Consider the following 72,089-nt stretch of genomic DNA (forward strand, 5'->3'; position numbering starts at 1 on the left):
GGCAAATTCAGGGCAGCTAAAACAACTCAAGCCAAGGACAAATTGACTTAAATCTACAGTTTTATATAGAGCCATAGCTGAATGGAACTTTTTACCAATCCGTATTTCTCAGGCAAAAAGTAAATCCACCTTCAAGAAAAAAGAAAAAAAAACATCTAATGTGATAGACCATATGACTGGACAGGAAATAGAAAGCATCAACTGCATGTTAAATGTGTTTCCTGTCAGGTATTGTAATTATCTGTATTGTCTACTTGTTGAATGTTTGTGAAGTCTTGATTGTGGTTGTTTGTAATGTCTTGTTAATTGGTGTTGGTCCCCAGGAAGATTAGCTAGCATTATGGCGTTAGTTAATGGGGATCCTAATAAAAATTTCTAAATAAAATTACAACATTTAACTTCTGGTTGAAAGTTAGTCTTAAAAAGGGTGATGCTAACAAATTAGCCACTACATCCTCCTTGATAATTCCTGCTGCAGCCTCTGCCATTGTCACACACAACTACAAAAGCATTGGAAAACTAGGCTATTGCTCACTATTGGCTCTCAGTCAGTAGTGACTTGTCTAGACCTTCCAGAAGAGATGCGTGCAATTGCGGCCTGCAATTCAGGGCTTCAGGGCTGCATGTGGGCTCTTTATACACTATATATACAAATGTATGTGGATACCCCTTCAAATTAATGGACACTACCAAAGTGCCTCTGTAAGCAACGTCAGCACAAGAACCGTTCGTCAGGAGCTTAATGAAATGGGTTTCCATTGCCGAGCAGCCGCACACAAGCCTAAGATCACCAAGTGCAATGCCAAATGTTGGCTGGAGTGGTGTAAAGCTCGCCGCAATTGGACTCTGGAGCAGTGGAAATGCATTCTCTGGAGTGATGAATCGCGCTTCACCATCTGGCAGTCCAACAGATGAATCTGGGTTTGGCGGATGCCAAGAGAACGTTACCTGTCTGAATGCATAGTGCCAACTGTAAAGTTTGGTGGATGCGGAATAATGGTCTGGGGCTGTTTTTCCTGGTTCGGGCTAGGCCCCTTAGTTCCAGTGAAGGGAAACCTTAACGCTACAGCATACAATGACATTCTAGACGATTCTGTGATTCCAATTTTGTGGCAAAAGTTTGGAGAAGGCCCTTTCCTGTTTCAGCATGACAATGCCCCCTGCACAATGCGAGATGCATACAGAAATGGTTTGTTGACGTCAGTGTGGAAGAACTTAACTGGCCTGCACAGAGCCCTGACCTCAAACCCATCGAACACCTTTGGGATGAATTGGAACGCCGACTGCAAGCCAGGCCTAATCATCCAACATCAGAGCCCAATCTCACTAATGCTCTTGTGGCTGAATGGAAGCAAGTCCCCGCAGCAATGTTCCAACATCTAGTGGAAAGCCTTCCCATAAAGCCTTCCCATTCGTACATTTTTAAGCTAGGACAGGTGGAAGACGGGGGTGCTCCAGTACAGTAGGTGGTGTTAATGCACGAAACCGTTGGATGCCAGCTGCCAATAAACTCCACAAAAGAAGGAGCTGGTAGCTAGCTAGCTGTACACTGGTAGACAGTGTCCTTTGCCCCCGCCTGTCGGGTATTGTTTTCCTGACGGTGAGAGCAGGTGTTTGTTCGGTTAGGCGTAGGTGGTGTGTTAGAGATATAGTGCTATGCTAACAACCACTTTAATTAGCTCCTATTATTTGAGACTTGGATTGGTTTTAAAACACAATAAGTAATGAATTGTTCTCATGAAACACACTAGCAGTCAACGTTTTAAGCATATTATGACTGAAATAGTAATACATGCCGAAGTAGACTCGTATTTAATCTGCGCTCTGTAGCAAGGTGGAACCCCTGTTTTAAAATGTTTTGGTAGAGAATCATTTGCTTGTGTTCCCTAGGGTTTCTAAATGCAGTATTGCATGACTTGCTCTATTGCAAGGGGGAAATGGTGTACTTTTCCCATGGCTTTTTCAAATCCAATGCTTTTTGTATGCATATATGTATGACTCAAAGGGTTTGTTCTGACAGTTGTATCAATCTACACAGCTACTGTCTCACTGCTTTTTGTTGTCTTTCATTTCCCTGTCTCATTTCCTCAATATTTCAAACAGAATAAATGCCATTATATTGTGAATAGCTCAGGATTTAAAAAATATTTTTCAAACACTTAAAAATCTAATAAAGAAAAAAAAAACTTCCAAAAAGTTGTTACATGAGGCTTTATTGCCTGATGCCTGCCTGCCTCTTATGACTCAAACATAACATTATAATATATTTTTTAACACAATGTTAACCATTACACATTCCTCATTACATTGATCTTCATGTTGAAAAACCAGACTACTGAACTAGAAAAAAAAACGTAGCAATTACAATGTTAGACAAATGCGTCAAACTAAACCTTCATATTACATTGTGTATAACATATTGTGAATGTATCATTAATCATCATAGCAGGTTACTGAATGGTCCAACAACTGAGGAAGTTTGAAAGAGTTGAACTACACAATGTCACCTATCAGATCCTCTGTCATTCCATGGTCTGGATGCTGGTCTATGATAGGGAGTCCAAAAGCTACTATCTCTTTCATGATATGAACTGAAGAAGAAGAAGAAGAAAAAAAAGTTTTAGCTATTATCTATGCAGTTTTATAAATCAATCACCAGAGTTTGTAGTATTGAGCGTTTGTAGTATTGATTACAGTTAGCCTACTTTAAAGGGGCAATCATTAGTTGAAACAATAACAAAACGTTCTCGCCGGCACTGTTTAGGTAAAAAGCTGAGGGATGGGGCTGGAGAAATGTAACCACTAAATTCCTAGACAGAGCTATGGATGCACAAGCATTTCGCTACACCCGCAATAACATCGGCTAAATATGTGTATGTGACCAATACAATTTGATTTGATTTGCAAGGACTGACATTCCATGATATAGCAACTGCAGATTGCCCCTTTAACTGTGTATTTTCTTTGACTAAAAGTTTTTGCCAAATGTGTATGTCTCTTGCTGAATTGCAAGGCTAACACATCAGAATAATTTAAAGACTCAACGTCTGAGAATATTTTGGATAAAACTGTGAACCACACAATGTAATGTTCTGGTTTATTTACACTCAGACCAAGTTGGTGTGATACCGTTGAGCCCTGGCAACAACATCATTGGAATAGTCCTTTCCAGTGGTGTTCTTATTCACTTCCTATAGCGAACTGATCGCTCCATCCCCCTTGTTGTAGGCAGCTATTCCCCCTGAAAAGTAACAATCATGGCCAGATAAACAACCAGTCATGCAGTGCAGATGATTTCGTTAGAATTCTTTGCCTTGTATTCCCCCCACCCCCATATCCCCCACTCACAGCAAGTATCTATCAACTATCAAACTTCGTACCTTTAAGCTGCTGCTCCTTGGTACATTCAGGAAACTTGTTTTTGATTCTTTTGATGAAACGAATTAGAATCCCAGTGGCTTGTTCAAGATGTTCCTTACTGTCCCATTCACCCCTTCTCTTGTGGTTGTCGCCATTTGGGTTAACATCAACCTAGGAAATATATTATGGAAATCAATGGACAGTACTTCACTTATGTTGTAATGCCATTCAAACATGTCATTCAGCATCAAACCGTAAAGGTAATGGAAACACAAATGGATTCAATGTCTTTATGAATCTGTATAAACTCCATGAACATCCCCCTTCACAAATCCAGATACCAAATCAGTGGCCTTGTGGTTAGAGTTTCTGCCCTGAGATTAGAAGGTTGCAAGTTTGATCCCCGGTTGAGTCATAATAAAAATTGTAAGAATTCCTCTCTGATTGGCATTAAGGAGATAGATTGGGGGTAAGACCATGTGATAAACTAGCATCCTGTTCAGGGGGTGTACTTTTACATCAGCCTACCTCATACTACAGACACAGGATATATGCTGTTCTGGCTTACTCGTGCTAGGCTACTAAAGCGTACCATATGTGTGTGTCACAGTCAAAACAGTTTACGCATATATTGTGATGTTTTTTCGGCTGTTCGAGAGCACCATTTTTTTTCTTGAGGCTTGTCCAAGTTCGGAAGCCGAAGTCCACGTCCCAACGTCAGTGATTGGTCAACAGTAGGGATCCTTTAATGTAGTGTTTGTTGTCATTCAACGACAGACGACTAGTTTTATAGCAACATTTTTCACTTGAGAAATACTGCACCAAATATCTTAGTTAGATGTAAAATTGCGCGACTAAGACCTCTGCAAAAACGTAAACTCAAGAAATCTGTAATTCATTTTATCTTAGACTCATTCAGACTTTTGAGGAAGTGTACTGGTTACGGCGTCTCAAGAGGGGCAAACAGTAATATTGTTGAATTATTTATTTGTATTTTTTAATTTCCCTCATTTTTCAAGCGAAGGTATTTTAAGGGAATATGCGAGCATATATGTTCACTTCGCCTAGCCGACTTCTGCTAGGGGCAAACCGAACCCATTCACGGCAAACACTGCATATGACGGCTAATCTGAAATTGCCTTTAAAAGCCGCAGTGCCTATAACATGGGATCAGATTGAATCCTGGCCTTACTCTCAAATCCAGGTCTAAGGGTCTACCACCTTGCTGGTTTTCATTCTTCCCACCTGCGAACCAGGGGCCTCATTTATAAAACAGGCTTTTAAATGTCTATACACACTAAGTTGTGTACATAATATGCACAGTTTTTGTAAATTGCATATTATCATGTCAAGTTCTGTCACGTTCCTGACCTGTTTTCTGTTGTTTTGTATGTGTTTAGTTGGTCAGGGCGTGAGTTGGGGTGGGTAGTCTATGTTATGTGTTTTCTATGTTGGGTTAATGTGTTGCCTGGTATGGTTCTCAATTAGAGGCAGGTGTTTGACGTTTCCTCTGATTGAGAACCATATTAAGGTAGGTTGTTCTCACTGTTTGTTTGTGGGTGATTGTTCCTGTGTCTGTGTATACCACATGGGACTGTTTCGTTTGTTCGTTCGTTTTAGGTAGTCTGTTCCTGTTCGTGCGTTCTTCGTCTATATGTAAGTTCGTTTGTTTCAGGTCTGTTGCCTTCGTTTATTGTTTTGTAGTTTGTTCTAGTGTTCATTTAGTGTTTCGTCTTTCATTTAATAAATTCAGTATGTATTCATCACCCGCTGCGCCTTGGTCCGTTCATTCACCACAAGACGAACGTTACAGAATCACCCACCAAACCCGGATCAAGCAGCGGGTTAACGGGCAGCAGCGACAGCAGCAGTGGTTTAAGGAGGAATGGACATGGGAGGAGATTCTGGACGGAGAAGGACCCTGGGCAGAGCCAAAGGAGTGTCGCCGCCCCAAAGCGGAGCTGGAGGCAGCGAAAGCGGAGAGGCGGCATTATGAGGCGCTAGCAAGGCAGAGCGGCTGGAAGCCCGAGAGGCTCACCCAAAAATTTCTTGGGGGGGGGGGGGGGGGGCTAAAAGGGAGTGTAGCTGGGTCAAGTTGTAGACTTGAGCCAACTCCCCCTGCTTACCGTAAGGAGCCGGTGAGGGCGGTATTGGAGGTGAGTGACACAGAGACAGTGAAGGAGTTAATGGGGAAATTGGAGGAGAGAGTTATGAGGGATGTACTGGTTTGGTGCATGAGGCACGGCATCCGTCCGACTGAACGTGTCGGTGAGTTGATGTCACCGGGAACAGCTCTCCATACTCGTACTGAGGTGCATGCTAGCCGTCTGGTTAAGACAGTGCCTACATCACGCACCAAGCCTCCTGTGGTTCTCCAGAGTCCTGTGCGTCCTGTTACTGCTCCACGCACTAGCCCTATGGTGCGTGTCTCCTGTCCATTACCACCAGAGCCTACACCACGCACCAGGCTTCCAGTGCGTCTCCAGAGCCCTGTTCCTCCTCCACGCACTCTCCCTGTGGTGCGTGTCTTCAGCCCAGTGCCTCCAGTTCCGGCACCACGCATCAAGCCTCCTGTGCGTCTCCAGAGCCCTGTACGCACTGTTCCTTCTCCCCGCACTCGCCCTGAGGTGCGTGCCCTCAGTCCGGTACCACCAGTTCCGGCACCACGCACCAAGCCTCCTGTGCTTCTCCAGAGCCCTGTACGCACTGTTCCTTCTCCCCGCACTCGCCCTGAGGTGCGTGCCCTCAGCCCGGTACCTCCAGTTCCGGTACCACGCACCAGGCCTATAGTGCGCATCGAGAGTCCAGTGTGCCCTGTTCCTGCTCCACGCACTAGCCTTGAGGTGCGTGTCTCCAGTCCGGTACCACCAGTTCCGGCACCACGCACCAGGCCTACTGTGCGCCTCAGCAGGTCAGAGTCGGCCGTCTGCCCAACGCCGTCTGCACTGCTCGTCTGCCCAGCGCCGTCTGAGCCATCTGTCTGCCCAGCGCCGTCTGAGCCATCCGTCTGCCCAGCGCCGTCTGAGCCATCCGTCTGCCCAGCGCCGTCTGAGCCATCCGTCTGCCCAGCGCCGTCTGAGCCATCCGTCTGCCCAGCGCCGTCTGAGCCATCCGTCTGCCCAGCGCCTTCTGAGCCATCCGTCTGCCACGAGCCATTAGAGCCGCCCGTCTGTCCCGAGCCATTAGAGCCGTCCGTCAGTCAGGAGCCGCTAGAGCCGTCCGTCAGTCAGGAGCTGCCAGAGCCGCCAGCCAGTCAGGAGCTGCCAGAGCCGCCAGCCAGTCAGGAGCTGCCAGAGCCGCCAGCCAGTCAGGAGCTGCCAGAGCCGCCAGCCAGTCAGGAGCTGCCAGAGCCGCCAGCCAGTCAGGAGCTGCGAGAGCCGCCAGCCAGTCAGGAGCTGCCAGAGCCGCCAGCCAGTCAGGAGCTGCCAGAGCCGCCAGCCAGTCATGAGCTGCCCTCCAGTCATGAGCTGCCCTCCAGTCATGAGCTGCCCTCCAGTCATGAGCTGCCCTCCAGTCATGAGCTGCCCTACAGTCATGAGCTGCCCTACAGTCCGGAGCTGCCCTACAGTCCGGAGCTGCCCTACAGTCCGGAGCTGCCCTACAGTCCGGAGCTGCCACTCAGTCCGGAGCTGCCACTCAGTCCGGAGCTGCCAGTAGTCCAGAGTTGTCCCTCTGTCCTAAGCTACCTCTCTGTCCGGAGCGATCTCTCTGTCCTGAGCTACCCCTCTGTCCTGAGCTACCCCTCTGTCCTGAGCTACCCCTCTGTCCTGAGCTACCTCTCTGTCCTGAGCTACCTCTCTGTCCTGAGCTACCTCTTTGTCCTGAGCTACCTCTCTGTCCTGAGTTGTCTCCTCTATTTAGGAGGGGCCTTGGTGAAGGTTCCTGGACCATGGTCGGGGGCGAGGGTCGCCACTCAAGGGACGCTAAGGAGGGGGACAAAGACAGTGGTGGAGTGGTGTCCTCGTCCACCGCCGGAGCCGCCACCGCGGACAGATGCCCACCCAGACCCTCCCCTTAAGTTTTAGGGGTGCGCCCGGAGTTCGCACCTTGAGGGGGGGGTTCTGTCACGTTCCTGACCTGTTTTCTGTTGTTTTGTATGTGTTTAGTTGGTCAGGGCGTGAGTTGGGGTGGGTAGTCTATGTTATGTGTTTTCTATGTTGGGTTAATGTGTTGCCTGGTATGGTTCTCAATTAGAGGCAGGTGTTTGACGTTTCCTCTGATTGAGAACCATATTAAGGTAGGTTGTTCTCACTGTTTGTTTGTGGGTGATTGTTCCTGTGTCTGTGTATACCACATGGGACTGTTTCGTTTGTTCGTTCGTTTTAGGTAGTCTGTTCCTGTTCGTGCGTTCTTCGTCTATATGTAAGTTCGTTTGTTTCAGGTCTGTTGCCTTCGTTTATTGTTTTGTAGTTTGTTCTAGTGTTCATTTAGTGTTTCGTCTTTCATTTAATAAATTCAGTATGTATTCATCACCCGCTGCGCCTTGGTCCGTTCATTCACCACAAGACGAACGTTACAGAATCACCCACCAAACCCGGAACAAGCAGCGGGTTAACGGGCAGCAGCGACAGCAGCAGTGGTTCAAGGAGGAATGGACATGGGAGGAGATTCTGGACGGAGAAGGACCCTGGGCAGAGCCAGAGGAGTGTCGCCGCCCCAAAGCGGAGCTGGAGGCAGCGAAAGCGGAGAGGCGGCATTATGAGGCGCTAGCAAGGCAGAGCGGCTGGAAGCCCGAGAGGCTCACCCAAAAATTTCTTGGGGGGGGGCTAAAAGGGAGTGTAGCTGGGTCAAGTTGTAGACTTGAGCCAACTCCCCCTGCTTACCGTAAGGAGCCGGTGAGGGCGGTATTGGAGGTGAGTGACACAGAGACAGTGAAGGAGTTAATGGGGAAATTGGAGGAGAGAGTTATGAGGGATGTACTGGTTTGGTGCATGAGGCACGGCATCCGTCCGACTGAACGTGTCGGTGAGTTGATGTCACCGGGAACAGCTCTCCATACTCGTACTGAGGTGCGTGCTAGCCGTCTGGTTAAGACAGTGCCTACATCACGCACCAAGCCTCCTGTGGTTCTCCAGAGTCCTGTGCGTCCTGTTACTGCTCCACGCACTAGCCCTATGGTGCGTGTCTCCTGTCCATTACCACCAGAGCCTACACCACGCACCAGGCTTCCAGTGCGTCTCCAGAGCCCTGTTCCTCCTCCACGCACTCTCCCTGTGGTGCGTGTCTTCAGCCCAGTGCCTCCAGTTCCGGCACCACGCATCAAGCCTCCTGTGCGTCTCCAGAGCCCTGTACGCACTGTTCCTTCTCCCCGCACTCGCCCTGAGGTGCGTGCCCTCAGTCCGGTACCACCAGTTCCGGCACCACGCACCAAGCCTCCTGTGCTTCTCCAGAGCCCTGTACGCACTGTTCCTTCTCCCCGCACTCGCCCTGAGGTGCGTGCCCTCAGCCCGGTACCTCCAGTTCCGGTACCACGCACCAGGCCTATAGTGCGCATCGAGAGTCCAGTGTGCCCTGTTCCTGCTCCACGCACTAGCCTTGAGGTGCGTGTCTCCAGTCCGGTACCACCAGTTCCGGCACCACGCACCAGGCCTACTGTGCGCCTCAGCAGGTCAGAGTCGGCCGTCTGCCCAACGCCGTCTGCACTGCTCGTCTGCCCAGCGCCGTCTGAGCTGCCTGCACTGCTCGTCTGCCCAGCGCCGTCTGAGCCATCTGTCTGCCCAGCGCCGTCTGAGCCATCCGTCTGCCCAGCGCCGTCTGAGCCATCCGTCTGCCCAGCGCCGTCTGAGCCATCCGTCTGCCCAGCGCCGTCTGAGCCATCCGTCTGCCCAGCGCCGTCTGAGCCATCCGTCTGCCCAGCGCCTTCTGAGCCATCCGTCTGCCACGAGCCATTAGAGCCGCCCGTCTGTCCCGAGCCATTAGAGCCGTCCGTCAGTCAGGAGCCGCTAGAGCCGTCCGTCAGTCAGGAGCTGCCAGAGCCGCCAGCCAGTCAGGAGCTGCCAGAGCCGCCAGCCAGTCAGGAGCTGCCAGAGCCGCCAGCCAGTCAGGAGCTGCCAGAGCCGCCAGCCAGTCAGGAGCTGCCAGAGCCGCCAGCCAGTCAGGAGCTGCGAGAGCCGCCAGCCAGTCAGGAGCTGCCAGAGCCGCCAGCCAGTCAGGAGCTGCCAGAGCCGCCAGCCAGTCATGAGCTGCCCTCCAGTCATGAGCTGCCCTCCAGTCATGAGCTGCCCTCCAGTCATGAGCTGCCCTCCAGTCATGAGCTGCCCTACAGTCATGAGCTGCCCTACAGTCCGGAGCTGCCCTACAGTCCGGAGCTGCCCTACAGTCCGGAGCTGCCCTACAGTCCGGAGCTGCCCTACAGTCCGGAGCTGCCACTCAGTCCGGAGCTGCCACTCAGTCCGGAGCTGCCACTCAGTCCGGAGCTGCCAGTAGTCCAGAGTTGTCCCTCTGTCCTAAGCTACCTCTCTGTCCGGAGCGATCTCTCTGTCCTGAGCTACCCCTCTGTCCTGAGCTACCCCTCTGTCCTGAGCTACCCCTCTGTCCTGAGCTACCTCTCTGTCCTGAGCTACCTCTCTGTCCTGAGCTACCTCTTTGTCCTGAGCTACCTCTCTGTCCTGAGTTGTCTCCTCTATTTAGGAGGGGCCTTGGTGAAGGTTCCTGGACCATGGTCGGGGGCGAGGGTCGCCACTCAAGGGACGCTAAGGAGGGGGACAAAGACAGTGGTGGAGTGGTGTCCTCGTCCACCGCCGGAGCCGCCACCGCGGACAGATGCCCACCCAGACCCTCCCCTTAAGTTTTAGGGGTGCGCCCGGAGTTCGCACCTTGAGGGGGGGGTTCTGTCACGTTCCTGACCTGTTTTCTGTTGTTTTGTATGTGTTTAGTTGGTCAGGGCGTGAGTTGGGGTGGGTAGTCTATGTTATGTGTTTTCTATGTTGGGTTAATGTGTTGCCTGGTATGGTTCTCAATTAGAGGCAGGTGTTTGACGTTTCCTCTGATTGAGAACCATATTAAGGTAGGTTGTTCTCACTGTTTGTTTGTGGGTGATTGTTCCTGTGTCTGTGTATACCACATGGGACTGTTTCGTTTGTTCGTTCGTTTTAGGTAGTCTGTTCCTGTTCGTGCGTTCTTCGTCTATATGTAAGTTCGTTTGTTTCAGGTCTGTTGCCTTCGTTTATTGTTTTGTAGTTTGTTCTAGTGTTCATTTAGTGTTTCGTCTTTCATTTAATAAATTCAGTATGTATTCATCACCCGCTGCGCCTTGGTCCGTTCATTCACCACAAGACGAACGTTACAGAATCACCCACCAAACCCGGATCAAGCAGCGGGTTAACGGGCAGCAGCGACAGCAGCAGTGGTTCAAGGAGGAATGGACATGGGAGGAGATTCTGGACGGAGAAGGACCCTGGGCAGAGCCAGAGGAGTGTCGCCGCCCCAAAGCGGAGCTGGAGGCAGCGAAAGCGGAGAGGCGGCATTATGAGGCGCTAGCAAGGCAGAACGGCTGGAAGCCCGAGAGGCTCACCCAAAAATTTCTTGGGGGGGGGCTAAAAGGGAGTGTAGCTGGGTCAAGTTGTAGACTTGAGCCAACTCCCCCTGCTTACCGTAAGGAGCCGGTGAGGGCGGTATTGGAGGTGAGTGACACAGAGACAGTGAAGGAGTTAATGGGGAAATTGGAGGAGAGAGTTATGAGGGATGTACTGGTTTGGTGCATGAGGCACGGCATCCGTCCGACTGAACGTGTCGGTGAGTTGATGTCACCGGGAACAGCTCTCCATACTCGTACTGAGGTGCGTGCTAGCCGTCTGGTTAAGACAGTGCCTACATCACGCACCAAGCCTCCTGTGGTTCTCCAGAGTCCTGTGCGTCCTGTTACTGCTCCACGCACTAGCCCTATGGTGCGTGTCTCCTGTCCATTACCACCAGAGCCTACACCACGCACCAGGCTTCCAGTGCGTCTCCAGAGCCCTGTTCCTCCTCCACGCACTCTCCCTGTGGTGCGTGTCTTCAGCCCAGTGCCTCCAGTTCCGGCACCACGCATCAAGCCTCCTGTGCGTCTCCAGAGCCCTGTACGCACTGTTCCTTCTCCCCGCACTCGCCCTGAGGTGCGTGCCCTCAGTCCGGTACCACCAGTTCCGGCACCACGCACCAAGCCTCCTGTGCTTCTCCAGAGCCCTGTACGCACTGTTCCTTCTCCCCGCACTCGCCCTGAGGTGCGTGCCCTCAGCCCGGTACCTCCAGTTCCGGTACCACGCACCAGGCCTATAGTGCGCATCGAGAGTCCAGTGTTCCTGCTCCACGCACTAGCCTTGAGGTGCGTGTCTCCAGTCCGGTACCACCAGTTCCGGCACCACGCACCAGGCCTACTGTGCGCCTCAGCAGGTCAGAGTCGGCCGTCTGCCCAACGCCGTCTGCACTGCTCGTCTGCCCAGCGCCGTCTGAGCTGCCTGCACTGCTCGTCTGCCCAGCGCCATCTGAGCCATCTGTCTGCCCAGCGCCGTCTGAGCCATCCGTCTGCCCAGCGCCGTCTGAGCCATCCGTCTGCCCAGCGCCGTCTGAGCCATCCGTCTGCCCAGCGCCGTCTGAGCCATCCGTCTGCCCAGCGCCGTCTGAGCCATCCGTCTGCCCAGCGCCGTCTGAGCCATCCGTCTGCCCAGCGCCGTCTGAGCCATCTGTCTGCCCAGCGCCGTCTGAGCCATCCGTCTGCCCAGCGCCTTCTGAGCCATCCGTCTGCCACGAGCCATTAGAGCCGCCCGTCTGTCCCGAGCCATTAGAGCCGTCCGTCAGTCAGGAGCCGCTAGAGCCGTCCGTCAGTCAGGAGCTGCCAGAGCCGCCAGCCAGTCAGGAGCTGCCAGAGCCGCCAGCCAGTCAGGAGCTGCCAGAGCCGCCAGCCAGTCAGGAGCTGCCAGAGCCGCCAGCCAGTCAGGAGCTGCCAGAGCCGCCAGCCAGTCAGGAGCTGCGAGAGCCGCCAGCCAGTCAGGAGCTGCCAGAGCCGCCAGCCAGTCAGGAGCTGCCAGAGCCGCCAGCCAGTCATGAGCTGCCCTCCAGTCATGAGCTGCCCTCCAGTCATGAGCTGCCCTCCAGTCATGAGCTGCCCTACAGTCATGAGCTGCCCTACAGTCCGGAGCTGCCCTACAGTCCGGAGCTGCCCTACAGTCCGGAGCTGCCCTACAGTCCGGAGCTGCCACTCAGTCCGGAGCTGCCACTCAGTCCGGAGCTGCCACTCAGTCCGGAGCTGCCAGTAGTCCAGAGTTGTCCCTCTGTCCTAAGCTACCTCTCTGTCCGGAGCGATCTCTCTGTCCTGAGCTACCCCTCTGTCCTGAGCTACCCCTCTGTCCTGAGCTACCCCTCTGTCCTGAGCTACCTCTCTGTCCTGAGCTACCTCTCTGTCCTGAGCTACCTCTTTGTCCTGAGCTACCTCTCTGTCCTGAGTTGTCTCCTCTATTTAGGAGGGGCCTTGGTGAAGGTTCCTGGACCATGGTCGGGGGCGAGGGTCGCCACTCAAGGGACGCTAAGGAGGGGGACAAAGACAGTGGTGGAGTGGTGTCCTCGTCCACCGCCGGAGCCGCCACCGCGGACAGATGCCCACCCAGACCCTCCCCTTGAGTTTTAGGGGTGCGCCCGGAGTTCGCACCTTGAGGGGGGGGGGTTCTGTCACGTTCCTGACCTGTTTTCTGTTGTTTTGTATGTGTTTAGTTGGTCAGGGCGTGAGTTGGGGTGGGTAGTCTATGTTATGTGTTTTCTATGTTGGGTTAATGTGTTGCCTGGTATGGTTCTCAATTAGAGGCAGGTGTTTGACGTTTCCTCTGATTGAGAACCATATTAAGGTAGGTTGTTCTCACTGTTTGTTTGTGGGTGATTGTTCCTGTGTCTGTGTATACCACATGGGACTGTTTCGTTTGTTCGTTCGTTTTAGGTAGTCTGTTCCTGTTCGTGCGTTCTTCGTCTATATGTAAGTTCGTTTGTTTCAGGTCTGTTGCCTTCGTTTATTGTTTTGTAGTTTGTTCTAGTGTTCATTTAGTGTTTCGTCTTTCATTTAATAAATTCAGTATGTATTCATCACCCGCTGCGCCTTGGTCCGTTCATTCACCACAAGACGAACGTTACAGAATCACCCACCAAACCCGGATCAAGCAGCGGGTTAACGGGCAGCAGCGACAGCAGCAGTGGTTCAAGGAGGAATGGACATGGGAGGAGATTCTGGACGGAGAAGGACCCTGGGCAGAGCCAGAGGAGTGTCGCCGCCCCAAAGCGGAGCTGGAGGCAGCGAAAGCGGAGAGGCGGCATTATGAGGCGCTAGCAAGGCAGAGCGGCTGGAAGCCCGAGAGGCTCACCCAAAAATTTCTTGGGGGGGGGCTAAAAGGGAGTGTAGCTGGGTCAAGTTGTAGACTTGAGCCAACTCCCCCTGCTTACCGTAAGGAGCCGGTGAGGGCGGTATTGGAGGTGAGTGACACAGAGACAGTGAAGGAGTTAATGGGGAAATTGGAGGAGAGAGTTATGAGGGATGTACTGGTTTGGTGCATGAGGCACGGCATCCGTCCGACTGAACGTGTCGGTGAGTTGATGTCACCGGGAACAGCTCTCCATACTCGTACTGAGGTGCGTGCTAGCCGTCTGGTTAAGACAGTGCCTACATCACGCACCAAGCCTCCTGTGGTTCTCCAGAGTCCTGTGCGTCCTGTTACTGCTCCACGCACTAGCCCTATGGTGCGTGTCTCCTGTCCATTACCACCAGAGCCTACACCACGCACCAGGCTTCCAGTGCGTCTCCAGAGCCCTGTTCCTCCTCCACGCACTCTCCCTGTGGTGCGTGTCTTCAGCCCAGTGCCTCCAGTTCCGGCACCAGGCATCAAGCCTCCTGTGCGTCTCCAGAGCCCTGTACGCACTGTTCCTTCTCCCCGCACTCGCCCTGAGGTGCGTGCCCTCAGTCCGGTACCACCAGTTCCGGCACCACGCACCAAGCCTCCTGTGCTTCTCCAGAGCCCTGTACGCACTGTTCCTTCTCCCCGCACTCGCCCTGAGGTGCGTGCCCTCAGCCCGGTACCTCCAGTTCCGGTACCACGCACCAGGCCTATAGTGCGCATCGAGAGTCCAGTGTGCCCTGTTCCTGCTCCACGCACTAGCCTTGAGGTGCGTGTCTCCAGTCCGGTACCACCAGTTCCAGCACCACGCACCAGGCCTACTGTGCGCCTCAGCAGGTCAGAGTCGGCCGTCTGCCCAACGCCGTCTGCACTGCTCGTCTGCCCAGCGCCGTCTGAGCTGCCTGCACTGCTCGTCTGCCCAGCGCCGTCTGAGCCATCTGTCTGCCCAGCGCCGTCTGAGCCATCCGTCTGCCCAGCGCCGTCTGAGCCATCCGTCTGCCCAGCGCCGTCTGAGCCATCCGTCTGCCCAGCGCCGTCTGAGCCATCCGTCTGCCCAGCGCCTTCTGAGCCATCCGTCTGCCACGAGCCATTAGAGCCGCCCGTCTGTCCCGAGCCATTAGAGCCGTCCGTCAGTCAGGAGCCGCTAGAGCCGTCCGTCAGTCAGGAGCTGCCAGAGCCGCCAGCCAGTCAGGAGCTGCCAGAGCCGCCAGCCAGTCAGGAGCTGCCAGAGCCGCCAGCCAGTCAGGAGCTGCCAGAGCCGCCAGCCAGTCAGGAGCTGCCAGAGCCGCCAGCCAGTCAGGAGCTGCGAGAGCCGCCAGCCAGTCAGGAGCTGCCAGAGCCGCCAGCCAGTCAGGAGCTGCCAGAGCCGCCAGCCAGTCATGAGCTGCCCTCCAGTCATGAGCTGCCCTCCAGTCATGAGCTGCCCTCCAGTCATGAGCTGCCCTCCAGTCATGAGCTGCCCTACAGTCATGAGCTGCCCTACAGTCCGGAGCTGCCCTACAGTCCGGAGCTGCCCTACAGTCCGGAGCTGCCCTACAGTCCGGAGCTGCCCTACAGTCCGGAGCTGCCACTCAGTCCGGAGCTGCCACTCAGTCCGGAGCTGCCACTCAGTCCGGAGCTGCCAGTAGTCCAGAGTTGTCCCTCTGTCCTAAGCTACCTCTCTGTCCGGAGCGATCTCTCTGTCCTGAGCTACCCCTCTGTCCTGAGCTACCCCTCTGTCCTGAGCTACCCCTCTGTCCTGAGCTACCTCTCTGTCCTGAGCTACCTCTCTGTCCTGAGCTACCTCTTTGTCCTGAGCTACCTCTCTGTCCTGAGTTGTCTCCTCTATTTAGGAGGGGCCTTGGTGAAGGTTCCTGGACCATGGTCGGGGGCGAGGGTCGCCACTCAAGGGACGCTAAGGAGGGGGACAAAGACAGTGGTGGAGTGGTGTCCTCGTCCACCGCCGGAGCCGCCACCGCGGACAGATGCCCACCCAGACCCTCCCCTTGAGTTTTAGGGGTGCGCCCGGAGTTCGCACCTTGAGGGGGGGTTCTGTCACGTTCCTGACCTGTTTTCTGTTGTTTTGTATGTGTTTAGTTGGTCAGGGCGTGAGTTGGGGTGGGTAGTCTATGTTATGTGTTTTCTATGTTGGGTTAATGTGTTGCCTGGTATGGTTCTCAATTAGAGGCAGGTGTTTGACGTTTCCTCTGATTGAGAACCATATTAAGGTAGGTTGTTCTCACTGTTTGTTTGTGGGTGATTGTTCCTGTGTCTGTGTATACCACATGGGACTGTTTCGTTTGTTCGTTCGTTTTAGGTAGTCTGTTCCTGTTCGTGCGTTCTTCGTCTATATGTAAGTTCGTTTGTTTCAGGTCTGTTGCCTTCGTTTATTGTTTTGTAGTTTGTTCTAGTGTTCATTTAGTGTTTCGTCTTTCATTTAATAAATTCAGTATGTATTCATCACCCGCTGCGCCTTGGTCCGTTCATTCACCACAAGACGAACGTTACAGAATCACCCACCAAACCCGGATCAAGCAGCGGGTTAACGGGCAGCAGCGACAGCAGCAGTGGTTTAAGGAGGAATGGACATGGGAGGAGATTCTGGACGGAGAAGGACCCTGGGCAGAGCCAGAGGAGTGTCGCCGCCCCAAAGCGGAGCTGGAGGCAGCGAAAGAGGAGAGGCGGCATTATGAGGCGCTAGCAAGGCAGAGCGGCTGGAAGCCCGAGAGGCTCACCCAAAAATTTCTTGGGGGGGGGGGCTAAAAGGGAGTGTAGCTGGGTCAAGTTGTAGACTTGAGCCAACTCCCCCTGCTTACCGTAAGGACCCGGTGAGGGCGGTATTGGAGGTGAGTGACACAGAGACAGTGAAGGAGTTAATGGGGAAATTGGAGGAGAGAGTTATGAGGGATGTACTGGTTTGGTGCATGAGGCACGGCATCCGTCCGACTGAACGTGTCGGTGAGTTGATGTCACCGGGAACAGCTCTCCATACTCGTCCTGAGGTGCGTGCTAGCCGTCTGGTTAAGACAGTGCCTACATCACGCACCAAGCCTCCTGTGGTTCTCCAGAGTCCTGTGCGTCCTGTTACTGCTCCGCGCACTAGCCCTATGGTGCGTGTCTCCTGTCCATTACCACCAGAGCCTACACCACGCACCAGGCTTCCAGTGCGTCTCCAGAGGCCTGTTCCTCCTCCACGCACTCTACCTGTGGTGCGTGTCTCCAGCCCAGTGCCTCCAGTTCCGGCACCACGCACCAAGCCTCCTGTGCTTCTCCAGAGCCCTGTACGCACTGTTCCTTCTCCCCGCACTCGCCCTGAGGTGCGTGCCCTCAGCCCGGTACCTCCAGTTCCGGTACCACGCACCAGGCCTATAGTGCGCATCGAGAGTCCAGTGTGCCCTGTTCCTGCTCCACGCACTAGCCTTGAGGTGCGTGTCTCCAGTCCGGTACCACCAGTTCCGGCACCACGCACCAGGCCTACTGTGCGCCTCAGCAGGTCAGAGTCGGCCGTTTGCCCAACGCCGTCTGCACTGCTCGTCTGCCCAGCGCCGTCTGAGCTGCCTGCACTGCTCGTCTGCCCAGCGCCGTCTGAGCCATCTGTCTGCCCAGCGCCGTCTGAGCCATCCGTCTGCCCAGCGCCGTCTGAGCCATCCGTCTGCCCAGCGCCGTCTGAGCCATCCGTCTGCCCAGCGCCGTCTGAGCCATCCGTCTGCCCAGCGCCGTCTGAGCCATCCGTCTGCCCAGCGCCTTCTGAGCCATCCGTCTGCCACGAGCCATTAGAGCCGCCCGTCTGTCCTGAGCCATTAGAGCCGTCCGTCAGTCAGGAGCCGCTAGAGCCGTCCGTCAGTCAGGAGCTGCCAGAGCCGCCAGCCAGTCAGGAGCTGCCAGAGCCGCCAGCCAGTCAGGAGCTGCCAGAGCCGCCAGCCAGTCAGGAGCTGCCAGAGCCGCCAGCCAGTCAGGAGCTGCCAGAGCCGCCAGCCAGTCAGGAGCTGCCAGAGCCGCCAGCCAGTCAGGAGCTGCCAGAGCCGCCAGCCAGTCAGGAGCTGCCCTCCAGTCATGAGCTGCCCTCCAGTCATGAGCTGCCCTCCAGTCATGAGCTGCCCTCCAGTCATGAGCTGCCCTACAGTCATGAGCTGCCCTACAGTCATGAGCTGCCCTACAGTCCGGAGCTGCCCTACAGTCCGGAGCTGCCCTACAGTCCGGAGCTGCCCTACAGTCCGGAGCTGCCACTCAGTCCGGAGCTGCCACTCAGTCCGGAGCTGCCACTCAGTCCGGAGCTGCCAGTAGTCCAGAGTTGTCCCTCTGTCCTAAGCTACCTCTCTGTCCGGAGCGATCTCTCTGTCCTGAGCTACCCCTCTGTCCTGAGCTACCCCTCTGTCCTGAGCTACCCCTCTGTCCTGAGCTACCTCTCTGTCCTGAGCTACCTCTCTGTCCTGAGCTACCTCTTTGTCCTGAGCTACCTCTCTGTCCTGAGTTGTCTCCTCTATTTAGGAGGGGCCTTGGTGAAGGTTCCTGGACCATGGTCGGGGGCGAGGGTCGCCACTCAAGGGACGCTAAGGAGGGGGACAAAGACAGTGGTGGAGTGGTGTCCTCGTCCACCGCCGGAGCCGCCACCGCGGACAGATGCCCACCCAGACCCTCCCCTTGAGTTTAAGGGGTGCGCCCGGAGTTCGCACCTTGAGGGGGGGGTTCTGTCACGTTCCTGACCTGTTTTCTGTTGTTTTGTATGTGTTTAGTTGGTCAGGGCGTGAGTTGGGGTGGGTAGTCTATGTTATGTGTTTTCTATGTTGGGTTAATGTGTTGCCTGGTATGGTTCTCAATTAGAGGCAGGTGTTTGACGTTTCCTCTGATTGAGAACCATATTAAGGTAGGTTGTTCTCACTGTTTGTTTGTGGGTGATTGTTCCTGTGTCTGTGTATACCACATGGGACTGTTTCGTTTGTTCGTTCGTTTTAGGTAGTCTGTTCCTGTTCGTGCGTTCTTCGTCTATATGTAAGTTCGTTTGTTTCAGGTCTGTTGCCTTCGTTTATTGTTTTGTAGTTTGTTCTAGTGTTCATTTAGTGTTTCGTCTTTCATTTAATAAATTCAGTATGTATTCATCACCCGCTGCGCCTTGGTCCGTTCATTCACCACAAGACGAACGTTACAGAATCACCCACCAAACCCGGATCAAGCAGCGGGTTAACGGGCAGCAGCGACAGCAGCAGTGGTTCAAGGAGGAATGGACATGGGAGGAGATTCTGGACGGAGAAGGACCCTGGGCAGAGCCAGAGGAGTGTCGTCGCCCCAAAGCGGAGCTGGAGGCAGCGAAAGCGGAGAGGCGGCATTATGAGGCGCTAGCAAGGCAGAGCGGCTGGAAGCCCGAGAGGCTCACCCAAAAATTTCTTGGGGGGGGGCTAAAAGGGAGTGTAGCTGGGTCAAGTTGTAGACTTGAGCCAACTCCCCCTGCTTACCGTAAGGAGCCGGTGAGGGCGGTATTGGAGGTGAGTGACACAGAGACAGTGAAGGAGTTAATGGGGAAATTGGAGGAGAGAGTTATGAGGGATGTACTGGTTTGGTGCATGAGGCACGGCATCCGTCCGACTGAACGTGTCGGTGAGTTGATGTCACCGGGAACAGCTCTCCATACTCGTACTGAGGTGCGTGCTAGCCGTCTGGTTAAGACAGTGCCTACATCACGCACCAAGCCTCCTGTGGTTCTCCAGAGTCCTGTGCGTCCTGTTACTGCTCCACGCACTAGCCCTATGGTGCGTGTCTCCTGTCCATTACCACCAGAGCCTACACCACGCACCAGGCTTCCAGTGCGTCTCCAGAGCCCTGTTCCTCCTCCACGCACTCTCCCTGTGGTGCGTGTCTTCAGCCCAGTGCCTCCAGTTCCGGCACCACGCATCAAGCCTCCTGTGCGTCTCCAGAGCCCTGTACGCACTGTTCCTTCTCCCCGCACTCGCCCTGAGGTGCGTGCCCTCAGTCCGGTACCACCAGTTCCGGCACCACGCACCAAGCCTCCTGTGCTTCTCCAGAGCCCTGTACGCACTGTTCCTTCTCCCCGCACTCGCCCTGAGGTGCGTGCCCTCAGCCCGGTACCTCCAGTTCCGGTACCACGCACCAGGCCTATAGTGCGCATCGAGAGTCCAGTGTGCCCTGTTCCTGCTCCACGCACTAGCCTTGAGGTGCGTGTCTCCAGTCCGGTACCACCAGTTCCGGCACCACGCACCAGGCCTACTGTGCGCCTCAGCAGGTCAGAGTCGGCCGTCTGCCCAACGCCGTCTGCACTGCTCGTCTGCCCAGCGCCGTCTGAGCTGCCTGCACTGCTCGTCTGCCCAGCGCCGTCTGAGCCATCTGTCTGCCCAGCGCCGTCTGAGCCATCCGTCTGCCCAGCGCCGTCTGAGCCATCCGTCTGCCCAGCGCCGTCTGAGCCATCCGTCTGCCCAGCGCCGTCTGAGCCATCCGTCTGCCCAGCGCCGTCTGAGCCATCCGTCTGCCCAGCGCCTTCTGAGCCATCCGTCTGCCACGAGCCATTAGAGCCGCCCGTCTGTCCCGAGCCATTAGAGCCGTCCGTCAGTCAGGAGCCGCTAGAGCCGTCCGTCAGTCAGGAGCTGCCAGAGCCGCCAGCCAGTCAGGAGCTGCCAGAGCCGCCAGCCAGTCAGGAGCTGCCAGAGCCGCCAGCCAGTCAGGAGCTGCCAGAGCCGCCAGCCAGTCAGGAGCTGCCAGAGCCGCCAGCCAGTCAGGAGCTGCGAGAGCCGCCAGCCAGTCAGGAGCTGCCAGAGCCGCCAGCCAGTCAGGAGCTGCCAGAGCCGCCAGCCAGTCATGAGCTGCCCTCCAGTCATGAGCTGCCCTCCAGTCATGAGCTGCCCTCCAGTCATGAGCTGCCCTCCAGTCATGAGCTGCCCTACAGTCATGAGCTGCCCTACAGTCCGGAGCTGCCCTACAGTCCGGAGCTGCCCTACAGTCCGGAGCTGCCCTACAGTCCGGAGCTGCCCTACAGTCCGGAGCTGCCACTCAGTCCGGAGCTGCCACTCAGTCCGGAGCTGCCACTCAGTCCGGAGCTGCCAGTAGTCCAGAGTTGTCCCTCTGTCCTAAGCTACCTCTCTGTCCGGAGCGATCTCTCTGTCCTGAGCTACCCCTCTGTCCTGAGCTACCCCTCTGTCCTGAGCTACCCCTCTGTCCTGAGCTACCTCTCTGTCCTGAGCTACCTCTCTGTCCTGAGCTACCTCTTTGTCCTGAGCTACCTCTCTGTCCTGAGTTGTCTCCTCTATTTAGGAGGGGCCTTGGTGAAGGTTCCTGGACCATGGTCGGGGGCGAGGGTCGCCACTCAAGGGACGCTAAGGAGGGGGACAAAGACAGTGGTGGAGTGGTGTCCTCGTCCACCGCCGGAGCCGCCACCGCGGACAGATGCCCACCCAGACCCTCCCCTTGAGTTTTAGGGGTGCGCCCGGAGTTCGCACCTTGAGGGGGGGGGGTTCTGTCACGTTCCTGACCTGTTTTCTGTTGTTTTGTATGTGTTTAGTTGGTCAGGGCGTGAGTTGGGGTGGGTAGTCTATGTTATGTGTTTTCTATGTTGGGTTAATGTGTTGCCTGGTATGGTTCTCAATTAGAGGCAGGTGTTTGACGTTTCCTCTGATTGAGAACCATATTAAGGTAGGTTGTTCTCACTGTTTGTTTGTGGGTGATTGTTCCTGTGTCTGTGTATACCACATGGGACTGTTTCGTTTGTTCGTTCGTTTTAGGTAGTCTGTTCCTGTTCGTGCGTTCTTCGTCTATATGTAAGTTCGTTTGTTTCAGGTCTGTTGCCTTCGTTTATTGTTTTGTAGTTTGTTCTAGTGTTCATTTAGTGTTTCGTCTTTCATTTAATAAATTCAGTATGTATTCATCACCCGCTGCGCCTTGGTCCGTTCATTCACCACAAGACGAACGTTAGAGAATCACCAACCAAACCCGGATCAAGCAGCGGGTTAACGGGCAGCAGCGACAGCAGCAGTGGTTTAAGGAGGAATGGACATGGGAGGAGATTCTGGACGGAGAAGGACCCTGGGCAGAGCCAGAGGAGTGTCGCCGCCCCAAAGCGGAGCTGGAGGCAGCGAAAGAGGAGAGGCGGCATTATGAGGCGCTAGCAAGGCAGAGCGGCTGGAAGCCCGAGAGGCTCACCCAAAAATTTCTTGGGGGGGGGCTAAAAGGGAGTGTAGCTGGGTCAAGTTGTAGACTTGAGCCAACTCCCCCTGCTTACCGTAAGGACCCGGTGAGGGCGGTATTGGAGGTGAGTGACACAGAGACAGTGAAGGAGTTAATGGGGAAATTGGAGGAGAGAGTTATGAGGGATGTACTGGTTTGGTGCATGAGGGACGGCATCCGTCCGACTGAACGTGTCGGTGAGTTGATGTCACCGGGAACAGCTCTCCATACTCGTCCTGAGGTGCGTGCTAGCCGTCTGGTTAAGACAGTGCCTACATCACGCACCAAGCCTCCTGTGGTTCTCCAGAGTCCTGTGCGTCCTGTTACTGCTCCGCGCACTAGCCCTATGGTGCGTGTCTCCTGTCCATTACCACCAGAGCCTACACCACGCACCAGGCTTCCAGTGCGTCTCCAGAGGCCTGTTCCTCCTCCACGCACTCTACCTGTGGTGCGTGTCTCCAGCCCAGTGCCTCCAGTTCCGGCACCACGCATCAAGCCTCCTGTGCGTCTCCAGAGCCCTGTACGCACTGTTCCTTCTCCCCGCACTCGCCCTGAGGTGCGTGCCCTCAGTCCGGTACCACCAGTTCCGGCACCACGCACCAAGCCTCCTGTGCTTCTCCAGAGCCCTGTACGCACTGTTCCTTCTCCCCGCACTCGCCCTGAGGTGCGTGCCCTCAGCCCGGTACCTCCAGTTCCGGTACCACGCACCAGGCCTATAGTGCGCATCGAGAGTCCAGTGTGCCCTGTTCCTGCTCCACGCACTAGCCTTGAGGTGCGTGTCTCCAGTCCGGTACCACCAGTTCCGGCACCACGCACCAGGCCTACTGTGCGCCTCAGCAGGTCAGAGTCGGCCGTCTGCCCAACGCCGTCTGCACTGCTCGTCTGCCCAGCGCCGTCTGAGCTGCCTGCACTGCTCGTCTGCCCAGCGCCGTCTGAGCCATCTGTCTGCCCAGCGCCGTCTGAGCCATCCGTCTGCCCAGCGCCGTCTGAGCCATCCGTCTGCCCAGCGCCGTCTGAGCCATCTGTCTGCCCAGCGCCGTCTGAGCCATCCGTCTGCCCAGCGCCGTCTGAGCCATCCGTCTGCCCAGCGCCTTCTGAGCCATCCGTCTGCCACGAGCCATTAGAGCCGCCCGTCTGTCCCGAGCCATTAGAGCCGTCCGTCAGTCAGGAGCCGCTAGAGCCGTCCGTCAGTCAGGAGCTGCCAGAGCCGCCAGCCAGTCAGGAGCTGCCAGAGCCGCCAGCCAGTCAGGAGCTGCCAGAGCCGCCAGCCAGTCAGGAGCTGCCAGAGCCGCCAGCCAGTCATGAGCTGCCCTCCAGTCATGAGCTGCCCTCCAGTCATGAGCTGCCCTCCAGTCATGAGCTGCCCTACAGTCATGAGCTGCCCTACAGTCCGGAGCTGCCCTACAGTCCGGAGCTGCCCTACAGTCCGGAGCTGCCCTACAGTCCGGAGCTGCCCTACAGTCCGGAGCTGCCACTCAGTCCGGAGCTGCCACTCAGTCCGGAGCTGCCACTCAGTCCGGAGCTGCCAGTAGTCCAGAGTTGTCCCTCTGTCCTAAGCTACCTCTCTGTCCGGAGCGATCTCTCTGTCCTGAGCTACCCCTCTGTCCTGAGCTACCCCTCTGTCCTGAGCTACCCCTCTGTCCTGAGCTACCTCTCTGTCCTGAGCTACCTCTCTGTCCTGAGCTACCTCTTTGTCCTGAGCTACCTCTCTGTCCTGAGTTGTCTCCTCTATTTAGGAGGGGCCTTGGTGAAGGTTCCTGGACCATGGTCGGGGGCGAGGGTCGCCACTCAAGGGACGCTAAGGAGGGGGACAAAGACAGTGGTGGAGTGGTGTCCTCGTCCACCGCCGGAGCCGCCACCGCGGACAGATGCCCACCCAGACCCTCCCCTTAAGTTTTAGGGGTGCGCCCGGAGTTCGCACCTTGAGGGGGGGGTTCTGTCACGTTCCTGACCTGTTTTCTGTTGTTTTGTATGTGTTTAGTTGGTCAGGGCGTGAGTTGGGGTGGGTAGTCTATGTTATGTGTTTTCTATGTTGGGTTAATGTGTTGCCTGGTATGGTTCTCAATTAGAGGCAGGTGTTTGACGTTTCCTCTGATTGAGAACCATATTAAGGTAGGTTGTTCTCACTGTTTGTTTGTGGGTGATTGTTCCTGTGTCTGTGTATACCACATGGGACTGTTTCGTTTGTTCGTTCGTTTTAGGTAGTCTGTTCCTGTTCGTGCGTTCTTCGTCTATATGTAAGTTCGTTTGTTTCAGGTCTGTTGCCTTCGTTTATTGTTTTGTAGTTTGTTCTAGTGTTCATTTAGTGTTTCGTCTTTCATTTAATAAATTCAGTATGTATTCATCACCCGCTGCGCCTTGGTCCGTTCATTCACCACAAGACGAACGTTACAGAATCACCCACCAAACCCGGATCAAGCAGCGGGTTAACGGGCAGCAGCGACAGCAGCAGTGGTTTAAGGAGGAATGGACATGGGATGAGATTCTGGACGGAGAAGGACCCTGGGCAGAGCCAGAGGAGTGTCGCCGCCCCAAAGCGGAGCTGGAGGCAGCGAAAGAGGAGAGGCGGCATTATGAGGCGCTAGCAAGGCAGAGCGGCTGGAAGCCCGAGAGGCTCACCCAAAAATTTCTTGGGGGGGGGCTAAAAGGGAGTGTAGCTGGGTCAAGTTGTAGACTTGAGCCAACTCCCCCTGCTTACCGTAAGGACCCGGTGAGGGCGGTATTGGAGGTGAGTGACACAGAGACAGTGAAGGAGTTAATGGGGAAATTGGAGGAGAGAGTTATGAGGGATGTACTGGTTTGGTGCATGAGGCACGGCATCCGTCCGACTGAACGTGTCGGTGAGTTGATGTCACCGGGAACAGCTCTCCATACTCGTCCTGAGGTGCGTGCTAGCCGTCTGGTTAAGACAGTGCCTACATCACGCACCAAGCCTCCTGTGGTTCTCCAGAGTCCTGTGCGTCCTGTTACTGCTCCGCGCACTAGCCCTATGGTGCGTGTCTCCTGTCCATTACCACCAGAGCCTACACCACGCACCAGGCTTCCAGTGCGTCTCCAGAGGCCTGTTCCTCCTCCACGCACTCTACCTGTGGTGCGTGTCTCCAGCCCAGTGCCTCCAGTTCCGGCACCACGCATCAAGCCTCCTGTGCGTCTCCAGAGCCCTGTACGCACTGTTCCTTCTCCCCGCACTCGCCCTGAGGTGCGTGCCCTCAGTCCGGTACCACCAGTTCCGGCACCACGCACCAAGCCTCCTGTGCTTCTCCAGAGCCCTGTACGCACTGTTCCTTCTCCCCGCACTCGCCCTGAGGTGCGTGCCCTCAGCCCGGTACCTCCAGTTCCGGTACCACGCACCAGGCCTATAGTGCGCATCGAGAGTCCAGTGTGCCCTGTTCCTGCTCCACGCACTAGCCTTGAGGTGCGTGTCTCCAGTCCGGTACCACCAGTTCCGGCACCACGCACCAGGCCTACTGTGCGCCTCAGCAGGTCAGAGTCGGCCGTCTGCCCAACGCCGTCTGCACTGCTCGTCTGCCCAGCGCCGTCTGAGCTGCCTGCACTGCTCGTCTGCCCAGCGCCGTCTGAGCCATCTGTCTGCCCAGCGCCGTCTGAGCCATCCGTCTGCCCAGCGCCGTCTGAGCCATCCGTCTGCCCAGCGCCGTCTGAGCCATCTGTCTGCCCAGCGCCGTCTGAGCCATCCGTCTGCCCAGCGCCGTCTGAGCCATCCGTCTGCCCAGCGCCTTCTGAGCCATCCGTCTGCCACGAGCCATTAGAGCCGCCCGTCTGTCCCGAGCCATTAGAGCCGTCCGTCAGTCAGGAGCCGCTAGAGCCGTCCGTCAGTCAGGAGCTGCCAGAGCCGCCAGCCAGTCAGGAGCTGCCAGAGCCGCCAGCCAGTCAGGAGCTGCCAGAGCCGCCAGCCAGTCAGGAGCTGCCAGAGCCGCCAGCCAGTCAGGAGCTGCCAGAGCCGCCAGCCAGTCATGAGCTGCCCTCCAGTCATGAGCTGCCCTCCAGTCATGAGCTGCCCTCCAGTCATGAGCTGCCCTCCAGTCATGAGCTGCCCTACAGTCATGAGCTGCCCTACAGTCCGGAGCTGCCCTACAGTCCGGAGCTGCCCTACAGTCCGGAGCTGCCCTACAGTCCGGAGCTGCCACTCAGTCCGGAGCTGCCACTCAGTCCGGAGCTGCCAGTAGTCCAGAGTTGTCCCTCTGTCCTAAGCTACCTCTCTGTCCGGAGCGATCTCTCTGTCCTGAGCTACCCCTCTGTCCTGAGCTACCCCTCTGTCCTGAGCTACCCCTCTGTCCTGAGCTACCTCTCTGTCCTGAGCTACCTCTCTGTCCTGAGCTACCTCTTTGTCCTGAGCTACCTCTCTGTCCTGAGTTGTCTCCTCTATTTAGGAGGGGCCTTGGTGAAGGTTCCTGGACCATGGTCGGGGGCGAGGGTCGCCACTCAAGGGACGCTAAGGAGGGACAAAGACAGTGGTGGAGTGGTGTCCTCGTCCACCGCCGGAGCCGCCACCGCGGACAGATGCCCACCCAGACCCTCCCCTTGAGTTTTAGGGGTGCGCCCGGAGTTCGCACCTTGAGGGGGGGGTTCTGTCACGTTCCTGACCTGTTTTCTGTTGTTTTGTATGTGTTTAGTTGGTCAGGGCGTGAGTTGGGGTGGGTAGTCTATGTTATGTGTTTTCTATGTTGGGTTAATGTGTTGCCTGGTATGGTTCTCAATTAGAGGCAGGTGTTTGACGTTTCCTCTGATTGAGAACCATATTAAGGTAGGTTGTTCTCACTGTTTGTTTGTGGGTGATTGTTCCTGTGTCTGTGTATACCACATGGGACTGTTTCGTTTGTTTGTTCGTTTTAGGTAGTCTGTTCCTGTTCGTGCGTTCTTCGTCTATATGTAAGTTCGTTTGTTTCAGGTCTGTTGCCTTCGTTTATTGTTTTGTAGTTTGTTCTAGTGTTCATTTAGTGTTTCGTCTTTCATTTAATAAATTCAGTATGTATTCATCACCCGCTGCGCCTTGGTCCGTTCATTCACCACAAGACGAACGTTACAAGTTCAAGATTTATAAATCACAATGTTGGTATAGATTCTGACATACACCTCACACAATTTACGATCAAATCTGTGTGCACAAATGTGTGATAAATGAGGCCCCAGGTGAGTGGAATCTCGTTCAAATCATCGACCTTAATATAAGATAAAAAAAATGTAGTTTACTGTAGTACTGAGGCTCAGATTTGAGTAGTCCATACAAATATACTAGACACTGGCCAGTATTCAATCTGAAACCTATGGCAAGATTGACATTTACAGGTAATTTCCAATTGAGCCGACATGGTGGTAACATTGCATTGTCAACGAGCTCAGATTGAAACCCAGCCACTGTTTCTTTAACATATATGTCGTGTCTTTGCTATCATTAAATTGAAGACTTATAGTTTATATCAAAGATTCCTGTAATTAGGGATTACGCGGTCAACTGGTTAATAACGTAACTAATTACCTATGAATTCGAGGGCACCAGGGAAAGTAGTCAGATTACAAAGTTATAATTTCCCAATATAACCTTTCAGATATTTTCATATCTGATCAATAGTCTTCTGATTAATGATTTATTTATTTTTACCTCACGTTAGTCTCATTCCAAACGTCGTAAATTGTTGGTTATCTGCACGAACCCAGTCTTCACTGAGTCATCCATACATCAATTGTCTTAAATCATTTATTTATTACTAACTAAGTAATTCACAGAAATGCACAAACAAACAAACAAACTTAAAATGGTTATATGAAATGATGGGAGAAATATGCCCTAGTGGGCTGAACCGGCATGGCGGCTTGTTAGACAAAGGGAAAATTGCGTTCGACTAAGAAGTCACTACAGAGTCCATAATTATAACAATTGACATACTAATCCTTACACATGAACGCTCACTCATTCGGGAACAATTGCAATCAATATATATATATTTACGCTCGGTGTGTCGTCTTGATAGCTGGAGGCAAGTTAGTTGCTGTTGGAGATTCGTCTGTCTCTGTCCCGGTTATTGTGGATAGTTCAGAGTGACATTCGTTATAGAATGGAATGGATGTTTCGGCGGTTGTCTTTCTTCGCGTTCAATGATACCGAATTCCTAGCTGCAGACTAGTAGTCAATATCAAAGACTTGTTCTTATTCGTCTAAGAGTTTAACCACGTGGTATGGTTAAAGATTCAGCAATGGTACTTAACCTTCGTTCTCCTCCTATGGAGAAAAACATGGTCTGTTGATAATTTCTCAGAGTTGGGCTTTTATTCGGATAGCAGAAAGGGGCTGTCCCAGGATGTCTGACCCTAACTGGGCTCAGGGGCGGTCCTTGGATTTAGTTAAAATCAAAAGGGATTTGTATTTTTCTTCATTAAACAGTCCAAAATCATATTACACAATTATACAAACAGTATCATACTCACTCATTCATTTTATACAACAAACAGATGTAAACCTCATATCTGAGGTTATTATATAAACAGCGGTATGGTAATGTAGTCCCACAGTCTCCCATGAGTTTCCCACATTGGGACAAACGGACATGTTAATAGCTGGGATCTTCACCGATCTTTAATACTTTTTCAGGAACATGAAATCTGTTCGTACCTCAAGTTCTGTGAGGTGGAAGAAAACTTCCTTTGTCCTGAAAGTTTACCCTCTCTCTAATACTGTTTGGCCATGAGGAGATTCTCAGGAATTTACGATGTCTCTCTGTGACCACAGCATGGGTTGAAGGAGGAAAGGGAGAGGCAGGGAGAGGGGGATGGGGCTTGCTATACCCAAGCAGGCAACGTCATGACACAGAGTTCAGACATAGATATTTAATTATTTTGCCATTAGTGTCCTTGAAAGAAATTATGAGTGCCTACCTGCATTAGCCCAAAGCCATTTCCAGAGTCCCCCCAGCCTTGGGCTGGGATGATTGTTGGGGACGGGTTACAGATTGCTCTCCCACCTCTGGTCTCTCTTGAGGTGATGCCACAGATGAGAGCTGGGGCTATTTTATACTCTTTCCCCACCTCTTTGATGATGTCAATGTACCTCTTTATGTCATCCTTGTCATACTCTGCCATTCTCTCAGATGCACGCACCCCTTTATAACATTTTGTAAAGTAAATGTGTTTTCAATGTTTTTTGTCAATGAGATGGATAAGTATTGATGTAGGTTCTGTTAGTTGCATAGACCACATACCTCTAGCATGTCCGTCAGCATCTGCTGTCTCCTTAGAGGCACCATTAGTTTAAACTTTCATAATGTCTCCATACTTTGACCCAAAGATTCCTATCTCAACAAGACAAACACAAGCTGAGGTGAACTGTCCTGTTGTAGGGTAATAGGCCTATGCCAAAATACAACATATTTTATTTACAAAATATTTTCCAACTACTAAACACAAGTACACTATTTGAAAAAACATAAATCTCACCCATGTTGATGTTTTCTCTTGAAATTCTTGAAATTGGAGGATCCTCAAAATGTTAAACTGAGCCGAGCCGGGAGCTTTTGCAAAACCTCATTAGTTTCCGCCTGAATTTCTGTGCACGAATACACAACACTTTACCACTTTACGGTATCGCGTGTTTCTGGTAGGGATACTGAGTCTAATGCAGTCCCATGCACAGATAGAGACGATAGCTACAAATAATTTCAAGTAAACAGTTTGAAGCACACTTATTCAATATTCCATAATCACAATTATACAATATAGTTTATTTCATTTTCGTGCCTTATCAAAAAAAAGAGGGAGGGGAGGACAAACAGAGAAGAGGTGTTGCCCAGGGGCTAAAGACACGTGCCCGGACCAGCCCCCTGCACTCCTGATCTGAGGACACACGTGTTAGAGCCATCTATACCTTTCCTGTGATGTTTTATGCTTGCTTACTATCCAAATACACAATCGTAAGAATTACGATATACATGTATACTGTGCGTGAATATGATATATTTTTTGGTCTGACTTAATTTCAGTCTTTTTAAAGAATGTTACTTGGTGGATTTCCACCAGAAATTAGTATAGGTGATTTCAAAAGGCTTACGAGGTTCTTATGCCTATATTTGTATAAGTGTATTGTTGCATAAAAATATATATTTTAACTTTGTACTTGGAGAAGGAAATGGAGGGAGGAGTGGGTGGGATGTGTGCTTATAACCATGACTCTTGCTCTATTCCAAATGGACACCTACTTAAAGTATATCTTCTCTAGTCCACTTATGTAGCCAAGTCTGAAATACTTTGCATCCTTGATAAAGCAACGATTAATTCACCTCATCTACATTCTCAGTCTCCTGACTTTATTTCAAACCAGTGGTTAGAATTTAAGAGAGCAGTCCATAAGAGCAGACAGAAGGATATCAAGGATCTGGAACAATCCTGTATGGAGGAATAGTCTTAAGATTGTTCCCAATGTGTTCTCCAACCTCATTAAACATTTTATAAAAAGGCTGTGCTGTTATTCTCACAAATGGAGGGTGCCGGAGTATTGAAAACGGGTGGCAATCATTTTGCTCCATATCTTTTTGATAGATAAATTAATAATTTATGAAACTACATATCTTTCTCTGTTAAACTGTATTAGTATAAAATATTATAATACAATAAGGCACATACATACAATATAGCTCAGTATTTGGATGATTTACTTAGTCTTTTTTGCAAGGGTGTTTGGAACTACACTAATCTACACTTGGGTTTGATTTGGAACGGTGCGTATGTTTTATTACAGAAGTCAAGTACACTGGGTTTGTGACTACATAATACCTCTTTCTTTTAACATAAGTGGGGGCTCATCCGGGATATGTCTTTACTGACACTCATGCCACTCGTACAAATTATTGTGGTGGTCTAGTTCAATGTTGAGCGTCACCGCTGGGAATAGCTGATGTAGCATTAGAGTTTGCTATTTGTTGGCTCTTGTGTATTAGTGGTAGTTCAAAATGGCTACTTTTGATTTGAAATCCTTTTTGGATAACCCTACGTGGGAGGTTTTTGACAAATGTTGTAGAATTGATTTACTGACCATGGCTGACCATTATTCTGTATCTATTCCGCAGAGTTTAGTTAAAGCGGAGGTTAAACAACTGGTGTTAAATGTTTTGTTGGAAGAGCAAGTGCTTATGTTACCGCTGCCTGAGCCTACTACCCATGTAGGGGATGTTGCTGCTCCTGTAAGCCCGTTGGTGTCTGAGAACGAGGGAGAGGATAAAGCTGCAGCCACATTGCCCCGTTTTGATCCACTCTCCCCACTCTCAAACGGTGATGCCATGAGGGATGTCCGTGCGACACGGCTCCAACTGGAGGCGGAAGAGAGAGCCCAAATTAGGTGAGAAAATCTCCAGTTGGAAATGTGTAAACTTGAGGCAGAAAAAGAAAGAGAACAGCGGCAGTTGGAAATGTGTAAACTTGAGGCAGAAAAAGAAAGAGAACAGCGGCAGTTGGAAATGTGTAAACTTGAGGCAGAAAGAGAACAGCGGCAGTTGGAGTTCATAATGCGCCAGATGGAACTGGAGGCAGAGACAGCGAGGCTAGCCTCTTTTCCTGCTGTGCCTGTTAGTGAGCCGTACTCACCAGCTGTGTCTTCCAACACTTTTGACATTAGTAGGCAAATTGCCTTAGTACCTTTGTTCAGAGAGTCAGATTGTAATGTGATACTATTCTACATAGCTTAAGAACTCTACCACACTGTACAAAAAAATAAAAATAACTAAAGTGTGTGTGTGTCCTCAGCTCAGGACTGCAGGGGGCTGGTTCGGGCGTGTGTCTTCAGCCGCTGGGCAAGTCCTCATCCCCTCCATCTCTTTTATCCTGTCATCCGCCTGATGCCTCTCTCTTGTGTTTGCGCCCCATAGTTCCCCTCAGAAACCTGTAAGGGAAATAGAGAGACAAGAGATGTTCATCTTAGGGACAGTTATTTTTTTATTTAACCTTTATTTAACTAGGCAAGCCAGTTAAGAACAAATTCTTATTTACAATAACGGCCTAACCCGTCCAAACCCTCCCCTAACCCGGACGATGCTGGGCCAATTGTGCGCCGCCCTATGGGATTCCCAATCATGGCCGGTTGTGATACAGCCCGGGATCAAACCAGGGTCTGTAGTGACGCCTCTAGCACTGAGATGCAGTGCCTTAGACCGCTGCGCCACTCTGGAGTAAAGTACCAGGGGGCAAGTATTGAAATGAACACCATGCAAGAGGCTACAGAGAATTGATGTGTGTGTCCTTTCCTCACCACGTTGGGTTTCTCTTTCAGCAGTCAGGTTGGAGTCTCCTGCTCCTCTTCTATTCCTTGGCTTCAATGGTGTACATCCTCCTCTCATCTCATCTTCTTCAACTTCTCCCCCAAGATCACAAGGAAGCAACGGTGTGCAATGTTAATGATAATCGATTAGTGATGTTGTAGTGGCAGATGTGAGAAAATGTTTACCATCCATTTTTACTGTGTTAAAATGTATTTATGTTAGCTCAAGTTTCACTGTACTATAGAATTACGAATTATTTTAACCCATATATTAAGATGGCATAAAATGGGCATCGTATGGTGTGCAATGGTCATCACACTGGGTTAATGATCTTTTAAAAAACATATCAAGCTCACTGTTACATTCCGTAGCAAGACAACCACATTTTTTTCTCTCGCTCAAACAGAAGGGGGAACTAACAAATAAAACTAAACAGGTGAGGATTTAGGAGGGGTTCTGAAAGACATTCATGGGGTTGTCCACTGAAAGTTGACTAGCAACAACAACTGGGACCTAATAGACACCCACCATGAGTGCCCACTAAATTTGCCCAAAAAGAGGCAAACAAAAGAAAATCCCACACCAAACTTAAAGACAGGAAGCAAACCTCAAAGTTAAGCAAAACAAAAACAGGGAAGATTAGACAAAGGAATGGTTTCCTAGAAATCAAATCTGGAGAGCCAACACATCTCAACCCACTGGAGTGCTGGGCCAGCCACTTAAATATCACCTGGGCCAGCACAAGTGAAACACCACTCACTTAGATCTTGCGGTAAAGCTGTGTGTGTGTGTGTCTGTGTACTGTGTTTGTATGTTATGACTGTAAACACATCTTGCTTTCACAATTGAACTTTTTATAAACAGAACCACCGTTAGGCTACTTCAGCCTCTACCCGTGATATCAAAGACATTCTGATAAGGCGCGAAAATTAAATAAACTTTTTAGTATAATTTTGATTAAGGAAGATTTAATTAGTGTGCTTCAAACTGTTTGCTTGGAATGATTTGTAGCTTTCGTCTCTGTCTGTGCATGTTTCCCTACAAGAAAACACGCAATACCGTTAAGAGTTGTGGCACAAAAATTCAGGCAGAAATAATCCTTCTAACAGCCAGTTCCCAAAAACCATACCCACCCTAGTATACAATAAACATTTTGTCTACTTTCACTATAACCATACAATAGAAAAATATCTCCTCATTCTACTTCTCCTTAATAACACAAAAGCTATTATTTACAATCTAACAATAGATAGGACCTTTATTTGAACCCAGGTTTCCTGGAGACATAATATTCAAATGGTCGGGACCTGCTGGAGTGATCTTGACCTGATAGACTGATCACCTGCAGAGATGGAGCATCTTATGGTTATAACTAGCTGGGAGTTTTTTGCAAAAGGCTGTAAGAAAATGTGACTGTTAGTCACTGACTTCAACCTCACACAGACGCAGCTCTGCTTTCTTTCATATAGTCAAGCTATTGTGTCCACTAGTATGCCTGATTTCCAGGAAATCACGGCTCTGTCCAGAAACAATCCCTCGTCAAGTACACCCATCCTGTTTTTTTTTATATATATCTGAGCTGTGCAAGGAACAAAAGACGATTAAAAACCTGGTGTGTCACGTCATCCATAATTTAAAGTCCCACTCTGATATTTGCAGCCATTTTTTTAAATAAATCAAATGAATAAATATAGGCTACCCATTGATTCTTGAAGAATATCACTTACATGCATACACGGATCTTCCAATCACTGAAGAAAAACAACCTTACATAGCCAATAACATCATTACACTAAAATATACTCTGAATGTACAAAACATTAAGAACACTTTCATAATATTGAGTTGCACCGCCTTTTGCCCTCAGAGCAGCCTCAATTAGTCGGGCATGGACTACAAGGTGTAGAAAGCATTCCACAGGGATGCTGGACCATGTTGACTCCAATGCTTCCCACAGTTGTGTCAAGTTGGCTGGATGTCCTTTGGGTGGTGGACAATTCTTGATACAAACGGGAAACTGTTGAGCGTGAAAAACCCAGCAGCGTTGCAGTTCTTGACACAAACCAGTGCACAAATCCAAGACACAATTGAAGTTAAAAGGTTCAGCTGGTGCCAAACAGGCACCAAACAGGCACCAATCTTTGGGATACTGATTAATTAAATCTGAATTGAGGTCAGCAGCTGTAGCCATTTGGAGGCTATCTGTAGTAGTGTTCGTGGTGGTAGATCAGATCAGCTCTTAGACAGGCTCTTAGCCTGAAGGTCTGTGCTGTGATTCTCCTGGTTGCGAAAACTGAGGTTGGAGCTCTGGCTGAAGGTTTTTCCACACACCAGACACATGTTGGGCTTCCCACCTAGGGTAGAAGAGTTATTTTATCCTATGTTATGTCAGATATACAAATATTCATATTCATGTAATGTCAGATATACAAATATGATCTGATCAAGATGATCCAATCACTATCTGATCAGGTTTATCATGTCTACTATGGTAGAAAAATACAAGATTATGTTATAATATTGTTTATGCACCGAATAGCTTTGATGAGTACTCTGTCATCTGTGTCTGTGGGACTGATTTGGGCCTCTGGAGCTTGAGCTGACAATCCATTTATGATGGCTACAGCTTGCATTCCATAGACAATATGTGGTGCGTGTGACCCGAGACAGAGATAGCCTGGAGGAGTAGAACAAAAACCCTTAATTGTGTCTAATCATCCTTGCATCTGGGAGACTAAGCCGGGTTAGGGGTTAAAACAACACCAGGTGCAGATAACCACAAGATGAACCCAAGGTGGCTTATGATTCCCCCCGACCTGTATGGGAGAAGTGGAACCAGCCATGACTAAGCATCCTTAGTGTTAGCTATATAAGAACCAGGATTCCTCTGTAAAGGTTAGGCTCTCAGCCCAACGCTCAAGAGTGTTGGGTCGACCAGCCTCATTATTGCAGAGCACTTGCTTGCCTTATTAATACGTTTTGAATAAAGTAATATCCTGATTGGTGATTGACCTTGTCTCTCCTCATTATTGATTAGAATATTCCACGATACAACACATGGTTTTAAAATGTGTCTCTTATTCGTCTACTGTGTCCACATTGTGACCAGATTTCCTGGTCCCTTCACACATTCAAATTATTTGAAAGATATTGTTTCAAAAGAATTACTTAAAAACATGTTTAGACAATAACTGATGCCTTAAGTCAATTGTGCCATCAATCGATTTTAGAAGGCGCTATAATGATGATTTAAATGGTTTGACCATCCAGATCTGTTTGCACTTGTAAGATATCCAGATACAATGTGTCACGGACCACCTCTGGAGCTGGTCAGGTGGATCTGATCACAATTAGTTCACAACTGGTCTTTTAATAGTCTACACCTATCTAAATGTGGGCACAATGTATGTGGACAAGATCAGGATGAATGTTAGTGCCAGGTATATAAAGGGCTATAGAAAACAATGACATCTGGTTTCTTCCTGCTGTGGGCTAGCCTTTATTGTTATTTTAAAATGAGGCAGCAGTTAAGGTTTAGATAAGAATGTGTTCAGCCTATGCCATAGTCCACTAAAGACGCACTGTCTAACTTTTGGATAATTTCAGCCAGTAGTTTTAAAAGTGGTGCTTACGAGCCAAAAGTGGTCCCCTTGTCACGATCGTCTTGCTGAGAGAGAGTGGACCAAGGCGCAGCGTGTGCAAAATACATTCTCTTTTATTTTAGAGAAAAGGAAAAAACACGCAACGAACACTTTAACAAACTGAAACAAAACAACAAACGATCGTGACAGAATTACCCACCTGAATCGGACCAAGCGGCGTGTGAAACAGCAACAGGACCCACCTACACAGGATTTCTGGACATGGGAGGACGAATTGGATGGTAAGGGACCTTGGGCTCAACCAGGAGAATATCGCCGTCCCAAAGCTGAGCTGGAGGCAGCGAAAGCAGAGAGGCGGCGATATGAGGAGGCAGCACGGAAGCAAGGCTGGAAGCCCGCGAGTACAACCCAAAATTTTCTTGGGGGGGGCCTAAAAGGGAGTGTGGCGAAGTCAGCTAGGAGACCTGCACATACTCCCTGTACTTACCGTGGAGAGCGAGAGTACGGGCAGACACCGTGTTACGCAGTAGAGCGCATGGTGTCTCCTGTACGCGTGCATAGCCCGGTTCGGTACATTCCAGCTCCACGTATCGGCCGGGCTAGATTGAGCGTTGAGCCGGATGTCATGAAGCCGGCCCAACGCATCTGGCCACCAGTGCGTCTCCTCGGGCCGGCTTACATGGCACCAGCCTTACGCATGGTGTCCCCGGTTCGCCTACATAGCCCGGTGCGGGTTATTCCACCTCCCCGCACTGGTCGGACGACGGGGAGCATACAACCAGGTAAGGTTGGGCAGGCTCAGTGCTCAAGGGAGCCAGTACGCCTGCACGGTCCGGTATTTCCGGCGCCACCTCCCCGCTCCAGCCCAGTACCACCAGTGCCTACACCACGCACCAGGCTTCCAGTGCGTCTCCAGAGCCCTGTTCCTCCTCCACGCACTCTCCCTGTGGTGCGTGTCTCCAGCCCAGTGCCTCCAGTTCCGGCACCACGCATCAAGCCTCCTGTGCGTCTCCAGAGCCCTGTACGCACTGTTCCTTCTCCCCGTACTCGCCCTGATGTGCGTGCCCTCAGCCCGGTACCACCAGTGCCGGTACCACGCATCAGGCCTATAGTACGCCTTGAGATTCCAGTGTGCCCTGTTGCTGTTCCCCACACTAGCCTGAAGGTGCGTGTCTTTAGCCCGGTACCTCCAGTTCCGGCACCACGCACCAGGCCTACAGTGCGTCTCAGCCGGACAGAGTCTGCCGTCTGCCCAGCGGCGCCTGAACTGCCCGTCTGCCCAGTGGCGCCTGAACTGCCCGTCTGCCCAACGGCGCCTGAACTGCCCGTCTGCCCAACGGCGCCTGAACTGCCCGTCTGCCCAACGGCGCCTGAACTGCCCGTCTGCCCAACGCCGTCTGAACCGTCCGTCTGTACTGAGCCTTCAAAGCCGCCCGTCTGTACTGAGCCTGCAAAGCCGCCCGTCTGCCAGGAGCCTTCAGAGCCGTCCGCCAGACAGGAGCCGCTAGAGCCGTCCGCCAGACAGGAGCCGCTAGAGCCGTCCGCCAGACAGGAGCCGCTAGAGCCTTCCGCCAGACAGGATCAGCCAGAGCCGTCCGTCAGCCAGGATCAGCCAGAGCCGTCCGCCAGCCAGGATCAGCCAGAGCCGTCCGCCAGCCAGGATCAGCCAGAGCCGTCCGCCAGCCAGGATCAGCCAGAGCCGTCCGCCAGCCAGGATCAGCCAGAGCCGTCCACTAACAGACTGCTTAGTGTAAAGCCTTATTTGCGTATTTCCCAGAGTGCCTTGCCTTTCAAGTGAACTGGAGAGTTTCCACCCATGACTGTCTAGACCGGAACCCTGGCCCCTTGAAAGGAACAGATGACAAAAACCTGGTGTGTCACATCCTTCATAATTTAAAGGCCCACTCTGGGATATTTACAGATTTTTTAAATAATGAATTAAAATGTATGAAATCAGGGCCTCCCGGGTGGCGCAGTGGTCTAGGGCACTGCATCGCAGTGCTAGCTGCGCCACCAGAGTCTCTGGGTTCGCGCCCAGGCTCTGTCGCAGCCGGCCGCGACCAGGAGGTCCGTGGGGCGACGCACAATTGGGCTAGCGTCGTCCGGGTTAGGGAGGGTTTGGCCGGTAGGGATATCCTTGTCTCATCGTGCTCCAGCGACTCCTGTGGCGGGCCGGGCGCAGTGCGCGCTAACCAAGGGGGCCAGGTGCACGGTGTTTCCTCCGACACATTGGTGCGGCTGGCTTCCGGGTTGGAGGCGCGCTGTGTTAAGAAGCAGTGTGGTTTGGTTGGGTTGTGCTTGGGTTGGAGGACGCGTGGCTTTCGACCTTCGTCTCTCCCGAGCCCGTACGGGAGTTGTAGTGATGAGACAAGATAGTAATTACTAGCAATTGGATACCACGAAAATTGGGGAGAAAAGGGGATCAAATTAAAAAAAAAAAATAAAAAAAAAAAATGTATGAAATCAATGCATTTACTGGTCTTCTACCCAGTGGGGAGAAAACAACCTTACAAAATAGGCTATAACATCATTACACTAAGACATACTTTACCAATCAAAAGTTTGCACACAGCTACTCATTCCAGGGTTTTTATACATTTTTACTATTTTCTACATTGTAGAATAATAATGAAGACATCAAAACTATGAAATTACACAAGGAATAGTAACCAAAAAAGTGTTAAACAAATCAAAATATATTTTATGTTTGAGATTCTTTAAAGTAGCCATCGTTTGCCTTGATGACAGCTTTACACACTCTTGGCATTCTCTCAACCAGATTTGTTTAACACTTTTTTGGTTACTACATGATTCCATTTGATGTCTTCACTATTATTCTACAATGTAGAAAATAGTAAAAATAAAGAAAAACCCTTGAATGAGTAGATGTGTCCAAACTTTTGACTGGTACTGTATATGTTTGGGCAGGTTATTATGAAACTTAGTAAGCAAAAAGAAGAAAACAAATTATCAATAATAATGACTCTAGATACTGGTCTCATAATATGTGGTATCATATTGAGCCAAGACTGACAGTATCACCTATTTCTGAGTATATCTCCATTGATCAGGTCATCTCAATATGCCAGAGATAAAATCTGGAAAACACGATGCTGGTATTATTAAAGTCCAAAACACCACAGAAGTTAAAATGTTCAGCTAGTGCCAAACAGGGCAGTAATGAGAGAATCATTGGGCCAATGATAAATTAAAACTGAACTCAGCATTTGTGAGCCTATCAGCAGTAGTGTTCCTTGTGGTAGAAACTGATCTCAGATCAGCTGGTAGCAGGTTCGTAGCCTGAAGGTCTATTATGTGTAGTGATTCTTCTGGTGGTGAAACTGAGGTTACAATGCTTTCAGAAAGTATTCATACCCCTTGATTAATTCCACATTTTGTTGTGTTCAGAATGAATTCAAAATGTATTAAATAGATTTTTTTTCTCACCCATTGACACACAATACCCGATAATGACAAAGGGAAAACATATTTTTGCAAATGTATTGAAAATTAAATCCATAAATATCTAATTGACATACAGTTGAAGTCGGAAGTTTACATACAAATAAGCCAAATACATTTAACTTTTTTATGGCTGCAGGGGCAGTATTGAGTAGCTTGGATGAAAGGTGCCCATTTCAAACGGCCTCGTACTCAATTCTTGCTCGTACAATATGCATATTATTATTACTATTGGATAGAAAACACTCTCAAGTTTCTAAAACCGTTTGAATTATATCTGTGAGTAAAACAGAACTCATTTTGCAGCAAACTTCCTGTCAGAAAGTGAAAAATCTGAAATCGAGGCTCTGTTCCAGGGCCTCCCTAATCATTTGCTTGAAATCTATTAGTATACATGCACTTCATACGCCTTCCACTAGATGTCAATAGGCTGTGAGAGGTGAAATGGAGTGTATAGCTATTTCTATGGTCAAAAGAGAGAGCTTGGAATGACATGACCCCAAATTCCTTTGTTCAGGAAGGCGCAGGAAGTACATCAGCATTGGCTTCTGAAAAGCTTTTGTTATAGACGGCTAATATCTCCGGCTTTGATTTTATTTGATAAATGTGACAATATCATCGTAAAGTATATTTTTTCAATATAGTTTTATCAGATTATTGAAATTTTTTCGCGAGTTTTGGCGTGTTCCGTTCTCTGCGTTTGTTCACGATGGACAGCTTCGCGCCACTTGGCAAGTTTTGCTTGCTAATTCGAGAGGGAAAAAGGACATTCTCAAACCAAACAACGATTGTTCTGGACGAAGGACCCCTTGTGCAAGATTCTGATGGAAGCTCAACTAAAGTAGGACCCATTTATGATGTTATTTCCTATTTCTGTCGAAAATGTGTTGTTGTGTTTTCCGCCTTGATTTTTGGCGCTGTCTCGCTATAACGTAAGCTGCATGTCGTACTAAAGTTATTTTTAGAATTCTAACACGGCGATTGCATTAATAACTAGTGTATCTATCATTTGCTGTACAACAAGTATTTTTTAGTAACGTTTATGATGAGTTATTTGGTCAGAATAGGTGAGTGTCAGAAATATATCCGGAGATTCTGGAAAATATTTGCTACGTTTTCACAATGTATAACCACGGATTTCAGCTCTAAATATGCACATTTTCGAACAAACCATATATGTATTGTGTAATATGATGTTATAGGACTGTCATCTGATGAAGTTTATGAAGGTTAGTGAAATAATTTATATCTTTTGCTGGTTTTGTCGCTATCGCTACTGTTGCCTTGAATCAATGCTGTTGTGTGGTTGGCTATTGTAGTAAGCTAATATAATGCTATATTGTGTTTTCGCTGTAAAACACTTAAAGAATCGGAAATATTGGCTGGATTCACAAGATGTTTGTCTTTAATTTGCTGTACACCATGTATTTTTCATAAATGTTTTATGATGAGTATTTAGGTATTTCAATTTGGTCTCTGTAATTGTTCTAGCCGCTTCGGTGCTATTTCCGATTGTAGCTGCAATGTAAAACTATGATTTATACCTCAAATATGCACATTTTTCGAACAAAACATAGATTTATTGTATAACATGTTATAAGACTGTCATCTGATGAAGTTGTTTCTTGGTTAGTTTGGTTGGTTCTTGGTTAGTTTGGTTGGTTTTGTGCAAGCTACCTGTGCTGTGAAAAATGTCTGTGCTTTTTTGTATTTGGTGGTGAGCTAACATAAATATACGTGGTGTTTTCGCTGTAAAACATTAAAAAAATTGGACATGTTGGCTGGATTCACAAGATGTTTATCTTTCATTTGCTGTATTGGACTTGTTAATGTGTGAAAGTTAAATATTTCTAAAAAATATCTTTTGAATTTCGCGCCCTGCACTTGGACTGGCTGTTGTCATATGTGTACCGACACCGGGCTTGCAGCTTAAACTAAATTTTCACAATTCATGACATTTAATCCTAGTAAAAAGCTCCTGTCTTAGGTCAGTTAGGATCCCCACTTTATTTTAAGAGTGTGAAATGTCAGAATAATAGTAGAGAGAGTGATTTATTTCAGCTTTTATTTCTTTCATCACATTCCCAGTGGGTCAGAAGTTTACATACACTCAATTAGTATTTGGTAGCATTGCCTTTAAATTGTTAACTTCGGTCAAATGTTTCGGGTAGCCTTCCACAAGCTTCCCACAATAAGTTGTGTGAATTCTGGCCCATTCCTCCTGACAGAGCTGGTGTAACTGGGTCAGGTTTGTAGGTCTCCTTGCTCGCACAAGCTTTTTCAGTTCTGCCCACAAATGTCACATCTGCTCCCACTACGCCCTCTGGTGTCCATCCGGTGTCATCCTAACTTGCAGTTCTCCCCCTGTATACTCTCTCGCTCTCTCTTGGTGTGATTGTGTGGTTGGAGACAGGTGTGCTGGAGTCAGAGCAGATCTCTACCAGCTGCAAATCGTCCCATAAATCATATACTCTTTCCTGCCACCTCCACTCTGCCAGATCGTAATCTCTGCTCAGTCAGTATCAGTCTAGCCTTTTGTCTCTTCTCAAGATCCTGTTGCTCTGCTTTGCTCGTTTTCCTGTCTTACACCATTTTTGTCCTCTCCTTGCAGTTACCGCTCTATCTCTGGCTCCTGTCTCCTGTTCCTCATCTCACCACCTTGCTCTGGATATCACTCACCACCATTACCTTGGATTCCCCTCAGAACCTGTTCCCCAGTTCTACTCAGCCAACTCCAACCTCACTCTACACTCCTGGTTTTTGCAACTCATCTGAGCTACTCCGGTTCTGCACTCCCCATTTCTCTGTAATCAATTAACCTTTTTGTGCATTCATCCCAGCTTCCTCTTCTGAGTCTGCTCTTGGGTTCCCCCCCTTCGCTCATCGTAACAACAAATGTTCTATAGGTTTGAGGTCAGGGCTTTGTGATGGCCAGTCCAATACCTTGACTTTGTTGTCCTTAAGCCGTTTTGCCACAACTTTGGAAGTATGCTTGGAGTCATTGTCCATTTGGAAGACCCATTTGTGACCAAGCTTTAACTTCCTGACTGATGTCTTGATGTTGCTTCAATATATCCACATCATTTTTCTCCCTCATGATTCCATCTATTTTGTGAAGTGCACCAGTCCCTCCTGCAGCAAGGCACCCCCACAACATAATGCTGCCACCCCGTGCTTCACGGTTGGGATTGTGTTCTTCGGCTAGCAAGAATCCCCCTTTTTCCTCCAAACATAACGATGGTCATTATGGCCAAACAGTTCTATTTTTGTTTCATCAGACCAGAGGACATTTCTCCAAAAAGTACGATCTTTGTCCCCATGTGCAGTTGCAAACCGTAGTCTGGCTTTTTATGGTGGTTTTGGAGCAGTGGCTTCTTCCTTGCTGAGCGGACTTTCAGGTTATGTCGATATAGGACTCGTTTTACTGTGGATATAGATGCTTTTGTACCTGTTTCCTCCAGCATCTTCACACGGTCCTTTGCTGTTGTTCTGGGATTGATTTGCACTTTTCGCACCAAAGAACGTTCATCTCTAGGAGACAGAACACGTCTCCTTCCTGAGTGGTATGACGGCTGCGTGGTCCCATGGGGTTTATACTTGCGTACTATTGTTTGTACAGACGAACATGGTACCGTTTGGAAATTGCTCCCAAGGATGAACCAGACTTGTGGAGGTCTACAATTGTTTTTCTGAGGTCTTGGCTGATTTCTTTTGATTTTCCCATGATGTCAAGTAAAGAGGCACTGAGTTTGAAGGTAGGCCTTGAAATACATCCACAGGTACACCTCCAATTGACTCAAATGATATCAATTAGCCTATCAGAAGCTTCTAAAGCCATAACATCATTTTCTGGAATTTTTCAAGCTGTTTAAAGGCACAGTCAACTTAGTGCATGTAAACTTCTGACCCACTGGAATTGTGATACAGTGAATTATAAGTGAAATAATCTGTCTGTAAACAATTGTTGAAAAAATTACTTGTGTCATGCACAAAGTAGCTGTCCTAACCGACTTACCAAAACTATAGTTTGTTAATAAAACATTTGTGGAGTTGTTGAAAAACGAGTTTTAATGACTCCAACCTAAGTGTATGTAAACTTCTGACTTCAACTGTATATCCTACCAACGGGACATTAAAAACTGTAGTATCTTGTGTTTCACTGAGTCCTGGCTGAATGACGATATAACATACAGCTGGCGGGTTGTACACTCTATCGGCAGGATAGAACACCTGCCTCTGGTAGGACACGGGGCGGGGGCCTATGCATATTTGTAAACAACAGCTGGTCCACGATATCTAAGGAAGTCTCTAGGTTTTGCTCGCCTGAGGTAGAGTATCTCATGATAAGCTGTAGACCACACTATCTACCTAGAGTTTTCATCTGTTATTTTCTTTGCTGTCTACATACCACCACAGACCGATGCTGGCACTAAAACCGCACTCAATGAGCTGTATACCGCCATAAGCATCCAGAGGCGGCGCTCCTAGTGATGGGACTTTAATGCTTTAAATCAGTTTTACCTCATTTCTATCAGCATGTTAAATGTGCAACCAGAGGAAAAAAACTCGAGACTACCTTTACTCCACACACAGATACTGTCAGGCCCCCCGACCTTGCGAATATTCATCTGATTAAAGACCTGACTCACGTCTGCCTCAGAGAGCGAGATCCCCTTGTCCTCTAGGTTGGTGGGGGCACTCATACCTGGCAGGATGTTGTTATTGTCGAAGTGTGCGAGAAATGCATTGAGTTCGTATGGTAGAGAGGCATCGTGGGGCAGATCACGGCTGGGTCTTCCTTTGTAATCCGTAATGGACTGTAGCCCCTGCCACATGCGGCGGTCGTCGACGCATGTGTAATATGATTCCACCTTATTCCTATATTTTCCTTTTCCTTGTTTGATGACACTGCAGAGGTCATAGCGGGACTTCTTGTACTTGTTCCTGTTCTCAGCCGCAGCCTCAGTGTTGTCGGCAATAGCCCTGTGTGTGGTAGCCCTCTCCTTTAGCTTAGTGCCAATCTTGTTGTTAATCCAGAGCTTTTGATTGAAGAAGCAGTGAACCTTCACTGTGGGCCAAGTTGCTGATGCTTTTTCTAAAGAAGCCAGTGGTTAGCTGGTTAGATGTTTTTGGCGGAATTTTCTAAAGAAGCCAGTGGTTAGCTCGTCGATGTTTTTGGCGGAATCTCTGAACATATTCCACATTGATTCAACGTTATCACATTTTCTTGTTAAAATGACATGGAAACAACGTTGATCCAACCAGTGGTATGGTAATGATTAAGCTTTGATATGGCAATGAGCTACCCTGAAGCTGCAGAGCCTATTGCCAAGAGGCAATGTATTCTCATGTACTTTCTAAAATGGTTGAAAGGATACGTGGTGTTTTGTCTGAATTGATATGGTAGAAAATTCCCTTCATGTACCACAAGCAGCAGCTGAAAGGTACCACTTCCCTCACCCTTTCTTGCCAAGAGTTTGATAGAGATGAGTCATTCATTTAATACAAAGTTAGGTATAGTATGGAACTGCATAGGTTACGTGGATACAGCCTGTTGTGTTTATATTTTCAGGAGGATTAGTGGCCTTCAATATGGGACTAGATAATGTCCACTCATGCGGATGAGAACACCACTAATGCATTAAAATATAGTGTTTCTCAATCCTGGTCCCGGTGACCCAAAGGGGTGCACATTTTTGTTTTTGACCTAGCACTAACACACTTGATTCAACTCATCAAACCTTTAGTTGGGAAACACTGCATTTATCTAACATTCTTGTTCACATGATTTTCCATAACATGTTTCTGACCTATTTATGCACCCTGTTAGTTTCTTAAACCATCACTGTGTATGCTTGAAATAACATGACTACAACTTTAAAATACAACTTGATTACAATCTTGTGTTGTTGACCCTTTTTTTAAATAAGTATCAGTATGTAGGATATCTGGTGGCAACCCCAATCATGTAATGTATTTACACAAACACAAACACGTTGAGTTACTTGTCAAAATAACATCTTACAGAGAACATACTCACTTCTCAGTTTGGTAACATTTTATTTATTTGTCAAAAAGTAAAGTGATTTCATTGCTGATTTCTACCATACAATTAGAGTGAATCTGGAAGCATCAGCAGTAAGAAGACCCTATTGAATTTATCAGTGATTTAATCACTCTTGAATTTGTATCTGTAATCATTTTTATCTAGTTTAATCTTTGATTTAGTAAAGGGTGTTAAGATACAGGAGGTTCCCTGGTGGCATTACTTTTTGGGGGTGTGATCCACCCCGTCCTCATCCACCCAGATCTCTCCGGTCTTGGCGAACTTCACCTTTTTGTCAACAGTGAGGATGTAGGACTTGGGGTGACCCTCAGCATGCTCTGCCAGGAGGTTGTTCAGCCCATTCATTGGGGATTTCTCAGGACAGCTATGTGCATTGCCACTTTCTACTTGAAAGCCAGTGACATAGACGTTCTGAGTGAGGGGGGTCTTCTCAAAGGTGCCTTCCAGGATGAGGATGGAGTCGCCCTTCTTGAGTTGACTCCCCTCGATGAGGTCACTGAGAGCCATCTTCTCTGCCTTGTAGTAGAGACACACTTTCCCACATGTAGCGTTGGCTATGGTGATGCTGGGTACGACAGTTATTGCTTGAGCTAAGAGAAAGAGAGCGAGAGTCATTGGACAGTGCTGAAAGAAATGCAGTTGTCAGTATTAGGAGTTTGCTGATCATAGAACACTGCTATGATCAACAATAAATAATTCTTTATTTTTATGTATTTTTACGCTGGTGCTGGAACTGAGCTGTGAAATATGTATGTATATGAACATGTAATTGCTTTATGCTTTGAAATGTCTAACATCAATGTGTTTTATAATCCCATGTGGAATGGGCCACATGGCAAAACAATAAAATATTAATTGATTTATAAATTTATTTATACAGTCCCTCATGCTGGACTGGTATACATACCGGTATGACTGATGCTCCGGGACACATTGCCAACGGTAATATTGCCAGTGCTGCTGTGGTTTCCCATTGCTGCTACTATAGAGAGAGGAGAGAAAGATGGTGAGAGGAAGAGAGAGAATGAGATGCTCCAAATGTAAATGTAAAGCAGGGTACAACATGCATTTAAGATACTAAAATACAAATTATGGGTTAAACTAAAGGATTCAATTAAAATAAATGTAATTAAACACTGTCCACCAAATTCACAGAGCAAAGATGTCTTTTTAATTTAACACTGTCAGTCACAACAAGGGGTGGAAAGAGTACTGAAATATCCCACTCAAGTAAAAGTACTGTTCATTTAATGAAATTTTACTCAAGTAGAAGTAAATTACTGACTTTGAAAAATACTCAAAAAAAGTACTCAGAAAAACTACACAAAATACTCCATAATGTCAAAGTGATAAAATGTCTTAGACAAATGTTCGATAAGAGCTGAAATTAGTTCAGGGAAAAACATTTAATTCATAAATCAAACAAGTTGCATAGACTTACTCTGTGTGCAATAATAGTTGTTAAAAAATCATATTAACAACTATTATTGCAACTATCCCATATATGCACTGTAACCCATACACACAACATATCTCTAAGGTCCCTTACTCATCCATGTATGTCACCATGAGGCTAATCTTGTCCCCAGCTGACTCTCTCTGTAGCAATTAAGCCTAGGTATGAGGATACAAAGAGGCCAGTAGTGATTTAAAACCTAAACCTAAAGCATGTATTTTAAATCATGTATTTACCTGTTGTCTGTGTTCTTCTTTTGTGGTGCAGTGGAGGGCTTGAAGGTTGTAGGGATCAGGTGTTCTAGTGCAGAGTGGAGAGATGGCTCTGCTTTAATAGGGTACTGCTGACAGAGGGTGGGTGGATTCTCAGCCCACCATAGGTATTTAAATCCAGGAAAATGTTTCCGTTCAAGAGAAAGATGATAATGATTCAGTTCCAGAGAACCTACGTGGGCGTTGCACACTGTTTAACTTATTTTATCTTTATAACCATCGCCACAAGTAAATCATTAAAGACTTTGATCACTGAAATAAAACACTGTTCATTCATAATATGAGTATTGCTGTTATGCAAATCTGAAAGTGGGTAACATAAAAAAAAACATGTTTTTAATGCACACTTAAATCGATACTTTTGTAATACAGTGCATTCGGAAAGTATTCAGACCTTATATCATACATAACTCCTCCCTTCCAGCTATGTTGTACTTACAACCTCGCATAAGCCTACCGGTTGAGCTAACGTAGGCTTATGCGAGGTTGTAAGTAACAAGAACATTTCCCAGGACATAGACATAAAGCATCACTCAGACCTTCTCCCTAAATTCCCTTTCCCATCCATGTCTCACTCACTCAACTGCGTTCTACCACTCCCTCTACACAAGTACGCACACAAGCAAATTAAGACAGTTTTATCACAAATTCAGAATGAACTGGTTGATTGAAGTAAGGAAATATGTGTTCCAACAACAAGCTGCAGTTTTGGAATAATTGTTGTGTTCAACAAACAGATGGTGTGGCCGTAATTCATCACCATGCAGTGTTCAATGTGGAATTGTCCATTTAGAAAATTCAACACAACAGAATCAACTACATCGAAGGTCTGTATATGGAAAAGAAGACAGATTTTGGTTTGCAACCGTGAAAAATTGGTGGTTCAACTCGCCAAATTGAGCCGTTTCAAATTAGCACTATGAGAATAACTGTTCCAGACATGAGTTGCACATCTCTTCATACTGCAAACATTTTTCATTTGGAAAAATATTCTGTTATATTACATATATATTTATATATATTTATTACTATAAAATAGGTGTCTTGACTATGATAAGGGCTCAGGAAATAAGAGTGTCTTGTTAGCTAAATTAACAAAAAAAGGCTATGTCATTGCACATTCTACAAGTAAGCGCCTGCTGAGGTTACTTTTTGAAGATTGTGTTCCACGATATGATATAACGGTTTCAATTAATCAATATTGTATAGGGTAGGGGCTGACAGAGGGAGGGAGGGTGGGTGGTGAGTTCTCGGCCCAATCCATTCCAGGTAAATGTTTATGTTCCAGAGAACTGAAGAGGAGGATTCTGTTCCGGAGAACCTACGTGGGCGTAGATTCTTCTTATTTTATCTTAAAGGGACATATCTTTAACTACCCCCTGACAGGTAAATCACTGACAATCAAGGGAGTTTGATCACCTAAAAGAATAAAACAATGATCAGACTAAGAATGAAAAAATGTGCGACCATGTGAGAGTCTCTGAGTTCTCTTGCTTATTAAAATTGATCTGAGATCAGCTGGTAGCAGGGTATTTTCCTGAAAGTCTATGTGCAGTGGTTCTCCTGGTGCTGTCTCAGGTCCAGTTAGCGTTTGAAGCCAAAGATGCAGCGAGGTCAGTGGTAAGGTTGATTGCCACTGTGCTGACGGCTGCGAGTGATGAGGTTGGAGCTCTGGCTGAAGGCTTTGCCACACACCTGGCACGCATGGGGCTTCTCACCTGGGATAGGAAAGGAGAGGCAACATACTGTATTAAAGGGGAAGCTCACTATTTTATATGTTAAAGGGGTAGTGCAGTAAAAAAGGTGATTTTCCAGTTTTTCCCCATCATATTTCCACACTATGAGGTCGAAATAACACAGAAATTGTGAAAAATTATGAAAACACCCTTTCAGTTTTTGTTAAAAAAACAAACTGCTGGAATTTCAGCCTGTTTAGGTGGGATGGAGTTTCTGTCCCACAGTATGACATCAAGAGCTGATCTGATTATTCTGACCAATGACCAGTCATCTTTTATTTCCATGTGTCCTCCTACGTTGAAGGGGCAAGCGGGGTAGGCTCTAGAGCTGTGGTGTCAAACACATTTTGCCCCAGGGGCAACATTCGGTTTTCAACGAGGTCCGGAGGGCCGCACTGAAAATGGGTTACATTTGAGTTTGGGGAATTTTCCATGATCCCTGACTGTCTAGCTTTCATTTCGGTGATGATTAGCAAGCTAGACACAGTCAATAAACTGTATGAATGTATTTAGGTCCATTGTCATTTCTACACAGTTTCGATTTGGTTTGAATCATTTTAAAGTAAATTGAGGCTCAGGGAAATAAATTAGAGAAAATATTTACAGTTACTTTCATTAAATAAACACACGCAGTAATGTTTTAAAAATGTAATAAAAAAGACAAGCAAAAATTCCAACTGGAAGTACCAGTGTCGCTCTTAATATGGAAGTGGTCCGATGAAGCAGTTGCTAGGCTACAGGACTGTTTCACACACAGACTGGAATTTTGTTCCGGGATTCATCCGGTGACATTGAGGAGTATACCACATCAGTCACCAGAATCATTAATAAGTGCATCGACGACGACGTCCCCACAGTGACCGTGTATACACTACCGTTCAAAAGTTTGGGGTCACTTAGAAATGTCCTTGTTTTTGAAACAAAAGCAATTTTTTTGTCTATTAAAATAACATCAAATTGATCAGAAATACACTGTAGACATTGTTAATGTTGTAAATGACTATTGTAGCTGGAAATGGCAGATTTTTTATGGAATATCCACATAAGCGTGCAGAGGCCCATTATAAGCAACCATCACTCCTGTGTTCCAATGGCATGTTGTGTTAGCTAATCCAAGTTTGTCATTTTAAAAGGCTAATTGATCATTAGAAAACCCTTTTGCAATTATGTTAGCACAGCAGAAAACCGCAAAAATCCATTCTCAATGTCAACAGTGAAGAGGCGACTCTGGGATGCTGGCCTTCTAGGCAGAGTTGCAAAGAAAAAGCCATATCTCAGACTGGCAAATAAAAAGAAAAGATTAAGGTGGGCAAAAGAACACAGACACTGGACAGAGGAACTCCCAGAGCCCTCTTCACTGTTGACGTTGAGACTGGTGTTTTGTGGGTACTATTTAATGAAGCTGCCAGTTGAGGACTTGTGAGGCGTCTGTAACTCTAACTAGACACTCTAATGTACTTGTGCTCTTGCTCAGTTGTGCACCGGGGCCTCCCACTCTTTCTATTCTGGTTGGGGCCAGTTTGTGCTGTTCTGTGAAGGGAGTAGTACACAGCGTTGTACGAGATCTTCAGTTTCTTCAACAGATCCACAGAAGACGCATTCTCTATTGCACTCCACACTGCCCTTTCCCAACTGTACAAAAGGAGCACCTAAGTGAGAATTTCGTTCATTGACTACAGCTCAGAGTTCAACACCATAGTACTGAATACCTCTCACCATAGTGCTGAACACCTCCCTCTGAACACTTCCCTCTGCAACTGGATCCTGGACTTCCTGACAGGCCACCCCCAGGTGAGGAGGTGTAGGCAACAACACATCTGCAATGCTGACCCTCAACACGGGGGACCCCTCAGAGGTGTGTGCTTAGTCCCTTCCTGTTCACCCACGACTGCTTGGCCACGCACGACTCGAACACCATCCTTAAGTTTGCCGACGACACAACGGTGGTAGGCCTGATCACAGACGGATGATGATACAGTCTATAGGGAAGAGGTCAGAGACCTGGCAGTGTGGTGCCAGGACAGCAACCTCTCCCTCAACGTAAGCAAGACAAAGGAGCTGCTGATTGGGGACTACAGGAAAAGGAGGGCAGAGCACGCCCCCATTCACATCGAGGGGGCTGAAGTGGAGCGGGTTGAGAACTTCAAGTTCCTTGGTGTCCACATCAGTAAGGACTTATCATGGTCCAAACACACCAACATAGTTGTTAAGAAGGCACGACAACGGCTATTTTCAGGAGGCTTAAAAGATTTGGCATGGGACCTCAGATGCTATAAAAGTTCTACAGCATTGAGAGCATCCTGACTGGTTGCATCACCGCTTGGTATGGTAACTGCTTGGCATCCGACCGCAAGGCGCTACAGAGGGTGGTACTTACGGCCCAGTACATCACTGGGGCCAGGCTCGTTGCCATCCAGGACCTCTATACCAGGCGGTGTCAGAGGAAGGCCCTAAAAATGATGAAAGACTCCAGCCAACCAAGTCATAGACTGTTCTCGCTGCTACCACACGGCAAGCAGTACTGGAGCACCAAGTCTGGGACCAAAAGGCACCTTAAGAGCTTCTGCTCCTGAACAGTTAATCAAATGGATACCTGGATTATTTGCATTGAACCCCTTATTTTATTCATATTTATTATACTTTTTGCACTGACTCTCTTGCACAGGCTTGATGTACTCTCACTGGACTCCAACTTCACACATACTACACTGACTCTCCAAAACACACACACACACGCATATTGACGCCACAAACACACACACACTCACATATGCTGCTACTCTTTGTTTATTATCTATGCATAGTCACTTTAGCACTAACAACATTTACATATTACCTCAATTACCTCAACTAACTCGTAGCCCTGAACATTGACTTGGTACCTTTACCCCCATGTATATAGCCTCGTTATTGTTATTTTATTGTGTAACTATTTTTCCTTCAGTTTATTTAGCACATTTTTCTTATTTACTTTTTTACAAACTCTGAATTGTTGGTTAAGGGCTCATAAGTAAGCATTTCACGGTAAGGTCTACATCTGTTATATTTGGCGCATGTGAGAAATAACATTAGATTTGATTTTTATATTCTGTTCACGAACACTTGGGATGCAGGGGCAGAAACCAGATCCAGTGCCAAAGGGCACAGTTTTGGATAAACAGCCATCCTTGCTTTCCAGAACTGGAGAGGTGACTCTGTAAACATGCTCCCCTTTACTTCTTGCAGGTATTTCCGCAGCTCACACAGGCCACTTAATTCCCTGCCAGGTTGACCCTCCAGCTGGTCAGTGACCTCAGAGAATCTTTGATGCGAGGAAGCTATATTTCTGAAGCACTGTGGTCGAGATGTTTGCTGGATTCATTGTGCTGGCATCTACCTGGGGTCCTGCTGCTCAAGGTTGAGACGGCATGGCACCACATTAGACAGCAACTGGCTGTCAGTTTTAAGTTTATCAGTGTGGATTGCGAATGGCTCCAGCAACTTCCCCATATGATCTATCTTGTCCCAGTCATGCTCTGTGCTCACCCTCAGATTTCTTCCCTGTTAGCTACCCACCGGGCTAAAACTATTTTAATCATTGCTATTTCCACGTCATTTCAACTGAAACATTTAAATGAAGACGTTGAATCAACTTGGAAATCTGATTGGATTTGAAAAAAAGTCATCAATTTAAGGGAATTTGTCTTTTTTTCACCCACCTTTTAACCTAAATCCAGTGACAGGATGACATTTTTTGTTGATTCCACATTGAATTCACATTAATTGAAAACTCAACCAAATGTAAATTATCACTAGATCGTGATACACAAAATAGCCCTATTTGAAACATGGGCATCTACCCGCCAGATTCAGAAAAAAACCTAAAACTAAACATAATTTATGATGGTTTTAATTTAATTTTGTTTTGCAGTCAAAGATAAGCTTCAGTATAGTTTTAGTTTTTCAAATGTTTCAATGTTTATTTTATATCACTAAATCTAATTCCAATTTTTATTAGAATTTTAGTTACAATGTTCCTTTACTATAATAACCTTGTTATGGTACGGCCTAACTGACAGTTACTAAAACATTTAGACTGTGACCATGACAAAGACCTCTATTCCCATAGAATACATGTTAACTCACCTGTGTGAATGAACGTGTTTCTTCATGTTTCACTTCTGGTGAGATCCGATTAGCAGGTGGGTGGATAGGGTTGAGGAACTTATTTTATCTTTATAACCATCGCCACAAGTAAATCATTAAAGACTTTGATCACTGAAATAAAACACTGTTCATTCATAATATGAGTATTGTTGTTATGCAAATCTGAAAGTGGGTAACATAAAAAAAACATGTTTTTAATGCACACTTAAATCGATACTTTTGTAATACAGTGCATTCGGAAAGTATTCAGACCTTATATCATACATAACTCCTCCCTTCCAGCTATGTTGTACTTACAACCTCGCATAAGCCTACCGGTTGAGCTAACGTAGGCTTATGCGAGGTTGTAAGTAACAAGAACATTTCCCAGGACATAGACATAAAGCATCACTCAGACCTTCTCCCTACATTCCCTTTCCCATCCATGTCTCACTCACTCAACTGCGTTCTACCACTCCCTCTACACATGCATCCCAAGTACGCACACAAGCAAATTAAGACAGTTTTATCACAAATTCAGAATGAACTGGTTGATTGAAGTAAGGCAATATGTGTTCCAACAACAAGCTGCAGTTTTGGAATAATTGTTGTGTTCAACAAACAGATGGTGTGGCCGTAATTCATCACCATGCAGTGTTCAATGTGGAATTGTCCATTTAGAAAATTCAACACAACAGAATCAACTACATCGAAGGTCTGTATATGGAAAAGAAGACAGATTTTGGTTTGCAACCGTGAAAAATTGGTGGTTCAACTCGCCAAATTGAGCCGTTTCAAATTAGCACTATGAGAATAACTGTTCCAGACATGAGTTGCACATCTCTTCATACTGCAAACATTTTTCATTTGGAAAAATATTCTGTTATATTACATATATATTTATATATATTTATTACTATAAAATAGGTGTCTTGACTATGATAAGGGCTCAGGAAATAAGAGTGTCTTGTTAGCTAAATTAACAAAAAAAGGCTATGTCATTGCACATTCTACAAGTAAGCGCCTGCTGAGGTTACTTTTTGAAGATTGTGTTCCACGATATGATATAACGGTTTCAATTAATCAATATTGTATAGGGTAGGGGCTGACAGAGGGAGGGAGGGTGGGTGGTGAGTTCTCGGCCCAATCCATTCCAGGTAAATGTTTATGTTCCAGAGAACTGAAGAGGAGGATTCTGTTCCGGAGAACCTACGTGGGCGTAGGTTCTTCTTATTTTATCTTAAAGGGACATATCTTTAACTACCCCCTGACAGGTAAATCACTGACAATCAAGGGAGTTTGATCACCTAAAAGAATAAAACAATGATCAGACTAAGAATGAAACAATGTGCGACCATGTGAGAGTCTCTGAGTTCTCTTGCTTATTAAAATTGATCTGAGATCAGCTGGTAGCAGGGTATTTTCCTGAAAGTCTATGTGCAGTGGTTCTCCTGGTGCTGTCTCAGGTCCAGTTAGCGTTTGAAGCCAAAGATGCAGCGAGGTCAGTGGTAAGGTTGATTGCCACTGTGCTGACGGCTGCGAGTGATGAGGTTGGAGCTCTGGCTGAAGGCTTTGCCACACACCTGGCACGCATGGGTCTTCTCACCTGGGATAGGAAAGGAGAGGGAACATACTGTATTAAAGGGGAAGCTCACTATTTTATATGTTAAAGGGGTAGTGCAGTAAAAAAGGTGATTTTCCAGTTTTTCCCCATCATATTTCCACACTATGAGGTCGAAATAACACAGAAATTGTGAAAAATTATGAAAACACCCTTTCAGTTTTTGTTAAAAAAACTAACTGCTGGAATTTCAGCCTGTTTAGGTGGGATGGAGTTTCTGTCCCACGGTATGACATCAAGAGCTGATCTGATTATTCTGACCAATGACCAGTCATCTTTTATTTCCATGTGTCCTCCTACGTTGAAGGGGCAAGCGGGGTAGGCTCTAGAGCTGTGGTGTCAAACACATTTTGCCCCAGGGGCAACATTCGGTTTTCAACGAGGTCCGGAGGGCCGCACTGAAAATGGGTTACATTTGAGTTTGGGGAATTTTCCATGATCCCTGACTGTCTAGCTTTCATTTCGGTGATGATTAGCAAGCTAGACACAGTCAATAAACTGTATGAATGTATTTAGGTCCATTGTCATTTCTACACAGTTTCGATTTGGTTTGAATCATTTTAAAGTAAATTGAGGCTCAGGGAAATAAATTAGAGAAAATATTTACAGTTACTTTCATTAAATAAACACACGCAGTAATGTTTTAAAAATGTAATAAAAAAGACAAGCAAAAATATGGAAGTGGTCCGATGAAACAGTTGCTAGGCTACAGGACAGTTTCACACACAGACTGGAATTTTGTTCCGGGATTCATCCGGTGACATTGAGGAGTATACCACATCAGTCACCAGAATCATTAATAAGTGCATCGACGACGACGTCCCCACAGTGACCGTGTATACACTACCGTTCAAAAGTTTGGGGTCACTTAGAAATGTCCTTGTTTTTGAAAGAAAAGCAATTTTTTTGTCTATTAAAATAACATCAAATTGATCAGAAATACACTGTAGACATTGTTAATGTTGTAAATGACTATTGTAGCTGGAAATGGCAGATTTTTTATGGAATATCCACATAAGCGTACAGAGGCCCATTATAAGCAACCATCACTCCTGTGTTCCAATGGCATGTTGTGTTAGCTAATCCAAGTTTGTCATTTTAAAAGGCTAATTGATCATTAGAAAACCCTTTTGCAATTATGTTAGCACAGCAGAAAACCGCAAAAATCCATTCTCAATGTCAACAGTGAAGAGGCGACTCTGGGATGCTGGCCTTCTAGGCAGAGTTGCAAAGAAAAAGCCATATCTCAGACTGGCAAATAAAAAGAAAAGATTAAGGTGGGCAAAAGAACACAGACACTGGACAGAGGAACTCCCAGAGCCCTCTTCACTGTTGACGTTGAGACTGGTGTTTTGTGGGTACTATTTAATGAAGCTGCCAGTTGAGGACTTGTGAGGCGTCTGTAACTCTAACTAGACACTCTAATGTACTTGTGCTCTTGCTCAGTTGTGCACCGGGGCCTCCCACTCTTTCTATTCTGGTTGGGGCCAGTTTGTGCTGTTCTGTGAAGGGAGTAGTACACAGCGTTGTACGAGATCTTCAGTTTCTTCAACAGATCCACAGAAGACGCATTCTCTATTGCACTCCACACTGCCCTTTCCCAACTGTACAAAAGGAGCACCTAAGTGAGAATTTCGTTCATTGACTACAGCTCAGAGTTCAACACCATAGTACTGAATACCTCTCACCATAGTGCTGAACACCTCCCTCTGAACACTTCCCTCTGCAACTGGATCCTGGACTTCCTGACAGGCCACCCCCAGGTGAGGAGGTGTAGGCAACAACACATCTGCAATGCTGACCCTCAACACGGGGGACCCCTCAGAGGTGTGTGCTTAGTCCCTTCCTGTTCACCCACGACTGCTTGGCCACGCACGACTCGAACACCATCCTTAAGTTTGCCGACGACACAACGGTGGTAGGCCTGATCACAGACGGATGATGATACAGTCTATAGGGAAGAGGTCAGAGACCTGGCAGTGTGGTGCCAGGACAGCAACATCTCCCTCAACGTAAGCAAGACAAAGGAGCTGCTGATTGGGGACTACAGGAAAAGGAGGGCAGAGCACGCCCCCATTCACATCGAGGGGGCTGAAGTGGAGCGGGTTGAGAACTTCAAGTTCCTTGGTGTCCACATCAGTAAGGACTTATCATGGTCCAAACACACCAACATAGTTGTTAAGAAGGCACGACAACGGCTATTTTCAGGAGGCTTAAAAGATTTGGCATGGGACCTCAGATGCTATAAAAGTTCTACAGCATTGAGAGCATCCTGACTGGTTGCATCACCGCTTGGTATGGTAACTGCTTGGCATCCGACTGCAAGGCGCTACAGAGGGTGGTACTTACGGCCCAGTACATCACTGGGGCCAGGCTCGTTGCCATCCAGGACCTCTATACCAGGCGGTGTCAGAGGAAGGCCCTAAAAATGATGAAAGACTCCAGCCAACCAAGTCATAGACTGTTCTCGCTGCTACCACACGGCAAGCAGTACTGGAGCACCAAGTCTGGGACCAAAAGGCACCTTAAGAGCTTCTACTCCTGAACAGTTAATCAAATGGATACCTGGATTATTTGCATTATTACCCCTTATTTTATTCATATTTATTATACTTTTTGCACTGACTCTCTTGCACAGGCTTGATGTACTCTCACTGGACTCCAACTTCACACATACTACACTGACTCTCCAAAACACACACACACATGCATATTGACGCCACAAACACACACACACTCACATATGCTGCTACTCTTTGTTTATTATCTATGCATAGTCACTTTAGCACTAAAAACATTTACATATTACCTCAATTACCTCAACTAACTCGTAGCCCTGAACATTGACTCGGTACCTTTACCCCCATGTATATAGCCTCGTTATTGTTATTTTATTGTGTAACTATTTTTCCTTCAGTTTATTTAGCACATTTTTCTTATTTACTTTTTTACAAACTCTGAATTGTTGGTTAAGGGCTCATAAGTAAGCATTTCACGGTAAGGTCTACATCTGTTATATTTGGCGCATGTGAGAAATAACATTAGATTTGATTTTTATATTCTGTTCACGAACACTTGGGATGCAGGGGCAGAAACCAGATCCAGTGCCAAAGGGCACAGTTTTGGATAAACAGCCATCCTTGCTTTCCAGAACTGGAGAGGTGACTCTGTAAACATGCTCCCCTTTACTTCTTCCAGGTATTTCCGCAGCTCACACAGGCCACTTAATTCCCTGCCAGGTTGACCCTCCAGCTGGTCAGTGACCTCAGAGAATCTTTGATGCGAGGAAGCTATATTTCTGAAGCACTGTGGTCGAGATGTTTGCTGGATTCATTGTGCTGGCATCTACCTGGGGTCCTGCTGCTCAAGGTTGAGACGGCATGGCACCACATTAGACAGCAACTGGCTGTCAGTTTTAAGTTTATCAGTGTGGATTGCGAATGGCTCCAGCAACTTACCCATATGATCTATCTTGTCCCAGTCATGCTCTGTGCTCACCCTCAGATTTCTTCCTTGTTAGCTACCCACCGGGCTAAAACTATTTTAATCATTGCTATTTCCACGTCATTTCAACTGAAACATTTAAATGAAGACGTTGAATCAACTTGGAAATCTGATTGGATTTGAAAAAAAGTCATCAATTTAAGGGAATTTGTCTTTTTTTCACCCACCTTTTAACCTAAATCCAGTGACAGGATGACATTTTTTGTTGATTCCACATTGAATTCACATTAATTGAAAACTCAACCAAATGTAAATTATCACTAGATCGTGATACACAAAATAGCCCTATTTGAAACATGGGCATCTACCCGCCAGATTCAGAAAAAAACCTAAAACTAAACATAATTTATGATGGTTTTAATTTAATTTTGTTTTGCAGTCAAAGATAAGCTTCAGTATAGTTTTAGTTTTTCAAATGTTTCAATGTTTATTTTATATCACTAAATCTAATTCCAATTTTTATTAGAATTTTAGTTACAATGTTCCTTTACTATAATAACCTTGTTATGGTACGGCCTAACTGACAGTTACTAAAACATTTAGACTGTGACCATGACAAAGACCTCTATTCCCATAGAATACATGTTAACTCACCTGTGTGAATGAACGTGTTTCTTCATGTTTCACTTCTGGTGAGATCCGATTAGCAGGTGGGTGGATAGGGTTGAGGAACTTATTTTATCTTTATAACCATCGCCACAAGTAAATCATTAAAGACTTTGATCACTGAAATAAAACACTGTTCATTCATAATATGAGTATTGTTGTTATGCAAATCTGAAAGTGGGTAACATAAAAAAAAACATGTTTTTAATGCACACTTAAATCGATACTTTTGTAATACAGTGCATTCGGAAAGTATTCAGACCTTATATCATACATAACTCCTCCCTTCCAGCTATGTTGTACTTACAACCTCGCATAAGCCTACCGGTTGAGCTAACGTAGGCTTATGCGAGGTTGTAAGTAACAAGAACATTTCCCAGGACATAGACATAAAGCATCACTCAGACCTTCTCCCTAAATTCCCTTTCCCATCCATGTCTCACTCACTCAACTGCGTTCTACCACTCCCTCTACACATGCATCCCAAGTACGCACACAAGCAAATTAAGACAGTTTTATCACAAATTCAGAATGAACTGGTTGATTGAAGTAAGGAAATATGTGTTCCAACAACAAGCTGCAGTTTTGGAATAATTGTTGTGTTCAACAAACAGATGGTGTGGCCGTAATTCATCACCATGCAGTGTTCAATGTGGAATTGTCCATTTAGAAAATTCAACACAACAGAATCAACTACATCGAAGGTCTGTATATGGAAAAGAAGACAGATTTTGGTTTGGAACCGTGAAAAATTGGTGGTTCAACTCGCCAAATTGAGCCGTTTCAAATTAGCACTATGAGAATAACTGTTCCAGACATGAGTTGCACATCTCTTCATACTGCAAACATTTTTCATTTGGAAAAATATTCTGTTATATTACATATATATTTATATATATTTATTACTATAAAATAGGTGTCTTGACTATGATAAGGGCTCAGGAAATAAGAGTGTCTTGTTAGCTAAATTAACAAAAAAAGGCTATGTCATTGCACATTCTACAAGTAAGCGCCTGCTGAGGTTACTTTTTGAAGATTGTGTTCCACGATATGATATAACGGTTTCAATTAATCAATATTGTATAGGGTAGGGGCTGACAGAGGGAGGGAGGGTGGGTGGTGAGTTCTCGGCCCAATCCATTCCAGGTAAATGTTTATGTTCCAGAGAACTGAAGAGGAGGATTCTGTTCCGGAGAACCTACGTGGGCGTAGGTTCTTCTTATTTTATCTTAAAGGGACATATCTTTAACTACCCCCTGACAGGTAAATCACTGACAATCAAGGGAGTTTGATCACCTAAAAGAATAAAACAATGATCAGACTAAGAATGAAAAAATGTGCGACCATGTGAGAGTCTCTGAGTTCTCTTGCTTATTAAAATTGATCTGAGATCAGCTGGTAGCAGGGTATTTTCCTGAAAGTCTATGTGCAGTGGTTCTCCTGGTGCTGTCTCAGGTCCAGTTAGCGTTTGAAGCCAAAGATGCAGCGAGGTCAGTGGTAAGGTTGATTGCCACTGTGCTGACGGTTGCGAGTGATGAGGTTGGAGCTCTGGCTGAAGGCTTTGCCACACACCTGGCACGCATGGGGCTTCTCACCTGGGATAGGAAAGGAGAGGGAACATACTGTATTAAAGGGGAAGCTCACTATTTTATATGTTAAAGGGGTAGTGCAGTAAAAAAGGTGATTTTCCAGTTTTTCCCCATCATATTTCCACACTATGAGGTCGAAATAACACAGAAATTGTGAAAAATTATGAAAACACCCTTTCAGTTTTTGTTAAAAAAACTAACTGCTGGAATTTCAGCCTGTTTAGGTGGGATGGAGTTTCTGTCCCACAGTATGACATCAATAGCTGATCTGATTATTCTGACCAATGACCAGTCATATTTTATTTCCATGTGTCCTCCTACGTTGAAGGGGCAAGCGGGGTAGGCTCTAGAGCTGTGGTGTCAAACACATTTTGCCCCAGGGGCAACATTCGGTTTTCAACGAGGTCCGGAGGGCCGCACTGAAAATGGGTTACATTTGAGTTTGGGGAATTTTCCATGATCCCTGACTGTCTAGCTTTCATTTCGGTGATGATTAGCAAGCTAGACACAGTCAATAAACTGTATGAATGTATTTAGGTCCATTGTCATTTCTACACAGTTTCGATTTGGTTTGAATCATTTTAAAGTAAATTGAGGCTCAGGGAAATAAATTAGAGAATATTTACAGTTACTTTCATTAAATAAACACACGCAGTAATGTTTTAAAAATGTAATAAAAAAGACAAGCAAAAACTCCAACTGGAAGTACCAGTGTCGCTCTTAATATGGAAGTGGTCCGATGAAGCAGTTGCTAGGCTACAGGACTGTTTCACACACAGACTGGAATTTTGTTCCGGGATTCATCCGGTGACATTGAGGAGTATACCACATCAGTCACCAGAATCATTAATAAGTGCATCGACGACGACGTCCCCACAGTGACCGTGTATACACTACCGTTCAAAAGTTTGGGGTCACTTAGAAATGTCCTTGTTTTTGAAAGAAAAGCAATTTTTTTGTCTATTAAAATAACATCAAATTGATCAGAAATACACTGTAGACATTGTTAATGTTGTAAATGACTATTGTAGCTGGAAATGGCAGATTTTTTATGGAATATCCACATAAGCGTACAGAGGCCCATTATAAGCAACCATCACTCCTGTGTTCCAATGGCATGTTGTGTTAGCTAATCCAAGTTTGTCATTTTAAAAGGCTAATTGATCATTAGAAAACCCTTTTGCAATTATGTTAGCACAGCAGAAAACCGCAAAAATCCATTCTCAATGTCAACAGTGAAGAGGCGACTCTGGGATGCTGGCCTTCTAGGCAGAGTTGCAAAGAAAAAGCCATATCTCAGACTGGCAAATAAAAAGAAAAGATTAAGGTGGGCAAAAGAACACAGACACTGGACAGAGGAACTCCCAGAGCCCTCTTCACTGTTGACGTTGAGACTGGTGTTTTGTGGGTACTATTTAATGAAGCTGCCAGTTGAGGACTTGTGAGGCGTCTGTAACTCTAACTAGACACTCTAATGTACTTGTGCTCTTGCTCAGTTGTGCACCGGGGCCTCCCACTCTTTCTATTCTGGTTGGGGCCAGTTTGTGCTGTTCTGTGAAGGGAGTAGTACACAGCGTTGTACGAGATCTTCAGTTTCTTCAACAGATCCACAGAAGACGCATTCTCTATTGCACTCCACACTGCCCTTTCCCAACTGTACAAAAGGAGCACCTAAGTGAGAATTTCGTTCATTGACTACAGCTCAGAGTTCAACACCATAGTACTGAATACCTCTCACCATAGTGCTGAACACCTCCCTCTGAACACTTCCCTCTGCAACTGGATCCTGGACTTCCTGACAGGCCACCCCCAGGTGAGGAGGTGTAGGCAACAACACATCTGCAATGCTGACCCTCAACACGGGGGACCCCTCAGAGGTGTGTGCTTAGTCCCTTCCTGTTCACCCACGACTGCTTGGCCACGCACGACTCGAACACCATCCTTAAGTTTGCCGACGACACAACGGTGGTAGGCCTGATCACAGACGGATGATGATACAGTCTATAGGGAAGAGGTCAGAGACCTGGCAGTGTGGTGCCAGGACAGCAACATCTCCCTCAACGTAAGCAAGACAAAGGAGCTGCTGATTGGGGACTACAGGAAAAGGAGGGCAGAGCACGCCCCCATTCACATCGAGGGGGCTGAAGTGGAGCGGGTTGAGAACTTCAAGTTCCTTGGTGTCCACATCAGTAAGGACTTATCATGGTCCAAACACACCAACATAGTTGTTAAGAAGGCACGACAACGGCTATTTTCAGGAGGCTTAAAAGATTTGGCATGGGACCTCAGATGCTATAAAAGTTCTACAGCATTGAGAGCATCCTGACTGGTTGCATCACCGCTTGGTATGGTAACTGCTTGGCATCCGACTGCAAGGCGCTACAGAGGGTGGTACTTACGGCCCAGTACATCACTGGGGCCAGGCTCGTTGCCATCCAGGACCTCTATACCAGGCGGTGTCAGAGGAAGGCCCTAAAAATGATGAAAGACTCCAGCCAACCAAGTCATAGACTGTTCTCGCTGCTACCACACGGCAAGCAGTACTGGAGCACCAAGTCTGGGACCAAAAGGCACCTTAAGAGCTTCTACTCCTGAACAGTTAATCAAATGGATACCTGGATTATTTGCATTGAACCCCTTATTTTATTCATATTTATTATACTTTTTGCACTGACTCTCTTGCACAGGCTTGATGTACTCTCACTGGACTCCAACTTCACACATACTACACTGACTCTCCAAAACACACACACACATGCATATTGACGCCACAAACACACACACACTCACATATGCTGCTACTCTTTGTTTATTATCTATGCATAGTCACTTTAGCACTAAAAACATTTACATATTACCTCAATTACCTCAACTAACTCGTAGCCCTGAACATTGACTCGGTACCTTTACCCCCATGTATATAGCCTCGTTATTGTTATTTTATTGTGTAACTATTTTTCCTTCAGTTTATTTAGCACATTTTTCTTATTTACTTTTTTACAAACTCTGAATTGTTGGTTAAGGGCTCATAAGTAAGCATTTCACGGTAAGGTCTACATCTGTTATATTTGGCGCATGTGAGAAATAACATTAGATTTGATTTTTATATTCTATTCACGAACACTTGGGATGCAGGGGCAGAAACCAGATCCAGTGCCAAAGGGCACAGTTTTGGATAAACAGCCATCCTTGCTTTCCAGAACTGGAGAGGTGACTCTGTAAACATGCTCCCCTTTACTTCTTCCAGGTATTTCCGCAGCTCACACAGGCCACTTAATTCCCTGCCAGGTTGACCCTCCAGCTGGTCAGTGACCTCAGAGAATCTTTGATGCGAGGAAGCTATATTTCTGAAGCACTGTGGTCGAGATGTTTGCTGGATTCATTGTGCTGGCATCTACCTGGGGTCCTGCTGCTCAAGGTTGAGACGGCATGGCACCACATTAGACAGCAACTGGCTGTCAGTTTTAAGTTTATCAGTGTGGATTGCGAATGGCTCCAGCAACTTACCCATATGATCTATCTTGTCCCAGTCATGCTCTGTGCTCACCCTCAGATTTCTTCCTTGTTAGCTACCCACCGGGCTAAAACTATTTTAATCATTGCTATTTCCACGTCATTTCAACTGAAACATTTAAATGAAGACGTTGAATCAACTTGGAAATCTGATTGGATTTGAAAAAAAGTCATCAATTTAAGGGAATTTGTCTTTTTTTCACCCACCTTTTAACCTAAATCCAGTGACAGGATGACATTTTTTGTTGATTCCACATTGAATTCACATTAATTGAAAACTCAACCAAATGTAAATTATCACTAGATCGTGATACACAAAATAGCCCTATTTGAAACATGGGCATCTACCCGCCAGATTCAGAAGAAAACCTAAAACTAAACATAATTTATGATGGTTTTAATTTAATTTTGTTTTGCAGTCAAAGATAAGCTTCAGTATAGTTTTAGTTTTTCAAATGTTTCAATGTTTATTTTATATCACTAAATCTAATTCCAATTTTTATTAGAATTTTAGTTACAATGTTCCTTTACTATAATAACCTTGTTATGGTACGGCCTAACTGACAGTTACTAAAACATTTAGACTGTGACCATGACAAAGACCTCTATTCCCATAGAATACATGTTAACTCACCTGTGTGAATGAACGTGTTTCTTCATGTTTCACTTCTGGTGAGATCCGATTAGCAGGTGGGTGGATAGGGTTGAGGAACTTATTTTATCTTTATAACCATCGCCACAAGTAAATCATTAAAGACTTTGATCACTGAAATAAAACACTGTTCATTCATAATATGAGTATTGTTGTTATGCAAATCTGAAAGTGGGTAACATAAAAAAAAACATGTTTTTAATGCACACTTAAATCGATACTTTTGTAATACAGTGCATTCGGAAAGTATTCAGACCTTATATCATACATAACTCCTCCCTTCCAGCTATGTTGTACTTACAACCTCGCATAAGCCTACCGGTTGAGCTAACGTAGGCTTATGCGAGGTTGTAAGTAACAAGAACATTTCCCAGGACATAGACATAAAGCATCACTCAGACCTTCTCCCTAAATTCCCTTTCCCATCCATGTCTCACTCACTCAACTGCGTTCTACCACTCCCTCTACACATGCATCCCAAGTACGCACACAAGCAAATTAAGACAGTTTTATCACAAATTCAGAATGAACTGGTTGATTGAAGTAAGGAAATATGTGTTCCAACAACAAGCTGCAGTTTTGGAATAATTGTTGTGTTCAACAAACAGATGGTGTGGCCGTAATTCATCACCATGCAGTGTTCAATGTGGAATTGTCCATTTAGAAAATTCAACACAACAGAATCAACTACATCGAAGGTCTGTATATGGAAAAGAAGACAGATTTTGGTTTGGAACCGTGAAAAATTGGTGGTTCAACTCGCCAAATTGAGCCGTTTCAAATTAGCACTATGAGAATAACTGTTCCAGACATGAGTTGCACATCTCTTCATACTGCAAACATTTTTCATTTGGAAAAATATTCTGTTATATTACATATATATTTATATATATTTATTACTATAAAATAGGTGTCTTGACTATGATAAGGGCTCAGGAAATAAGAGTGTCTTGTTAGCTAAATTAACAAAAAAAGGCTATGTCATTGCACATTCTACAAGTAAGCGCCTGCTGAGGTTACTTTTTGAAGATTGTGTTCCACGATATGATATAACGGTTTCAATTAATCAATATTGTATAGGGTAGGGGCTGACAGAGGGAGGGAGGGTGGGTGGTGAGTTCTCGGCCCAATCCATTCCAGGTAAATGTTTATGTTCCAGAGAACTGAAGAGGAGGATTCTGTTCCGGAGAACCTACGTGGGCGTAGGTTCTTCTTATTTTATCTTAAAGGGACATATCTTTAACTACCCCCTGACAGGTAAATCACTGACAATCAAGGGAGTTTGATCACCTAAAAGAATAAAACAATGATCAGACTAAGAATGAAAAAATGTGCGACCATGTGAGAGTCTCTGAGTTCTCTTGCTTATTAAAATTGATCTGAGATCAGCTGGTAGCAGGGTATTTTCCTGAAAGTCTATGTGCAGTGGTTCTCCTGGTGCTGTCTCAGGTCCAGTTAGCGTTTGAAGCCAAAGATGCAGCGAGGTCAGTGGTAAGGTTGATTGCCACTGTGCTGACGGTTGCGAGTGATGAGGTTGGAGCTCTGGCTGAAGGCTTTGCCACACACCTGGCACGCATGGGGCTTCTCACCTGGGATAGGAAAGGAGAGGGAACATACTGTATTAAAGGGGAAGCTCACTATTTTATATGTTAAAGGGGTAGTGCAGTAAAAAAGGTGATTTTCCAGTTTTTCCCCATCATATTTCCACACTATGAGGTCGAAATAACACAGAAATTGTGAAAAATTATGAAAACACCCTTTCAGTTTTTGTTAAAAAAACTAACTGCTGGAATTTCAGCCTGTTTAGGTGGGATGGAGTTTCTGTCCCACAGTATGACATCAATAGCTGATCTGATTATTCTGACCAATGACCAGTCATATTTTATTTCCATGTGTCCTCCTACGTTGAAGGGGCAAGCGGGGTAGGCTCTAGAGCTGTGGTGTCAAACACATTTTGCCCCAGGGGCAACATTCGGTTTTCAACGAGGTCCGGAGGGCCGCACTGAAAATGGGTTACATTTGAGTTTGGGGAATTTTCCATGATCCCTGACTGTCTAGCTTTCATTTCGGTGATGATTAGCAAGCTAGACACAGTCAATAAACTGTATGAATGTATTTAGGTCCATTGTCATTTCTACACAGTTTCGATTTGGTTTGAATCATTTTAAAGTAAATTGAGGCTCAGGGAAATAAATTAGAGAATATTTACAGTTACTTTCATTAAATAAACACACGCAGTAATGTTTTAAAAATGTAATAAAAAAGACAAGCAAAAACTCCAACTGGAAGTACCAGTGTCGCTCTTAATATGGAAGTGGTCCGATGAAGCAGTTGCTAGGCTACAGGACTGTTTCACACACAGACTGGAATTTTGTTCCGGGATTCATCCGGTGACATTGAGGAGTATACCACATCAGTCACCAGAATCATTAATAAGTGCATCGACGACGACGTCCCCACAGTGACCGTGTATACACTACCGTTCAAAAGTTTGGGGTCACTTAGAAATGTCCTTGTTTTTGAAAGAAAAGCAATTTTTTTGTCTATTAAAATAACATCAAATTGATCAGAAATACACTGTAGACATTGTTAATGTTGTAAATGACTATTGTAGCTGGAAATGGCAGATTTTTTATGGAATATCCACATAAGCGTACAGAGGCCCATTATAAGCAACCATCACTCCTGTGTTCCAATGGCATGTTGTGTTAGCTAATCCAAGTTTGTCATTTTAAAAGGCTAATTGATCATTAGAAAACCCTTTTGCAATTATGTTAGCACAGCAGAAAACCGCAAAAATCCATTCTCAATGTCAACAGTGAAGAGGCGACTCTGGGATGCTGGCCTTCTAGGCAGAGTTGCAAAGAAAAAGCCATATCTCAGACTGGCAAATAAAAAGAAAAGATTAAGGTGGGCAAAAGAACACAGACACTGGACAGAGGAACTCCCAGAGCCCTCTTCACTGTTGACGTTGAGACTGGTGTTTTGTGGGTACTATTTAATGAAGCTGCCAGTTGAGGACTTGTGAGGCGTCTGTAACTCTAACTAGACACTCTAATGTACTTGTGCTCTTGCTCAGTTGTGCACCGGGGCCTCCCACTCTTTCTATTCTGGTTGGGGCCAGTTTGTGCTGTTCTGTGAAGGGAGTAGTACACAGCGTTGTACGAGATCTTCAGTTTCTTCAACAGATCCACAGAAGACGCATTCTCTATTGCACTCCACACTGCCCTTTCCCAACTGTACAAAAGGAGCACCTAAGTGAGAATTTCGTTCATTGACTACAGCTCAGAGTTCAACACCATAGTACTGAATACCTCTCACCATAGTGCTGAACACCTCCCTCTGAACACTTCCCTCTGCAACTGGATCCTGGACTTCCTGACAGGCCACCCCCAGGTGAGGAGGTGTAGGCAACAACACATCTGCAATGCTGACCCTCAACACGGGGGACCCCTCAGAGGTGTGTGCTTAGTCCCTTCCTGTTCACCCACGACTGCTTGGCCACGCACGACTCGAACACCATCCTTAAGTTTGCCGACGACACAACGGTGGTAGGCCTGATCACAGACGGATGATGATACAGTCTATAGGGAAGAGGTCAGAGACCTGGCAGTGTGGTGCCAGGACAGCAACCTCTCCCTCAACGTAAGCAAGACAAAGGAGCTGCTGATTGGGGACTACAGGAAAAGGAGGGCAGAGCACGCCCCCATTCACATCGAGGGGGCTGAAGTGGAGCGGGTTGAGAACTTCAAGTTCCTTGGTGTCCACATCAGTAAGGACTTATCATGGTCCAAACACACCAACATAGTTGTTAAGAAGGCACGACAACGGCTATTTTCAGGAGGCTTAAAAGATTTGGCATGGGACCTCAGATGCTATAAAGGTTCTACAGCATTGAGAGCATCCTGACTGGTTGCATCACCGCTTGGTATGGTAACTGCTTGGCATCCGACTGCAAGGCGCTACAGAGGGTGGTACTTACGGCCCAGTACATCACTGGGGCCAGGCTCGTTGCCATCCAGGACCTCTATACCAGGCGGTGTCAGAGGAAGGCCCTAAAAATGATGAAAGACTCCAGCCAACCAAGTCATAGACTGTTCTCGCTGCTACCACACGGCAAGCAGTACTGGAGCACCAAGTCTGGGACCAAAAGGCACCTTAAGAGCTTCTACTCCTGAACAGTTAATCAAATGGATACCTGGATTATTTGCATTATTACCCCTTATTTTATTCATATTTATTATACTTTTTGCACTGACTCTCTTGCACAGGCTTGATGTACTCTCACTGGACTCCAACTTCACACATACTACACTGACTCTCCAAAACACACACACACATGCATATTGACGCCACAAACACACACACACTCACATATGCTGCTACTCTTTGTTTATTATCTATGCATAGTCACTTTAGCACTAAAAACATTTACATATTACCTCAATTACCTCAACTAACTCGTAGCCCTGAACATTGACTCGGTACCTTTACCCCCATGTATATAGCCTCGTTATTGTTATTTTATTGTGTAACTATTTTTCCTTCAGTTTATTTAGCACATTTTTCTTATTTACTTTTTTACAAACTCTGAATTGTTGGTTAAGGGCTCATAAGTAAGCATTTCACGGTAAGGTCTACATCTGTTATATTTGGCGCATGTGAGAAATAACATTAGATTTGATTTTTATATTCTGTTCACGAACACTTGGGATGCAGGGGCAGAAACCAGATCCAGTGCCAAAGGGCACAGTTTTGGATAAACAGCCATCCTTGCTTTCCAGAACTGGAGAGGTGACTCTGTAAACATGCTCCCCTTTACTTCTTCCAGGTATTTCCGCAGCTCACACAGGCCACTTAATTCCCTGCCAGGTTGACCCTCCAGCTGGTCAGTGACCTCAGAGAATCTTTGATGCGAGGAAGCTATATTTCTGAAGCACTGTGGTCGAGATGTTTGCTGGATTCATTGTGCTGGCATCTACCTGGGGTCCTGCTGCTCAAGGTTGAGACGGCATGGCACCACATTAGACAGCAACTGGCTGTCAGTTTTAAGTTTATCAGTGTGGATTGCGAATGGCTCCAGCAACTTACCCATATGATCTATCTTGTCCCAGTCATGCTCTGTGCTCACCCTCAGATTTCTTCCTTGTTAGCTACCCACCGGGCTAAAACTATTTTAATCATTGCTATTTCCACGTCATTTCAACTGAAACATTTAAATGAAGACGTTGAATCAACTTGGAAATCTGATTGGATTTGAAAAAAAGTCATCAATTTAAGGGAATTTGTCTTTTTTTCACCCACCTTTTAACCTAAATCCAGTGACAGGATGACATTTTTTGTTGATTCCACATTGAATTCACATTAATTGAAAACTCAACCAAATGTAAATTATCACTAGATCGTGATACACAAAATAGCCCTATTTGAAACATGGGCATCTACCCGCCAGATTCAGAAGAAAAAAAACTAAACATAATTTATGATGGTTTTAATTTAATTTTGTTTTGCAGTCAAAGATAAGCTTCAGTATAGTTTTAGTTTTTCAAATGTTTCAATGTTTATTTTATATCACTAAATCTAATTCCAATTTTTATTAGAATTTTAGTTACAATGTTCCTTTACTATAATAACCTTGTTATGGTACGGCCTAACAGAAAGTTACTAAAACATTTAGACTGTGACCATGACAAAGACCTCTATTCCCATAGAATACATGTTAACTCACCTGTGTGAATGCACATGTTTCTTCATGTTAGACTTCTGGTGAGATCCGATTAGCAGGTGGGTGGATAGGGTTGAGGAATGCTTGAACACTTTCCCACACACCTTACAGCCAAACGTATGCTCCTGAAACACATGAGAACACAGCATACTATATAGGCTACATATTTTGTGAAGAATTTTATTTATTTTTGTTTTCACATTCCAAAAGGGTGGATAGTTTTTGTATAGTTTCTTTCCAGAATTGTAGGGTAGGTGGACAGAGCCAGGTGGCGTGAAAGTAGTTGTCTGGAGTGTTCTTCAATTATTTAGTATTTGAATGAAATATTTTTTTTAGCTGAAATAATTGTTATGGAGTTTCATCTGTGATTAATAGTGTTAAGATATAGGAGGTTCCCTGGTGGCATTACTTTTTGGGGTTGTGATCCACCCTGTCCTCATCCACCCAGATCTCTCCTTTCTCAGCTAACTTCACCTCTTTGTCGCCAGTGAGGATGTAGGTGTCACGTCCGTCGTACGAAGGAGACCAAGGTGCAGCGTGGTATAAGTACATTCTTATTTTTTTAAACGAATGAACACTGAAACAAACTAACAAAATAACAAACAACCGAACGAACCGTGAAGCTATACAAATAGTGCAGACAAGCAACTATACATAGACAAGAACCCACAAAACCAAAAGGCCACCTAAATATAATCCCCAATCAGAGACAACGATAAACAGCTGCCTCTGATTGGGAACCATATCAGGCCACCATAGAGATATAAATACCTAGACCTACAAAAACCACTAGACATACAAAAACCCTAGACAATACAAAAACTAGCATACCCACCCTCGTCACACCCTGACCTAACCAAAATATAAAGAAAACAGAGATATTAAAGGTCAGAGCGTGACAGTAGGACCTGGGGTGACTCTCAGCATACTCTGCCAGGAGATTGTCCAGCCTATAAAGTGAATATTTCTCAGGGCATTTATGTGTATTGTCACTTTCTCCTTGGAAGCCAGTAACAGTATTAGGAGTTTTCTGGGAACACTGCTTGAAGAAACACAGCCTCGTAATTGTTTATTTAATAATAAAAAATGTTATGTTGGTGCTGGAACTGAGTCTAATATCAGTGTGTTTTTATAATCCCATGTGGGATGGCCTCATGACACCACAATAAAATACACTATATATACAAAGTATGTGGACACGGAGGCTTCAATGTAGAAAGAAGTCGCAAGAAGTCTCTTCGACAACGTTTTGTAAATAATTTTGTAAATAATCCTCAATTTCGCCTAAATTCATACTTCTCATGATCTCAAAAGTCATTTTAATTACCCAGTAATCGAGTGTACCTTAGTTAGCATGAGCAAACCAGTCACACGCTTAGATAAATCTCTGGAAAAAACTTCACGTTCCACCAAATCAACTTCAGCTAAAATGGCTACCTTCATTGAAGGCTTCAGTAGCCACTCCGGGTGATACGGCTAACCCGATAACACTGGAGATCCTTGTCAGAGAGCTGGCGAAATCGAGTGAAAGTTTGGCAGCAGAACTCACCGAATTGCTGAATAACTGGCTCCATTTCAGGCAACCATGGAAACCATCCGGCGTTCTGTGGCATCTCACACTACCACATTGGCTGAAGTTGAGGCCGGGCTCTCGGGCCACAGCGACCAACTCACTATGCTGGAAACCAGGCTTGACGTTGTGGCCGCCGCCAACAAGTCTCTGCAGCTACAAGTGGAAGATTTGATTTCCCTTTCAAAACGCCAGAATATCCACGTGATTGGACTGCCAGAGGATTCTGAGACAGGATCTCCAACCCAGTTCATGGCGGACCTGTTCAATGAAGTTTTGGGCGATGAGGCTTTTTCCAATTTCCCAGAACTCGATAGAGCCTACCGCATCCTTGCAGCCTTGCACCGAAACCTCGCCCAGGCGGCCGACCACATCCCATCATAATGTGGTTCCGTCGATACAAAGAAAAGGAGCTCGTCCTTCGGTGGGCAAAGGAACATGGCGACGTCACTTTCCAAGGCCACAAGATCAAGTAATAC

General features: G+C 46.9%; 1 pseudogene; it reads right to left on the reverse strand.

The window, feature by feature from the left end:
• Positions 1–3,107: 3,107 nt before the first annotated feature.
• On the reverse strand, positions 3,108–29,304 carry LOC120022985 (annotated as a pseudogene).
• Between the last annotated feature and the right edge of the window lie 42,785 nt (positions 29,305–72,089).

This window comes from Salvelinus namaycush, chromosome 2, assembly GCF_016432855.1.
Source record: "Salvelinus namaycush isolate Seneca chromosome 2, SaNama_1.0, whole genome shotgun sequence".
In the NCBI taxonomy this organism is placed as follows: domain Eukaryota; kingdom Metazoa; phylum Chordata; class Actinopteri; order Salmoniformes; family Salmonidae; genus Salvelinus; species Salvelinus namaycush.